We start from the raw sequence: 72,089 nt of genomic DNA, 5'->3' as shown, positions 1-72,089 counted from the left end.
GGACATATAAACCTTCACATGACTATATTTGTGATAACCACCCTGTCAGATCAGGAAATATAAACCTTCACATGACTTACATGTGTAATAACCATCCTGTCAGATCAGGACATATAAACCTTCACATGACTTACATTTGTAATAACCATCCTGTCAGATCAGGACATATAAACCTTCACATTACTACATGTGCAATAACCATCCTGTCATATCAGCAAATATAAACCTTCACATGACTAACATTTGTAATAACCACCCTGTGATATCAGGACATATAAACCTTCACATTACTACATTTGTAATAACCATCCTAACAGATCAGGAGATATAAACCTCACAAGACTTACAATGTAACAACCATCCTATCAGATCAGGATATATAAACCTTCACATTACTACATTTGCAATAACCATCCTGTCAGACCAGGAAATGTAAACCTTCACACGACTTACATTTGTAATAACCACCATGTCAGATCAGGACATATAAACCTTAACATGACTTACTTGTGTAATAACCATCCTGTCAGATCGGGACATATAAACCTTCACATGACTTACATGTGTAATAACCATCCTGTCAGATCAGGACATATAAACCTTCACATGACTTACATGTGTAATAACCATCCTGTCAGATCGGGACATATAAACCTTCACATGACTATATTTGTAATAACCACCCTGTCAGATCAGGACATTTAAACCTTCACATGACTTACATGTGTAATAACCATCCTGTCAGATCAGGACATATAAACCTTCACATGACTTGCATTCGTAATAACCATCCTGTCAGATCAGGACATATAAACCTTCACATTACTACATTTGTAATAACCATCCTGTCAGATCAGGACATATAAACCTTCACATGACTAACATTTGTAATAACCATCCTGTCAGATCAGGACATATAAACCTTCACATTACTACATTTGTAATAACCATCCTGTCAGATCAGGACATATAAACCTTCACATGACTTACATTTGCAATAACCACTCTGTCAGATCAGGACATATAAACCTTCACATGACTAACATTTGTAATAACCATCCTGTCAGGTCAGGACATATAAACCTTCACATTACTACATTTGCAATAACCATCCTGTCAGATTGGGACATATAAACCTTCACATGACTTACATTTGTAATAACCATCCTGTCAGATCAGGACATATAAACCTTCACATGACTATATTTGTAATAACCACCCTGTCAGATCAGGACATTTAAACCTTCACATGACTTACATGTGTAATAACCATCCTGTCAGATCAGGACATATAAACCTTCACACGACTTACATGTGTAATAACCATCCTGTCAGATCAGGACATATAAACCTTCACATTACTACATTTGTAATAACCATCCTGTCAGATCAGGACATATAAACCTTCACATGACTTACATTTGCAATAACCATCCTGTCAGATCAGGACATATAAACCTTCACATGACTAACATTTGTAATAACCATCCTGTCTGGTCAGGACATATAAACCTTCACATTACTACATTTGCAATAACCATCCTGTCAGATTGGGACATATAAACCTTCACATGACTAACATTTGTAATAACCATCCTGTTAGATCAGGACATATAAAACTTCAAATTCCTACATTTGTAATAACCATCCATTCAGATCAGGACATATAAACCTTCACACGACTTACAATGTAATAACCATCGTGTCAGATCAGGACATATAAACCTTCACATGACTTACATTTGTAATAACCATCCTGTCAGATCAGGACATATAAACCTTCACATGACTTGCATTTGTAATAACCATCTTGTCAGATCAGGACATATAAACCTTCACACGACTTACATGTGTAATAACCATCCTGTCAGATCAGGACATACAATCCTTCACCTGACTTACATTTGTAATAATCATCCTCTCATATCAGGACATATAAACCTTCACATGACTTACATGTGTAATAACCATCCTGTCAGATCAGGACATATAAACCTTCACACGATATACATGTGGAATAACCACCCTGTCAGATCAGGATATATAAACCTTCACATGACTTGCATGTGTAACAACCATCCTGTCTGATCAGGACATATAAACCTTCACATGACTTACTTGTGTAATAACCATCCTGTCAGATCGGGACGAATAAACCTTCACACGACTTACATGTGTAATAACCATCCTGTCAGATCAGGACATATAAACCTTCACCTGACTTACATTTGTAATAATCATCCTCTCAGATCAGGACATATAAACCTTCACATGACTTACATGTGTAATAACCATCCTGTCAGATTGGGACATATAAACCTTCACACGACTTACATGTGTAATAACCATCCTGTCACATCAGCACACATAAACCTTCACATGACTTACATTTGTAATAACCATCCTTTCAGATCGGGACATATAATCCTTCACATGACTTACATTTGTAATAACCATCCTGTCAGATCAGGACATATAAACCTTCCCATGACTATATTTTTAATAACCACCCTGTCAGATCAGGACATATAAACCTTCACATGACTTACATGTGTAATAACCATCCAGTCAGATCAGGACATATAAACCTTCACATGACTTACATTTGTAATAACCATCCTGTCAGATCAGGAACTATAAACCTTCACATGACTATATTTGTAATAACCACCCTGTCAGATCAGGACATATAAACCTTAACATGACTTACTTGTGTAATAACCATCCTGTCAGATCGGGACATATAAACCTTCACATGACTTACATGTGTAATAACCATCCTGTCAGATCAGGACATATAAACCTTCACATGACTTACATGTGTAATAACCATCCTGTCAGATCGGGACATATAAACCTTCACATGACTATATTTGTAATAACCACCCTGTCAGATCAGGACATATAAACTTTCACATGACTTACATGTGTAATAACCATCCTGTCAGATCAGGACATATAAACCTTCACATGACTTACATTTGTAATAACCATCCTGTCAGATCAGGACATATAAACCTTCACATTACTACATGTGCAATAACCATCCTGTCATATCAGCAAATATAAACCTTCACATGACTAACATTTGTAATAACCATCCTGTGATATCAAGACATATAAACCTTCACATTACTACATTTGTAATAACCATCCTAACAGATCAGGAGATATAAACCTCACAAGACTTACAATGTAACAACCATCCTATCAGATCAGGATATATAAACCTTCACATTACTACATTTGCAATAACCATCCTGTCAGACCAGGAAATGTAAACCTTCACACGACTTACATTTGTAATAACCACCATGTCAGATCAGGACATATAAACCTTCACACGACATACATGTGGAATAACCACCCTGTCAGATCAGGACATATAAACCTTCACATGACTTGCATTTGTAATAACCATCCTGTCAGACCAGGAAATATAAACCTTCAGATGACTTACATTTGTAAAAAAAATCCTGTCAGATCAGGACATGTAAACCTTCACACGACATACATGTGGAATAACCACCCTGTCAGATCAGGACATATAAATCTTCACATGACTTACATGTGTAACAACCATCCTGTCAGATAAGGACATATAAACCTTCACATGACTTACTTGTGTAATAACCATCCTGTCAGATCGGGACATATAAACCTTCACACGACATACATGTGGAATAACCACCCTGTCAGATCAGGACATATAAATCTTCACATGACTTACATGTGTAACAACCATCCTGTCAGATAAGGACATATAAACCTTCACATGACTTACTTGTGTAATAACCATCCTGTCAGATCGGGACATATAAACCTTCACACGACTTACATGTGTAATAACCATCCTGTCAGATCAGGACATATAAACCTTCACATGACTTACATTTGTAATAATCATCCTCTCAGATCAGGACATATAAACCTTCACATGACTTACATGTGTAATAACCATCCTGTCAGATCGGGACATATAAACCTTCACTTGACTTACATGTGTAATAACCATCCTGTCAGATCAGGACATATAAACCTTCACATGACTTACATGTGTAATAACCATCCTGTCAGATCGGGACATATAAACCTTCACATGACTATATTTGTAATAACCACCCTGTCAGATCAGGACATATAAACTTTCACATGACTTACATGTGTAATAACCATCCTGTCAGATCAGGACATATAAACCTTCACATGACTTACATTTGTAATAACCATCCTGTCAGATCAGGACATATGAACCTTCACATTACTACATGTGCTATAACCATCCTGTCAGATCAGGAAATATAAACCTTCACATGACTTACATTTGTAATAACCATCCTGTCAGATCAGGACATATAAACCTTCACATGACAATATTTGTAATAACCACCCTGTCAGATCAGGACATTTAAACCTTCACATGACTTACATGTGTAATAACCATCCTGTCAGATCAGGACATATAAACCTTCACATGACTAACATTTGTAATAACCATCCTGTTAGATCAGGACATATAAAACTTCAAATTACTACATTTGTAATAACCATCCATTCAGATCAGGACATATAAACCTTCTCATTACTACATTTGCAATAACCATCCTGTCAGATCAGGAAATATAAATCTTCACATGACTTACATTTGTAATAACCATCCTGTCAGATCAGGACATATAAACCTTCACACGACTTACATGTGTAATAACCATCCTGTCAGATCAGGACATACAAACCTTCACATGACTTACATGTGTAATAACCGCCCTGTCAGATTAGGACATATAAACCTTCACATTACTACATTTGCAATAACCATCCTGTCAGACCAGGAAGTATAAACCTTCACATGACTTACATTTGTAATAACCATCCTGTCAGATCAGGACATATAAACCTTCACACGACATACATGTGGAATAACCACCCTGTCAGATCAGGACATATAAACCTTCACATGACTATATTTGTAATAACCACCCTGTCCGATCAGGACATATAAACCTTCACATGACTTACATGTGTAATAACCATCCTGTCAGATCAGGACATATAAACCTTCACATGACTTACATTTGTAATAACCATCCTGTCAGATCAGGACATATAAACCTTCACATTACTACATGTGCAATAACCATCCTGTCAGATCAGGAAATATAAACCTTCACATGACTTACATTTGTAATAACCATCCTGTCAGATCAGGACATATAAACCTTCACATTACTACATTTGCAATAACCATCCTATCAGACCAGGAAATATAAACCTTCACATGACTTACATGTGTAATAACCATCCTGTCAGATCAGGACATATAAACCTTCACATGACTTGCATTTGTAATAACCACCCTGTCAGATCAGGACATATAAACCTTCACATGACTTACATGTGTAATTACCATCCTGTAAGATCAGGACATATAAACCTTCACATGACTTACATTTGTAATAACCATCCTGTCAGATCAGGACATATAAACCTTCACATGACCTACATGTGTAATAACCACCCTGTCAGATCAGGACATATAAACCTTCACATGACTTACATGTGTAATAACCATCCTGTCAGATTAGGACATATAAACCTTCACATTACGTACACTTATGGACATGAACAAGTCACGCTTCTGCCATGACTGCTCCTGCGTATCTGGCACATCTCGGTTCCATGGCACCACATTGTTGTTGTTTGAAAAAACGTTGTCGCTCTAAAATGTTGGGTGTGATGTAATGACAGACGTATGAGGGACAGCGACATTTAACTATAAAAATGTGCAAATTGCACATATATAACCATATGAATGTGAAATATGTCTTTTTAAATTATGATGAGAAAATGCAAAGTAAAGCTTTAATGAATTTAACCATTTTATGACTTTATTATAGAGGCCAAGTTTAAAAGTCTGGGTCGGGACAAGCCCACAACAGGCAAGTTCTGCAACATTTGAATTTTCAACAACCTGGCTTCTGGTTTGGCCAGCGAGCGGAATGCCACGTTTGCTGTGAGCTCCGGAGGCCCGTGACTTTATTTCCTATTTCTATCGAGCAAAATCCTGTATTCTTGACATTCGTATTCAAGTTCACGTTATCGCAGTGTATTTCGGCTTTTTGTTAGATTTTTTTGGCCGAAGAATGTCGTCTGGGGATGGACATTCCGATGCTAGCTGGTCCAGCCAGGCACCTGCTAGCAACAAGTCGCTTCCCAGAAGGAAGACGGGCCGCTCGTCGAAAGAAGAGCAGAAACAGATTCAGCCACTGGCCAAAATGATGGAGGAGGTACAGAACATGGTCAGAGAATTCAGAGACACGTTTGACGAGAAGATCAAGGGGCACATTGACCCCATTCTAGCCAAGTTTGATCAGATGGACAAGTGCCTCTCTGAGAAGACGCGTGCGCTGGAATCCGCCATTACGAAATGCGAGGAGTCTGTCGAGTTGAACCGAGCGGACGTGTTCGAGCTCCAGAACAAGGGTGATACCAGAGATGGAAAAATCGGTAAATTGGAACTTCAGGAGGAATATCTGACCGAACGCTGTGCTGATCTTGAATCGAGGTCTAGGAGGAATAACCTGAGAATCATTGGCCTGCCGGAGAGTTCTGAGTCGCCTCCGCAGCACGAGTTTGCTGCGAGGTTCCTGAAAGACATGCTGAACCTGACCACTCTGCCCAGAGTTGACAGAGCTCATCGTGTGGGACGCGTGCGGAGCGGGGAGGAAGGGAATCGTCCCGCGGCCAGGCACTACCTGCTCTGCCTGCAGACCTTCAGGGAGAAGGAGGATATTCTGGAGAAGGCGCGGAAGATGAGTGTTCTTAAATACAAGGACGCACGGATTCACATCTTTCCGGATCTTTCTACCGTCCACGCGCAGAAACGGGCCAAGTTCGAAGAGGTTCGGAGGAGGCTGCGACAGGACCACCCCTCCTTCAGATACCACTACAACTTCAGCGCCGGTCTGGTCCTGCTCCCCAAACCCGGAGAGCGTCACGTCTTGGCCGACCCCAAGAAAGCCATGCGGTTTCTGGACGCCCTGGGTCCAGCCTGATCTTGGCGGCTAATCTCCGCTACTAGCTGCCACTGACCTTCGTTTGTGGACCTGGACTGACGTCTGATGCCGTTCACTAATGTGTAATTTTGCTGGGGTAGGTGCCCTGTTCTTGAGTTTGATGTCTGTGTGCGGGGTCCTCCCTATAGTCCCCGGGTCCTATAGTCCCCGGGTCCTATGTTCCCCGCTTTGCATGAGACCGGGAATATCGGACCTTTTTGTATACAGAGGGCCCTATATTCCCCACTTTTCCCCAAAAGGGTCCTATGTTCCCCGTTTTGTATGTGCAGGGAAACATGGGACCTTTTTTATAAAAAGGGTCCTATGTTCCCCGGTCAGCAGGTTTGACGCTGTTTGGCGCAAAAAGTGCATTTTCAATAATGCATTATTTAGGGCAGATTATTAAGAAGACAATGAATCATACGATTTCTATTTTTATATCACAAAAACGAATTCACAAAGTCCAGGTTGGCTAAAGTATGTGGAAACTTTCGACACTAAACCAAATTAGGCTATAGCCTATATTTGGGCGCATAACCCACCCCGGTAGTTCTCTGATATTTATGCGTGAAATGTGTCACTTATCGAATAAAATGCGCCTCGCTGAGTAGGTGAGCTGGCTCGTCTGTGTCTGAATGTAATATAGTAAGCCTATGTTCCTTGAGCAATTGTACCCGGGTATAGCTCAGTCGGTAGAGCTCTCGCCTATGGATCGCAAGGTCCGTATGAGTAGCACATTGTGCGAGAAGTGCTCGGAGCTGTGGATAGGTGTTGTGTTCCGTCCTCAGCAGTCCATCTCCCAGAGGTCTAGCTCATTGTACCAGAGATAGACTCCTGCGTAAACTGGCTGATACCGACAATAGGCCAATTCCGACCCACTTCTTCTATGTTCCCTGGAAAGCCGTCGTTCCCATCATAACCACACCAGCTTATTGGGAAAAGCATCTGACCGATATTAGATAGAAACCATCTGCTCAGTAAGGCCCTTTAAGCATCATAATTGTAATGATAATAATAATGACAATAATAATAATAATGATAATAATAATAATAGCCTAATAATAATAATAATGATGATGATGATGATGATGATAATAATAATATAGCATTATATTAGAAATGCTAAAAATTGGATAATTTAAATAATTGAAATAATTGAAAATAATTGAAAATAATTATAAAGTAGGCTAATAATTATAAAGTAGGCTAATATAGCATGGTAATAACAATAAAATAATAACAATATCTGCCTGGTCTCTTAAGATTCTAAGATGCTGTATGCTACAGAAATAACGGGACATAAGCCTAGGCTAATGAATACGCCTTTTTGACAAAATATGAATGAAAGGCTAATCAACAACGCTAAAGCTGAATCAAAAAACACATATTGCTCGAAAAATAATTTATAAATAGCCAAATGCACACATGATTTCGAGTTTGGAAATATTTAAAACTTGTCGTGGATGTGTGGTCATCTGCACGCAAGTTTCCTGGCGTTCTAAACCACATGATCAAAATTCACCAATGTCTAAACCGCCCGCCAACTTGCAACAATTTGCAACAATCGGTTGTTATCGGCGATAACTCGTGGACTCACTGTCATGTGCTTACTAGCCTACAAGAAGACAAACAATGGCGATAGTTATGGATGGTGATCGAGGGGGCAAAGTGTTGGTACATGAGAACTTCAGATATCAGAAGCACCGCACCAATCAAGACACCATTAGATGAAGTTGCTGGAGGTGGAACTGTAGAGTGCCACTGATCACAAATAGATTTGAAGTGGAGGACGTGGACGCTAACATTATTGTGCACGATGTTGGGGAACACGTGCATCCCCCTGACGGAGAAATGGTGCACCGTGCAGAATTCCGACAGGGGGTGATTGCAGAAGTTGCGAGGGAGCCAACAGTCCCAATCAGAAGGATCTATAATGCGCAAAGGGTCCTGCAGTGTCGGCAACGTCAAATCCAGGGTTTTAGCCCCTCTTTGTTGAGTAGCCTAATGGACTAGGACTACTCGTTTTGCTTTTTTGAAGAAGAAAAAAGCCTTAACGTTAGGCTAGTTAGGCCTTGGAGATTTTTGTTTTAGACCATGCCTTTTCTGGGGGGCTTCTGCCATAGACCAACCCTTTTTCAGCCAAGCTTTTACTAGAAGCATTTTGTTATTAATAGCCTATTATCAGTGTTACTATTGATAGTATTATGCCTGTAATTGTTATTTGTTATTAGGCCTCTTTTATAATTAGGCTATTATTATTATTATTATTAAAGAAGAACATCAAAGGATGTAAGGTAGCACTCATCAAATGAAAAAAAAGACACAATTCTCTATTTTACCATTTCATTGTTTGGCATCAGTCATTAACTTGGCCGGGTGGTCTTCTTCAGAAACCTTAATGACTGATGCCAAACAATAAAATGGTGAAATAGAGGACTGCCTCTGTTATTTTTTTACCATTTGGTGAGTGTTACCTTACATCCTTTGATGTTCGTCTTTGATTCATGTTTTTGGTTTAGCACCTCCACAAGCCTTTAGTTTTTTGAGAAGCACATATTATTATTATTAGGCAATTAGCCTATTGTGTAAGGTAGGCGGCCCCCGTTGATGGATACTTTGTGCTGGTCCTAAATTCCAAGTCCTGGTCTAAGTTCTCTGCCTAAAAAGTTCATCATTAAAGTCTTTTTGAAAGAAAGTCTGCCAAGTGATTTAATATGGAAAACGAACTGCAAAGTAACAAGAAAGTGGCTGAAGTGTCCAGTGCTGTGCAAATTGAACTCTGAGCGAAGGTGGAAATGGCTAGGTTATACTGGTAGGCGGGCCTACTGCAAGACAAACTTGCGTTGATTGCCGACTGTCCATGCTGAGCCGGAGAGCCAACTAACTAGGCCTACTGCAGTAAATATTGGTAAGAAATAACAATAAAGCAAATTACAGCCTCCTCTAGGCCGAATTTGGATACACACTCGAGGTGGCCTGCGATATACAACAGCCAACAATGGTAATACGGCCTAGTTTAATCAGCGGAGGAATAGATTGTCGTAGCCTACAACTCAGCCATGACCCCAGTTTTTATTATTTTGGACCCGTTAAGGAAATAATTTGCAAAAAGGGTTCTAAGTTCCCCGGTTTGTTCATCGATTGGCAATAGCGGGGAATATAGGACCCTTTATTTGGAAAAAGGTCCTATGTTCCCCTGGAAACAGCGGGGAATATAGGACCCTTTTTCCAAAAGAGGGTTCTATATTCCCCGGTGTCTATTGCAACCGGGATTATAGGACCTTTTTAGGGGAAAACGGGGAATATGGGACCCTTTTTTTCGAAAAGGTCCTATGTTCCCCTGGAAACAGCGGGGAATATAGGACCCGGGGACTATAGGCACGGCCCCCTGTGTGCTACTTGTAGTCGGTCAGACGGCTATATTTTTCGTTTCTATATTAGCCTATCTGGTCGCTTTTTTTTGCACACAATAATCTGATCTAGGCCTAGCCTACATTATTGGACGCCAGTTTGGATAAGATTTATGCGCCATTTTAAGGCCGTCTTCAATGTCCTGAAGAAGTTGCCAGTTTAATAATATATATTATACATATTATTATAGCCTACCTGGCTGTTTATTTATCTAGCCTAAGGTGTAGGGAGGTGAGGCTTTCTGTAATTCATTTCATAATACATTTATCATTAAGCTAATTTTGTTGAGTAGGCTTATGTGTTTTTGTTTTCCCCCTCCCGACTCAGCCATATATTAGGCTATAATTCAATATTGGTCGCACTCCCTCTGGCTGTAAGCCTACTTCTGAATGTTATTATTTCCTGTGTCCTACCATGGAAGTGTGGTTTGTGTGATAGGCCAAACACTCATTACCGAGTAAGGTTAGGTTAGTGGCTTATTAGCCTAGGCCTATCAATATTTTTGTAGTAGACCTACACTTTTCTCCGCCTCCGCCTGGGCTCTAGGCCTATTCGCGTCTTAAGCTATGACGTAGGCACGTCCCTGTTGCGTAGGCGCGCGCGCGCGAATTTGCTTCCGGCTCCATCGACTTGTTGACAATATGCCTCACTGCTGTGTCCCCCTTTGTTTAAATCGATCAGAGAGTAAAACTGAGACCAAACTGTCTTTCTATCGCTTTCCTCCGAAAGACAAAGATAAGAAGAGGGGCTGCAGTTAATACGGTAAGTTGCTATTGAAGAAATGCATTGAAAATCGAAGTTTGGCGCCGACTTTTGTGCTAAGTGCAGACTAGCTACCCTGCACTGCAGACTAGCTACTACCGGTAGCTACCCTCTTGTTACCGAAATCCACGTTACATACTAGACAGGTATTTAGATTTTTTAGCTAATTCAACAAGCGAGGATCAATATATGTGCTTTTCCATATGTTTTTCTGCTCAATAAGGCTTTAATCAGAGTGTAGTGGAGGGTAAACAAGCATCGGTTAGCCACTTATGTTGTTACTACTACAACCCTGTCTGTGAAGACATACAGTTACTGTAAGCAAGCATTATGTCAGCTACACACTCGGAAAACTGCATTATTCTATGCATTGTTAGCCCATGATTATCTAAAACGAGATGATGCATCTCAAGGGGATTATCATTAAAGAGACTTGGAGTAAATGCATGAATAAGCAGGGGTACATAACGTTAGATAGTCCAGGTGAATGTGCTGTTTCTGCCTGTTTTGTTACAGTAGTTTCACTTCTGACTTTTCCCATATAAATCAAACAATGAAACTTCATATCTACAAAAAATAATGTTTCTGTAGGGAGACTGACATCTAATTCTAAAGCCTTACTATGTAACCTTTCCTTTATGAAAAGGCCTGTCTAACCAGACACAGACACAAAAATGGGCATTGTAGCAGATGCTGAAGATTTCATGAATGGGAAATAGGCTGAATTAGTACAGTGTTACCTCCTTCAGTGAAAGATAGTGGTAAATCTTGACCAAAATCAACTTTATTTTTTATCGAAAAAAGTTAAAGAATGCCACTTTAATTGTTCAAATCCAGGGCAGACGATAAGTTACAATGCAGCTTCAAGTTTTCATTGCCAATCATTTCTAAATCTCTCATTCTTTTTTTTTTTTTACAGGCGTGATGGCTTTACACCAAGCCCCTGCTCAAGGGTGTGCAGTTGGCATTTTCCAAATGGCAAAGCTGCTGGCCCATCACGTTTTGCTTGGAACGAGGGGAAGACTTTCCCAGGCCACCTCAGCCTTCCACACAAGAAGAGAAAAACAGTACCACTCCCTCCCAGTGGTGAAGAAGGGACAAATGAACTTGAATTACAAAATTCTGACATTGCAACCGCAGAGCCCCCTAGTACTTCAGACAAGCCAACCGCAGAGACCCCTAGTACTTCAGACAACCCAACCGCAGACACCCCTAGTACTTCAGACAACCCAACCGCAGACACCCCTAGTACTTCAGACAACCCAACCGCAGACACCCCTAATACTTCAGACAACCCAACTGCAGACACCCCTGGTACTTCAGACAACCCAACCGCAGACACCCCTAGTACTTCAGACAACCCAACCGCAGACACCCCTCGTACTTCAGACAACCCTTTTAACAGTGTTGCGCTGCTAGAGATAGAGGTTGACATGTTGAGAAGAGAGAATGAAAAATTGAAAAGAGAATTGGAGAAAAAAAACCGACCTTTTCCTTCAGCCAAATATCTTCCAATCGTGTCAAAGTAAAATATTTCACTGGCTTACCAGATGTTGCTACCGTCCTGGTTTTGGAAGCACTCTTATCTAAGTTTGAGCTACAATATCATTCGAATTGGACAGTCCAGTCTATGCCACTAGTCGATCAGTTGCTACTGACTTTGATGAAGCTCAAACTTAATTCTGGTCATGAAGACCTTGCAACCAGGTTTAATTGCAGTACAGCCACAGTTACCAACATTTTTATCACCATTGTCAGTGCCCTGTATGACATTTTATATGTTGGTATGCTTGAGAACAACATCCCCTCCATAGAGAAGAACCAGGCATCGTTGCCAGAGTGTTTCCGTCCGTTTCCTAACTGTAGGATTGTGCTCGATTGCACAGAGTTAGCAGTCTCCAGGACAGAGAGGCTTGACAAACAGAATCATTTATGGAGCCAGTACAAAAAACGGACCACACAACACAAAAAGCCTTAATAGGTGTGGCTACTACTGGAGTGATAACATTTGTCAGTGACTATTATGGTGGAAGTGCCTCAGACAAGGCTATTACATTAGATTCTGGAGTTCTCAATCATCTACGCCCAGGAGACATGGTGATGGCAGATAAAGGCTTCACAATCCGGGACATCTTGCCAGAAGGGGTTTCACTCAACATCCCGTCTTTCCTTGTTAATGGACAGTTCACACAAGAAGAAGTTAAGAAAAACAAACTCATATCCAGTGCTAGGATCCATGTGGAGCGCTCCATTCAGAGGTTGAAATTGTTCAACATTTTGGACAATATCCCATATCAGTTCACTAAAAACATAAACAAAATACTGAAAGTGTGCGTGTGTCTTACCAACCTACAAACACCAATTCTTCGGGAAATAGCATGAAATGACTTGAATAAATGTAAGCAGAATCAGATTCATGTATTTATACTTTTAATAAAGTAATACTGAATTAAGAACACTGCTTGATTTTTTTAATCAAAACACATTTGTAACAAAATGCATAGTGCAAAAACTAATGTCACTGTAAAAAGTATAAAGCGCAAAACATCAACATTGGTAACAAAATGCATAGTGCAAAAACTACTGTCAACGTAAAGAAGAGGATCACCATATGATGAATACAACATTTAAATATGCAAATTTGCATATTTAAATGATAATGATGTACCGTGCATGTTCACATCATGTATACTTTACATTACTTAACCACTTATCCAACCCATATGGTTGGACAGAGTCCTTCAGGGCTCTAACTAAGTGTCTTGTGTTTTATGTTATTATGTTATGCTCTCCTCGAACCATCACCTTAACGTGGTGGAGAGGTTTGAGTGACCCCATGAATCCCGAGAGCTAGGATGACTAAATGAATAATGGGGTTCATGTGGTTAAGACCATTCCTCTAATATTACATGTTTCCAAACATTTTGGACAAAATAGAACATTTTACATCAAGGTGCCCAGAGATTTCCTGGTGCCCAGCTGACCTGTATCCAACGTGGCCTATAACGTTAATAAGAAACAGATCGTAGCACACATGGTAGCCCTAAAATGGCTGTGATCTTACATGTAAGTCTATATTTCATTAATTCCTAATATGTATTTTAAATTCATTAAACCTTTACAGCGTTACAGTATGTACGATCATAGCCATTCTGGAGTTAGACACATGAAAAGCTAGCCTTGGATCCAAGAACGTCAGAGTTATTTTAACAAGTCAAACGTCGGAAAACAATTATCTACCGACAAAATAAAGCACTGGCAGTCTTTATCCAAGGCTTATGAATCGCCAGTAAACGTGGGATATAACATCAGAAGCCAGAATACCCAACATTACCAAGCTAACGCTAGCTAACCCTGTTAGCTCACTCACCTCAACCTGATAAACTTTCTGTTTCATGGAAGCCTGTACCTTGCCTTTTATAATGCCCCCTGAAACATTTACGTTCACAACTCTATCTGAATTGAAAGCATTGAGACCCTTTTTCACCCTGAGAGGTTCGTCTTTAAAAAAAGACGTTAATGTAAATATATTTACGGGTTCAGACATATTGTTTTGAGTGGAAAATAATGCAGTGAGATTCCCCAAGGCACCGGAAGTATAACTCCGCCCACACGTGACGTCGCGTCGCGACGTCGTGCTTAAGAGCCGAATAGCCTATGGTTTTACTTTTAAGGTCGATTGTTTTTGGGCTACTCTTCGTTGCGGCCTAATTATCTACATATACTGTTTAGGTCTATCTTTTATGTTGTTTTTATAGTGTGGGGAGGTGAGGCTTTTTGCAATTATTATTTTTTATTTCATAATACAGTATGTGTTTTTTTTTCTCCCCTCCCGACTCAGGCCTAGCCATATATTAGGCTATAATTCAATATTGGTCGCACTTCCTCTGGCTGTAGGCCTACGTCTGAATTTTATTGTCGATGGTTCTTTTTGGGCTACTGTTCGTTGTGGCCTAATTATCTACATATACTGCTTAGGCCTATCTTTTATGTTGTTTTTATAGTGTGGGGAGGTGAGGCTTTTTGCAATTATTATTTTTATTTCATAACACAGTATGTGTTTTTTTTTTCTCCCCTCCCGACTCAGGCCTAGCCATTAGGCTATAATTCAATATTGGTCGCACTTCCTCTGGCTGTAGACTACTTCTAATGTTATTGTCGATGGTTGTTTCTGGGCTACTGTTCGTAGTGGCCTAATTATCTTCATATACTGCTTATCTTTCATGTTGTTTCTTGAATATAATTCTGGTCAAATTTGCTGGATAGAAGCATTGCTTTGCATACCAGTCACAGCCTAGAGAAATGCAGGAACATCTCTATGCCTGTGTGCGCAATGGGGTTAATGTTATGTGGGTGGGTTTAGTTGGGGTTTTTTGTTACTGTTTTCATTGATGCATCTTTCACTCGGACGAATGCCAGGTCAGTGGTCTGTCTCGTCAGCCGTTTTTACACTCTCAGCCCATGGCGATTCTAACGTTTATTAGCCTTAATGCCAATAGTCTGAATCACCATAGCAAGCGTGTTGCATTGATGGAGGTGGTTCGTAAGAGGGGGGCAGACATCATCCTTTTACAAGAAACCCACAGATTATCCTCTGATGTGAACGGACTAGCTAATAAATATTTCAAGGTTGTGGCATCATTGTGCGCAAACAGTAGAACGAGAGGGGTAGCGATACTCTGCCGCCGCAGATTAAATATGGTTGTGCATGAGTGTTTCTCTGACGAGTCGGGTAGGATAACTTTGGTTAAGGATTTTGTTGAAGGGCGGCGTATTGCTCTTGTATCTGCGTATGCTCCTAATGGCTGTGTCAAAGACTTTTTCAATCTACTTACTGTCACTATGTTAAAATATTCCGATTGTGCTTTCATTGTAAGGGTCGATTTTAACGCGGTCATGAATAATGTGCTGGACAGGTCAGGGAGCAGTGCATCGCATGACCAAAAGGCGGCCTCTGATATGCTCGTAAGGTGGGCTGATGAGGTGGGTGTGATGGACCTTTGGAGAAGGTTTAATCCATCTGCTAAGGACTTCTCATTTTATTCAGCAAGGCATAAGTCCTTCTCGAGAATCGATTATATTTTTGTTTCGCAGGGCTTATTCCAAAATATTGATAATGTTATTCTTGTCCCCATGACCCTTGTCGATCACAAAGCAGTGTTAGCTAAGGCCTCTATCCGCCCTTCTTTAAACAAGGCCCCTCGCTGGCGCTTCAACACCTCCCTCCTGAATGATAGTCATTCAAGACACAGTTTGTGGCTGCTATGAAAGACTTTTTAGTTATTAATGTCGGATCAGTTGGTGACCCAAGGATTCTTTGGAATGCGATTAAGGGTTTTATTTTGAATAATACTACAGTATATACTTCGACTCTAAGTAAGGCGAGGGCTAGGAAGCTTTGTGATCTTGAAAATAGGTTTATCGCTCTGGACAGTCAGTTACAGGCCAAATACAGTGACAGCACAGCCTTACAGCGCAATTTAGTTAAAAAATAAATAAATTCTCTCCTTAAACGAAGAGCTGAATTCCAAATACACCGCACAAGGCAGTTTTATTATTTTAATGGGGCGAGGCCGAGTCATCTGCTTGCCATGCATTTGAAATCTAATGAACATTTTGTTGATATTTCTACTGTCAAGGATGCTGATGGCATAGTCAGATCTGATCCTGTGCAGGTGAACAAGGTATTCCAGTCCTTTTATGTAGACCTGTACGCCTCTGAGGTTACTCCAGATGCAGCCAAGCATAAAGATTTTCTAGACAATCTCGTACTACCTCGTCTCACAAAAGAGGAATCTGCCTCACTGAACTCTCCTGTCACTCTGGATGAGTTGAAGGAGGCGGTTAAGGCTATGCGCAGAGGCAAATCGCCTGGGTGTGATGGCATCCCCCCCGAATTCTATTTAACTTTTTGGGAAGTTCTGGGTCCACATCTTCTCAGCATGATATTGTTTTCTATTGATGAAGGGTCTCTCGCAAGGGATGTGAATATTGCTATTATTTCATTATTATTGAAGAAAGGCAAAGATCCCACTGAATGTGGCAATTATAGACCTCTTTCTCTTCTCAATGCTGATGTTAAGATTTACGCTAGAACTTTAGCAGGCCGCCTCCAAAATTATATGCTTAAGTTAGTACACTGCGACCAGACCGGGTTTATCAGAACAAGGCTGGCCTCTGACAATGTCAGACATTTGCTCCACATTATTGACAAAGCTTCTAGCATTAGAACGCCTGCTGCTGTGCTGTCATTTGATGCTCTTAAAGCTTTTGACCGCCTTGAGTGGTATTTTCTCTGGTCTGTTTTGGCTGCCATGGGTATCGGTGATCCCTTTATTAATATGATAAGGGTGATGTATGCTAACCCTACTGCTAGAGTTCTTAACGGGAAGACTTCTTCACCCTTGTTTGATATAGCCAGGGGCTCCAGGCAGGGTTGTCCCCTTAGCCCCCTGCTGTTTGCGCTCTCACTGGAACCCCTAGCACAGACTATTAGGTAGTCTGATCTCGTTGCTCCCCTCGTGCTCAATTGTACCTCTCACCTTATTTCGTTATACGCGGACGATTGTCTCCTGTATGTAGCCGATGCCCCCAAATCAATTCCTCCTCTCCTGGATATTTTTGACCGATTTAGTTCCTTATCGGGTTACAGAATTAATTGGACCAAATCAGCGTTATTGCCCCTGAACGAGGCCATGCGTTTGGCCGTACTTCCCCCGCTTGTTCCGATTGTAAGCCACTTCAAATATTTAGGGATTGACATCTTTCCGTCTCTGACAGTCACAACAAAATCTAACTTCGACTTGACCTTTAAGAAGGTCTCTGAGGACATGATTAGATGGGCTTCAATGCCCAATTCCATTCGTGCCTGGGTTTCCATCGTCAAGATGAATATATTGCCGCGGGTTAATTTTGTTAGCTCTATGCTCCCTCTTCCGCCCCCTCCTCGGTACTGGCCTAAACTCCATTCAGCGATTACCAAATTCGTCTGGAAGAACAAGCCTCCTCGCCTCAAACGCACGACCATGAATCGTAACAGATCAGATGGTGGCGTTGCGCTCCCTAACTTAAAGTATTACTGTTGGGCCTACACCTTGCGTTCACTTACGACCTGGTTCGATCCTGGTGCAGAGGTCGCGTGGAAATCTTTGGAAGAAAACTTGGTTCACCCCATACGACTAGCAGATTTACTGTTTTCTAATATTTCTACTGCCCAGTGTAGGAAACGATTTGGCCCCATCATATCACACCTGGTTGCGGTCTGGAGATCTGTGGAGTCGGCATGTAAGATCACCGCTAAGTGGAACGTTTGCTCTCCTATATTTTACAACCAAGGTCTCCTAGTTGATTGTCGTCCTATCCCGCATAATAACTGGTCCAGTAGGGGTGTACACTCTCTTGGTAATCTGTGTGATGACCGTGGTCTGCGCTCTTTTGAGGATCTCAGGAATCAATATGATTTACCGGCCTGGTCTTTTTTTTCTATCTTCAGTTGAGGGCTTCCATGAAGGCTCACGCGGTGCCGTGGCTCTCTTCTCTCCCAGTGCATCCACTTTATAGAATAATTCGTGAAAAGGTTAGTACTAGGGGTTTAGTTTCTGTGCTGTATGGCTTTATCCTGGAAAGAACATACAAACCCCTTGCGCTGGACACAATTTGGAGAACAGATGTGCCCGATCTGGATACTGAGTTCTGTTGGGAGACGGTGTGGTCTAGTATTCTCTTAGCATCTAGGAATCCAGATCATCAGCAGATACACTATAATTTTATACATCGGACATATCGCACCCCACGACAGAGGTTTTGTATGAAACTTGCTGATAGCCCAAACTGTACACTTTGTTCGCTGAATGTGGTTGGAACCTTCTTTCATATGGTCTGGGAATGTCCAAGGGTGAAAGGGTTTTGGGAAATGGTTGCTGATAAATTGTCCCAATTTTTGTCGATTACTGTACCCGCTGAGCCTGCGGTATTACTTCTCAATGACTTCTCTGCACTACATGTACCACAAATCAAGCAGCGCATATTGCTTGCGGGACTCACAGCAGCCAAGAAGATGGTTGCTATGCGCTGGAAAGCTCCAGATGATTTGTCATCTCGTCATTGGTCCCTCTTGTATATTTGGAGCTCTCGACTGCAAGGATCCATGGAGCAAGGGCTGGAACTATAGACATGTGGAATTCTGTGGCCGCTGAGTTGAAGAACTTTATTGACTGAACACTGACCGAGTACTGTATGCTGTTTCTTTTTTAGAAAATTTTTCTGTAGTTTTTTTTCTTTTCCCTTTTTTTTCTCGTTTGTGGGTGGGTTTTTGTTTGCATTATTGTTCATTTATGTGTCTTGTTTAAAAAATGATAAAATAAAAAATATTTGATCACAAAAAAAAAGAATTTTCAACAACCTGAAGCGTTAAAATGTCATCAATGAGACACAAATCTTTTTCATAGCTAACACAACCTAACTCAGTAGGTGTTCCTAGCTAACACAAACTAACTCAGTAGGTGTTCATAGCTAACACAACCTAACTGAATAGGTGTTCATAGCTAACACAACCTAACTGAATAGGTGTTCATAGCTAACACACCCTAACTCAATAGGTGGTCATAGCTAACACAACCTAACTCAATAGGTGTTTTTTTCTTTTTGATAACAGATTCCAGGGACAGAAAAACTCCCTTAATTGAAGAATCCCCCAACTGCAAGGTTACGTGGTCCCCAAGTATTTCATATTTTCTCAATTGATCTGAAATAAGAGATAACAAAATTCTTCTGGGTCTCTTTTCTCCTCACTTAAATGTGAACAGTCTTTTTTCCATATATAATGTGTATTTACCTGTTATCTGGGTTCATGGACAAATGTCACTAGTCATTACTGTTCCCTTTTTTTTGTTTTGTTATTTTCTCTTTTGAGAATGGGAACTATATACGGACACTGAGGATGCCGAAATCCATGGACTGCTTTGTTTAAGACACCAGTGTGTGTGTTGTGTTCTAGAGATCATGCGACTGCACCTGATAAACGTACATTAAAAAATTAATGAATTTAAAATATCCATAGAATCACAGTATCCATTAATCTTCCAGACCAGAATGCAGAGACAACACGAGCATTGAATTAAACCATAGGTACAAACTATGACTTGAGCGCAAGTTAGCACCAGTTATTCAGGAATCTGCTGTTCAGGACTCTTTTTGCCAAGTATTAAGTTACTGCCAACCACATTTTAGAGGGCTTTCCCCCTGCTTACAGTGCATCAGGAAAGTATTCACACCCCTCCACTTTCCCCACATTTTGTTGTTACTGCCTTATTCCAAAATTGATTAAATTCCTTTTTTTCTCATCAATCTACATACAATACCCCATAATGACAAAGCGAAACAGATTTTGTAAAAATTTTAGCAAATTTATTAAAAATAAAAAACTGAAATATTGCATGTACATAAGTATTCACACCCTTTACTCAGTACTTGGTTGAGGCACCCTTGGCAGCGATTACAGCCTCAAGTCTTTTTGGGTATGAAGCTACAAGCTTGGCACACCTATATTTGGGGTATTTCTCCCATTCTTCTCTGCAGATCCTCTTGAGCTCTGTAAAGTTAGATGGGGAGTGTCGCTGCACAGCTATTTTCAGGTCTTTCCAGAGATGTTCAATGGGGTTCAAGTCTGGGCTCTGGCTGGGCCACTCAAGGACATTCACAGACTTGTCCTGAAGCCCCTCCTTCATTGTCTTGGCTGTGTGCTTAGGGTCGTTGTCGTGTTGGAAGGTAAACCTTCGCCCCAGTCTGAGTCCTGAGCGCTCTGGAGCAGGTTTTCATCAAGGATCTCTCTGTACTTTGCTCCAGTCATCTTTCCCTCGATCCTGACTAGTCTCCCAGTTCCTGCCGCTGAAGAACATCCCCACAGCATGATGCTGCCACCACCATTCTTCACTGTAGGGATGGTATTAGCAAGGTGATGAGAGGTGCCTGGTTTCCTCCAGATGTGACATTTGGCATTCAGGCCAAACAGTTCAGTCTTGGTTTCATCAGACCAGAGAATCTTGTTTCTCATGGTCTGAGAGTCCTTTAGGTGCTTTCTGGCAAACTCCAAGCAGGCTATCATGTGCCTTTTACTGAGCAGAGGCTTCCGTCTGGCCACTCTACCATAAAGGCCCGATTGGTGGAGTACTGCAGAGATGGTTGTCCTTCTGGAAGGTTCTCCTATCTCCACAGAGGAACGCTGGAGCTCTGTCAGAGTGACCATCGGGTTCTTGGTCACCTCCCTGACCAAGGCCCTTCTCCCCCGATTGCTCAGTTTGGCTGGGCGGCCAGCTCTAGGAAGAGTCCTGGTGGATCCAAACTTCTTCCATTTACGAATGATGGAGACCACTGTGCTCTTTGGGACCTTCAAAGCTGTAGAAATTTTTGTGTACCCTTCCCCAGATCTGTGCCTCGATACAATCCGGTCTCAGAGGTCCATAGACAATTCCTTTGACTTCATGGCTTGGTTTCTACTCTGACATGTTCAATCCATTGAATGTACTTCCAGTGGACTCCAATCAAGATGTAGAAACATCTCAAGGATGATCAGTGGAAACAGGATGAACCTGAGCTCAATTTTGAGTGTCATAGCAAAGGGTGTGAATCCTTATGTACATGCAATATTTCAGTTTTTTATTTTTAATAAATTTGCAAAAATTTCTACAAAACCTTTTTCAATTTGTCATTATGGGATATTGTGTGTAGATTGATGAGGAAAAAAAAGGAATTTAATCCATTGTGGAATACGGCTGTAACATAACAAAATGCGGGGAAAGTGAAGGGGTGTGAATACTTTCCGGATGCACTGTAGATAGAGCCTGATACAGAGTTGCTCTAATCCGCCTGACAGACTGTTTAAAATCCAGATGCCTGTCCCCAGAGCATTGTGCTTTACCAGCCGACGGACTGAGAGGCTGCTCCTGTCGTCCATTTCTATCAAAGCGATGCTGTCGTGTTACTGAGGGCTGGTGAATCACTTCCTAACCGTGCCTCATCCTCCGTCCTCTCATCGCTCGTGCACACTGGAAGAATTGGTGGACTGGCAGGACTGAAATACCCATTCAGTTGTCTGTTTGGTTCCTGCCTGCCTTCCTACAGCAAGACCTTGAAGTAATCAAGTATGCAGATATGTTTGTCTCCCACATAGACCGGTAGAGAAAAGGTGCACATACATTTTTCAGTACTTTTTTTATTGAGAACATAGAATGTAAGTGAAAATATGCGTGCTATGCATTATGCATAGGACCTCATGAGCATCTCATGGGACATCTCAGCCAATATGACTGGCCAGGGGGAAAACAAACAGGTACTTCAGTGATGAATGACGGAGGTGAGGGGCTTTAGCTTGGCAAGAGGCGGTTTCCTAACATGTGCAGCAAATCTCAGCCGATTCCTGCCCGTCTGTGAAGGCCGTTAGTTGCTATAGGGATGGGGTGTCCATGGCAACAGGGTGAAATCCCGGGACACGCAGTTTACAGTAGTGGGCAACATAAAAAGTGAGGTTAATAACTGCTAACCTTCCGTTAATGACCACATTAAAACAGACTTCAAGGGGTGAAAAAGGAAAAGTCACTCGTGAAACACAGAATAAAGCAGTAAAAAAATAATTCGGTGGGTATTTCTCACCAGAAACTTCACTTGGATAATTATGTAATAATTATTATAATAATATATTAATATTAGGAATAATAATAATAACGATAATTATATAATAATTATGGCTGTGTAGGCCATAATTCTCATCATGGCCTCCACTGGCTGATGAAAGGGCATGTATTATGAATTGTGGCCTACATGGCCTTAAGAGAGGGTGTGTGGGCCGTAGTTCTCAGCTATACTCTCTCACACGCTATTCAGCCCTGTGATGGCCTGGTGGCCTGTCCAGGGTCCCCCCCCCCCCCCGCCGCCCAATGACTGCTGGGAAAGGCTCCGGCATCCCCGCCACCCTGACAGCAGGGTAAGCGGTTTGGATGATGGATGGATGAAAGAACTTCACTTGGACTTCACATTATTGATGGAACACATCTTTACTCGTCTCATCTCACCATTCATTTCATTCAAACACACAAAACCATTCACAAAACACACGTGCTTAAAAAAATTAAAAAATAAATTAAAAATAAAATCCATCCATAAGAAACACGGGTATTACTAAAACAGTTCCCTGGACTCCTGCTAAGTCACATGACAACATACCAACCTGAAAACAAGCAGAATTCCCACATTTCAAAACCACACAAGCTCAAACAGAACAGGTATCCAGAAAGCAAGCGGGTCTGATGTGGACGGCCTTGAATTCTAATAAAATGTGCAAAATCAAGGCACGGCTGAAAATGGTGAGGTAATGCTGGCAGCACATGAGGAGAACACGTGATGTAACGTCAAACTGGCAGCTCTTCAGTAATGTCGTGAACCTTTTGGGTAAAGTCAAGACTTGGTCTCTTAATACTGATGCCACAAGAAGCTCGCACCGACATAGTAAATGTAAGGTAAAAAACCCAAACCTATCAAATTTAATTTCCACATATTCACTTTCCACACTCCAGCAACTCAAAATACACTTAAAAAGGAAAACAAACGGTTGTAGTTCAGACAAGAGAAGCTTAAAAAATGTAAAAAATTAAAAATCGACTAATCGAGCTAGCTGAGGGAAAAATCCACATCCAAACAAAAAGTGACCAACAAATCCCTTGAGTTTTACAGCAGATCCACCTTACAGCCTACAAGCACCCATGCAAATCACACACACTGCTCAGAAAGCCTAACAAAAACCTAAATTCATAAATTAAATAAAAATATAAGACCGCCCGTTAGCTCACCGCGTGTGTGACGAGCGAGGCTTTTTCAGAGCTCAGCAACTGAATTAAATATTGTTTAAATGCAGAAACCATTTCACAGTTAAAACAAATACACAAGTCAATATAAAATAACCTTCCCATGAGGAAACAGCAGCTACGTTACAAGCCTTGGAAGGCCCGGTGTTTATAATCATGTGCATGTGGGGTAGGGGGTGATGTATCTGCAGTCTACCTGTATAATTCTCCATGACTCATCCAAAACCTATCTCCAAACTACCTGTCTGCGTGTTGGGTTTCGTTACCCGACACTTGGTGGGTGGGTTACGCCGAAGAAACTACAACTCAAACTGTCCCCGGGCGGTTACATTTCACAAGACTGGGGGGCAAGCTTGTATTCAGCGTATGGTAGCCAGGGGTAAAAATGGGACCTACATCTTACCACTCTTGGCTTCTAGGTGACAAGGGCACCAGGAAAAACACTAGTAACTAGTAACAGCACAGGGGGCGCTACACGGCAGCTTGCCAACGGCAGCAGCAGTTCAATTCTTGGTGTGCTGGCCAATATTTTAAGGGTCCCAAGAAAACAAACACTAACAGACACACACAGGGAGGGAAATGAATGATGACAATCAGGAGGTCATGGAGAAATGTGTGTGTTTGTGTTCACTTCAGTAACTTCGAGAAAACGGGCATCTCTCTGTGGAGGACGTTTCACTGGAATCTGAAATGAAGGTGGGACAACAACCTGTGGGACAAAACTGGAGGAAGATGGTCACAGGAAGCCTTTCAGCCGCAGCAGTACTGGGGGTGTTTTTGGGGTTCCACCCCAGACGGCAGATGGTCAGATTGTGTTGTCCTCTGGAGCGGGCATGAAGTCCATGGTGCGCAGGGCATTGGACTGCGCCCGCCTGCGAGCCAGCCTGGAGTTGGAGGGAGGAGACAGCCGCATGCAGCATACCACTCGACCCAAGTCCTCCTGCTCCTCATCGTGCTGGGACAGCTGGCGGTTGAAGGCGATGGCGTCTGCCGCAAACTGGGTCAGGTCTTTGGCACTGCTGTTCCTTTAAGCAGAAAGGAATGGAGACAACGGGCTTCAAACATTCTTTTTTAGATTTGTACTTACAAGAGCGGCATGAGAGAAATTAGCACCTACATTTTCTCTTACACATGTGCCTTGCATGCTAAATGTAATTTCTTCACAAGTCCGAGTCCGAGTGGCTTTATTTGCCGAACGCACAACAATACAGTGTGGCAAGCATCACTGGCTATGAAAAGCTTAGTCACCAGTTCAACCTCAGAAGTAGCTCAAGAAAATTACATAAAAGATGAAGTTAAAATCTAAAGGTTAGCAAAAAAAAATACAAATTATGAGATAAAAATTACAGTATTGACATTCCAGCCTGAGAAATCAAAGCTAAAGCTAAAATAGCTAGAAATAGACCCAAGGTAAGCTATAATTCAGTGTATACAGGCCAGGGAAGGATAAACTTAAATTTAAACTAAAGTCACGCTTTAACTCTACAAATTAACAGCAGACATGGAAACATACACTCACCGGCCACTTTATTAGGCACACCTGTCCAACTGCTCGTTAACGCAAATTTCTAATCAGCCAATCACATGGCAACAACTCAATGCATTTAGGCATGTAGACATGGTCAAGACGATCTGCTGCAGTTCAAACCGAGCATCAGAATGGGGAAGAAAGGTGATTTAAGTGACTTTGAACGTGGCTTGGTTGTTGGTGCCAGACGGGCTGGTCTGAGTATTTCAGAAACTGCTGATCTACTGGGATTTTCACGCACAACCGTCTCTAGGGTTTACAGAGAATGGTCCGAAAAAGAGAAAATATCCAGTGAGTGGCAGTTCTGTGGGCAAAAATGCCTTGTTGATGCCAGAGGTCAGAGGACAATGGCCAGACTGGTTCGAGCTGATAGAAAGGCAACAGTAACTCAAATAACCACTCATTACAACCGAGGTATGCAGAAGAGCATCTCTGAATGCACAACACGTCGAACCTTGAGGCAGATGGGCTACAGCAGCAGAAGACCACACCTGGTGCCACTCCTGTCAGCTAAGAACAGGAAACTGATGCTACAATTCGCACAGGCTCACCAAAATAGGACAATAGAAGATTGGAAAAACGTTGCCTGGTCTGATGAGTCTCGATTTCTGCTGCGACATTCGGATGATAGGGTCAGAATTTGGCATCAACAACATGAAAGCATGGATCCATCCTGCCTTGTATCAACGGTTCAGGCTGGTGGTGGTGGTGTAATGGTGTGGGGGATATTTTCTTGGAACACTTTGGGCCCCTTCGTACCAATTGAGCATCGTGTCAACGCCACAGCCTACCTGAGTATTGTTGCTGACCATGTCCATCCCTTTATGACCACAGTGTTCCCATCTTCTGATGGCTACTTCCAGCAGGATAACGCGCCATGTCATAAAGCTCGAATCATCTCAGACTGGTTTTTTGAACATGACAATGAGTTCACTGTACTCAAATGGCCTCCACAGTCACCAGATCTCAATCCAATAGAGCACCTTTGGGATGTGGTGGACTGGGAGATTCGCATCATGGATGTGCAGCCGACAAATCTGCAGCAACTGCGTGATGCTATCATGTCAATATGGACCAAACTCTCTGAGGAATGTTTCCAGTACCTTGTTGAATCTATGCCACGAAGGATTAAGGCAATTGTGAAGGCAAAAGGGGGTCCAACCCGGTACTAGCAAGGTGTACCTAATAAAGTGGCCAGTGAGTGTAGTTGTACACAGAGGTATGTAGTAGTACTAAATATGTCAAAAATGTATCTGTACATGGTGCAGGAGTGGCACAGCAGAAAGAATCATCAGTTAAATTCAAGTGTCCGTAAACTTTCATTTAGCATAATTAAAGTGATACTGGCATCGTAATCTGAAAAGTCCTATTGATAGGCTGTGTTCCTATTGATAGGCTGTGTTCCTATTGATAGGCTATGTTCCGAGTTGGAATGTGACCACGGAGAAATTCAGTGGCCAAAACAGCACGTCTGCGGCCACTCAAGACAGATCTGTGATTGACTGTAGATGGTGTCCAATGATAAGTTGTGCCGGTGGATACGTAGACACCAGTCAGTTTGCATATAGGGTGTGTCCGTAGTGAGACGCTATAAAACCACGGAGAAGCCGTGATTTCACCCCCTCCTGCTAGCTACTTGGCTCCAGTTTGTGCTATTTTGCTGAGACTTTATTAGCGATCTTGCTACGATGTATTGCTATCTATCTATCTATTTGTCTAAATATCTATAATCTATCTATCTAACAGTTATTTGTATCACCGACTTTATTATCAAGCTTGCTATGTTGTATTGCTATCTATCTATCTATTTGTCTAAATATCTATCATCTATCCATCTAACAGTTATTTGTACCACCGAATCCTCCTCTTCGAAACTGTAATCCTTGCAGAGGATCTTCCTCTCGCTCTCGCTATCCGACATTTGTTGTAAATAACAAGTGACGAGAGGTACTGAGCCCCGACCACCCAGGAAGACAGTAGCCAAATGCTTTGAATTCATAAAACCACACCTATTTTCGGTTGTGATTCAAACTCCAAATGTTAAAAAAATGTGTTCAGAAAGGGCATGTCAGTCTCTCTTTAAATTAAGTGTTGTGGCTGCCCTCCCCCCCTAACACACACACACACACACACAGTTTGTTGTTCTATACTTGTGAGGACCGTCACTGACTACATTCATTCCCTAGTCCTTAACCCTAACTTGAACCATCAGAACCACGTCTAACCTTAACCCTAACCTGAACCCTCAGAACCACATGTCTAACCTTAATCCTAACCTGAACAATCAGAACCACGTCTAACCTTAACCCTAACCTGAACCCTGTAGATAAATGTAATGGTGTGATGTTTAATAATGATGATTACAATGTATTAATTGGAATAAGGGATATAAGGATATATTAATCATTGGGAAAGCATATGCATGAGGAACAGGGCTTGTTACAAGGACATGAGGGGCTATAGTGGCAGTGGAAAAGTACTGAGTATGTTAGCAGACAGAGGAATGCAGAGTAAATTATAGGAAGGGAAGTGGGGGGCAATAAAAGGATAAGATGTCCCAAGAAGGAGAGTGTGTCTATCTCCATGGAAGGAGTGAGTCGCTGACCTTAGATAAGGTTAGCGGCTCTGAATAGGAAAGGGAACAACAATAAGGGTGTTGTGGTCAAGGGGGAGTAGAGACAAGATGTGCTGTGATTTGTGGTTTCAGAAATAGGAACAGGATTTTACGACGGCAGCTGCAACAAGGAGGTCACAGCAGATGTAGAAGAAGATTACCTGGAGTCTGGATATCAGGGAGGCGGAAATGGAGTCAGATGAACGGACCAATCACAAAGAAGACCACACATTCATGTTCAGTCAACACTTTGTATAGTATAAAGACTGGGTCAGGGAAAGGAGAGACAGTCAGACTTCATGAACTGACACAATCTGTTGTTTGTCAGGGATAGGAAGATCTAGACCCAGAGCTCTGTATGCTTTATCCATTTACTGCTAAATAAAACAGATGGTTTTGAGACCAAACATCTTCTCCTATTACTTTATCAACAAACACGCAGGACTACGCTCTCACATAGATGAAGCTGAGTTGGTAGAGTGAGCTGAAGTCCAACAATTTGGTGACCCCGACGATAAAGACGGAGAAGTGACGGATTGACCACAGAAGTAAAAGACAACGGATAACTGCAGTGTGATGGCAACAACAAGCGGCCGCTGAAAAAAACTAAGGTAAACAGACGCCTGTTTTATCGAAGTTCTGTTATTGGCTATACCAAATTGTGTGGTGTCATTATACGGCAAATGTCCTAGTTAAAGTGGATGAATAAAGCATTGAAATAAATTGTGCACGGGTTTAAAGTCCCGGGGATTAGAAGCCCTGAAAGCAGCAACAGTACTGAAAAAAAGACGTGCGGGTTTAAAGACCCATGGGTTAAGAAATCCCATAAAAGCAGCGCATGCACGTGGGAAATACGGACGGGTTTAAAGACCCATGGGTTAGAGTCCCATAAAAGCAGCGCATGTCCGTATAAGGGCTAGAGGCCCTGAGTGAGTAGGTTTAGAGACCCTTGGGAACAAAAAAAAAAAAAACGGAGGTTCCCATAAAAGCAGCGCTCACTGGTTTATGATATGTGCTGTGTTTTAACGGCAAGTGTGAATGTTTGATATTTTGCATGAGTAAAAAGTGTGTTGTTTGATAAAACTGTGTATAAGTGTGGTAGAAACTCAGTGGTGTCTCAGAGAGGAAGGAGGGAGTGTCTCAGTGAGAAAGAATCAGCAGTGGAAACTGGTGTCAACGTAAACTGCCTGATAAAACTCACTGATTGGGTCAGTTGCTCGGGACGTATGTGCCATACAAACTGACTGGCTACTGAACTCTTCTCTGATTGGGTTGGTTGCTCGGAACGCAAGTGTCATACAAACCAGCTGGCTACTGAGCGGGGACAGATAAAACATAATGGAAGGGGAATCTGACAGGGAGTGTGAAGAATACGGAGGTTGCCCTCCCAATGTTATGTTGACCGTTAAGCAACAATGGGAAAGAACCAGGAGTCAAATTTTTGCAGGCCTCCCTAGGAACAAGCGAGACACCATGATTGGGGTGTATGACAGTATATGGAAAGACTTACAAACACAGGGTAAGGTCCCCAAAGAGGAGGAAAGGACGATATTGGTATTATACCTAGGGAAGGCAGAAAAACAAGCTAAAAAGAAAGCAGATGAACATTGGAAGGCGGAAAAAGTTTCCATGTTAGTCAAAAGAAAATGGAAGAAAGACGGAGAGGAAAATGAGCAGAGAAGAGCCCACTTACACAACATGACCTTAGCTTGCATGGCAGTAGAAATGAATCAAAAACAATCAGAAATAACCAAAGAAAAAGATAAAGGAAATGAAAAAACAGAAGCATCAGCGCCAATATATCCCACAATACCCGGAATACAACCCCCTCCTTATCCCACACCGCAGATGCCACTCGTGCGTGTGGAAGAAGGAGTAATGAAAATGACAGCAATAGGAAAGGAGGAGTACAGAGAGATTAGGGAGACGTTAGAGGAAGTAGTAACAAGGAGAATATCAGAGGTGGAGGACATGGTGAGGGAGGCAGAGCGTAGGATGCAGGAAGCCAAAGAAGGGAATAGGAAAATACATGAGCAGATGAGCAGACAGGAAGAGATAAATCAGGCAAGAAGCTCACCCACGACAGTGTCGGAAACACCCTCCACCCTAAACGGGGGAGGAGCAGGACAGGGGAGGATACAGAGTCAGGGGGTTGAAACAATGGATGGGTTCCAGGAGAGACAGCTCAGAGAGATAAGAGAGGAAGTAATTAGGGCAGAAGGTCCCGAGGAGAGATTGGAGGCAGGTACAGCGGCAGAGGGTGTGAAGAGTAATGAGGACGACGAAGACACATACCAGGTCACAATTACAGGGGCACTAACCAGGCACAACCAGACTCATATAGCACCCCGTGCTGACCACAGGCATAGACACCAGCTTAGGGACAGAGAACAGATACAACCACCCGCTAGATATCATCAACTGCCACTGATATATAAAGGACCCCAAACGGGGGATGTGTATCAACCATTTTCATTCACAGACATGAATTGCATCCTGGATAAAATGCCCCCTCCCACTGAGGGAGGAGGGCCCTGGATGGAGAAATTTTGCCAACACACATTGGGATATAAATTAGCTATGGGAGATTGGAGAGCATTATTGGGAAAACAACTAGCTATGTGGGAAATACAGCAGATTGAGGCTGCGGCAGGCACTAGTTATATACCAGATTCAGAACCATTTACCAGTGAAGCCACAGCTGTGGGAAGGGCAATGAGGGATAAATTCCCCATTCCTCCCGGAGCAATGCATTCACTGACCTTTTCCATGAAAGACGGGGAAGACATGTCAGCATTTTTAGGCAGATGCAAAGGCATATGGACAGACACCGCAGGAAGCCATCCAGGTTCAGGACAGTTACAGACCACACTGTTTAGAAAAGCTGTTATGGCTGGAATGCCCAACACAGTACAAGATGCCATGGAGGGCAATCCAGACATCCCAGGCTGCTCTACTGAGCAATGGGAAAAACATTTGATACATCATATGAAAAGACACAAGGCTACACAGGATGAGGATAGACAGAGCACAGAGTCAGCCCAGGTGCAGCTCCTAAAGCTCCAATTGGATGAGGCAAGAAAAAAGGTAAATGATGCTAAAAAGACAAACCAAAAGGTAGCCAATCAGATGGTTCAACAGCCGCCACCACAAAACTACACCCCACATTTGTACCCAGTGCCTGAATGTGTGTCTAGTTCCCCTTATCGGGGCAGGCTTGTCAGAGTAACAGGAGGTATGAGAGGTAGAGGGAGGGGTCGCGGAGGACCCAGAGGTATGCCACTTACATGCTTTGGATGTGGCCAGCTTGGACACTGGATCAGGGAGTGTCCCATGCTGTGGGGACCCAGGGGAGGTCAAGGTCCAGTCAGCGACAGGGGTGGTTATGTGCAGCCCCCGGTCCAAGGACAGCCTTCAGTTATGGTTCCACTTCATCAAGACCCTCATGCAGCAGCAGCTCCACCGCACGGACAATATCCCCAGACCATGCAGGGTGGTCAGGGGGATGAGTACTGAAGGGGCCCGGGAACTCAAGGGCAGGTGGGGCTGGCAGAACCCTACCTGCAAATAAGGGTAATGGACATGGGATCTGCATTTCCTAGTTGACACAGGTGCAAGGTTTTCCACTATCACGTGCGCCATGTCTCGGTCCACCCTTTCATCCTTCGGTGTACAGCTAGTAGGGTTCTCGGGTAAACCAGAAAATCTGCCTTTGACGACACCTCTGACTACCACGGTGGCAGGACAGACTTTTTTGCATCAATACATTTCATCACCAGCATGCCCAGTCAATTTGATGGGACGGGATATGTTGGTTGAGGTGCTGGGCATCAGTCATGTGTGGGCCAGAGGGACTGGTAGTGACTTTTCCCAATGGATATTCTGTGAACTCTTCTCTGTCAATGATCAAGTCCAGCTCTCAAATGTAGTTGTCAGCTGATGTTTCACCCACGGCTGAAGGACTCTGGGCAGATATATACTGGGGACTCCTAGAACCGGGAAGCAAGCAAAGCAAAGGCGTACAGACTCTGTATTATCAGTGGCGGCCGTGGGTCCAAATGCTACATCCCTACTCCCCTCCAATCGACCCCTTCCACGTTACTCTGTACTATGATAGGGACGGGGATGAAATTTATCAGCAAACTTTTTACAATGACATTGAAGGGACACAGTGGGAAGTATTGTCTAGTTGTATTTTAGTGGAGAATGAAGGTGTGGCAGCTGCTGTTGAATTGACACCAGAACAATTTGAGTGGTATGAGATGTCTGAAGAGGCGGTGCCCCATATCACCTTAGCAGTGCATGTTAAACACCAGGCTAGAGATCTTGGGCCGATGTGCAAGCGACTGATGGCACTGACAGACTGGGTTTGGACCCAACTCCCTGAATTACAGTACTCCCCATCCGAAAAGGCTTACAGGATCATGCACAAGACGGCTGACAAAGTTTTGTTAGAACACAGACAAATAGAGAGATTTCATGGCAGAGAGAAGGCTGATCACTCTGACGCCGCAAGTATGATAGACACTCTCCCTGAGGCGTTATGGTCAGCAGGCCCAACTGATGTAGGCCACTGCAAGAATGTTGATCCAATCTCTTTTGAATTGACAGATCACACTCCGATCTGGCAGAAACAGTACTCCCACAAACCTGAGGCAGAAGCAGGAATCACAGATACTATTGAGGGACTGTTGGCAGCGGGGGTGTTGGAGCCCTTAGCATCTGGCTGGAACACACCTATTTTACCAGTAGAGAAGCAAAATACAGGGAAATATAGAATGGCTCACGACCTTAGACGGGTCAATAGTATTGTGTCAACTCCTACAGTGCCAGTACTAAATCCATATACTGCTATGTCTGCACTCTCCCCAGAACATAAATGGTTTTCCTGTATTGATCTGGCCAATGCATTTTTCTGCCTACCACTAGCTGACCATGTGAGAGACATCTTCTCGTTTACCTATAAAGGCCGACAGCTAAGGTATACGAGGGTTCCCCAGGGTTTCATCTTGTCTCCTGGGCTGTTCAATCAGGTTCTGAAACAGCAGCTCACTGATCTCACCCTCCCAAAGGGGGTGGTGTTGATTCAGTATGTGGATGACATCCTTCTGGCAGCTCCAGATCATGTCTCCTGCCTAGCAGCCACCAAATCCCTATTAACTCGGCTGTATCATATTGGGTTCAAAGTTTCAAAAACCAAGCTCCAGTGCTGCAGACAGATGGTCTCGTTCCTGGGGAGAATTATCTCTAGTAGAGGAACAGGTGTGTCCCCAGCCCATAGATCCTCAATTCTAAACCAGTCACAGTGAAAGACATGCTCTCATTCCTGGGGTTGACGGGTTATAGCAGACAGTACATAGCATCATATGGGGAACTCACGCACCCCTTAAGGGCCATGGTCAATGAGCAGGGGATGAGAAATTTGTCAGCATGCTTACAATGGACCACTGAAGCAGAGAATAATTTCATTTCCCTCAAACAGGCTCTCACAAACGCTGCTGATTTAGCACTGCCTGACTACAAAGAGCCATTCTATCTGGATGTTTCAGAAAAATCACATACAGTGAATGGTGTTCTTTTTCAGAAAAAAGGGGGAGGTAGGCAGGTGATGATGTATGCAAGTGTGACACTCGATCCAACAGAAAATAGACATCCACCATGCACAAGACATGCAGCAGGGGTAGCAAAAATTCTGCAAAAAGTAGCACACATAGTCATGGGACATGCTCTTAACAGTCCTGACAACACACAGCATAGTGGCCTATGTGAACTCAGCAGCATTCACCATGACATCATTAAGACAAGAAAAGGTTGGAAAAAATCCTCAATGCACCACACATAACGTTCACACACAAGGGACTCAACATGGCAGATAACATGGGGGAAGGTGAGCCACATGTGTGTGAAGAAAGAGTACAGAAAGATGTTAAGGTCAGAGCAGACTTACGGGCAAACCCCTTAGCTGACCCAGAGGAAGTGCTGTTCACAGATGGCTGTTGCTACAGACATCCCACGGAGGGACTGAAGGCAGCATATGCAGTGGTAAGACAAACAGATGAATGGTTTGAGGAGGTAGTGACAGGGAGAGTAATAGGAAAAGAATCAGCGCAGCTAGCTGAATTACAGGGAATGATAGCAGCATTAGAATGGGCAGAAGGGAAAAAAGTAAACATCTACACAGACTCGGCATACGTGGTAGGAGCAATACAGGTGGAGCTCAGTCAGTGGATCAGAGCAGGATTTTTGACAGCAGCAAAAACCCCAATCAAACATGAGAAAGACATCAAGAGACTGGTAGAAGCCCTAATGAAACCAACAGAGGTAGCAGTAATAAAGTGCAGAGGTCACGACAAAACTGAAACAATGATAGCAAAAGGAAATCAGGAGGCAGACTCTGCAGCTAAAAGGGCAGCAGGTTACACAGCCCAATACATGATGATGCAGGTGGGAAAAACGGTGTATGAGTTACTACCTGCCTGCGATGTAAATATGTTAATAAAGGAACAACAGAAAGCCTCTCCTCAAGAGTTCACAGTTTGGAAAGAGAGAGGGGCAACGGTGGACGGCTTCTGTGTTACAGGAGGCACACGGGCTAACACATTGTGGAAAGGCACAGATGCAGAGACATCTGACCCATTGGTGGCATCCATTTTTGCCCGCAATGATTGTGAATCATATCAGGGAATGTAAAATATGTACAGAATACAATATCAGGGCTACAGTAAAGCCACATGAGGGAAAATTTCCTTTGCCAAAAATGCCAGGTCAAGAAATCATAATTGATTACACTGACATGTTGGAAAGAGTAAATGGGTATAGGTACCTCTTGGTCGCCGTGGATGCATACACTGGCTGGCCGGAAGCAGTACCTGCTAAAAAGGAAGATGCCAAAACGGTAATCAAATTCCTAATCAACCAATACATACCAACGCATGGGTTTCCAAAAACAATTAGGTCAGATAATGGCACACATTTTAAGAACAAAGACCTGCAGGTAGTAGAAGCGGCCCTAGGACTGAAACATGCGTTTGGAACAGTGTATCACCCCCAATCACAGGGAAAGGTGGAGAGAATGAATCAGTCCATTAAAGGAAAAATAGGAAAAGTGTGTGCTCAAACAAAAATGAGTTGGGTAGATGCCCTACCCCTAGCTCTAATGTCAGTTAGGAGCTCAGTAAACTCCATCACAGGTTTCACTCCATATGAGTTGACAACAGGGCAGCAGTTCCCGGGACCGGGAGCCGGAATCCCAACCACGGAAAAGGAAAGAGATCCGCTGAAGTACAAACCTTACTATGACCAACTAACAGCTTTGGTATCAGCTTTCTCAAAACAGGTTGCAGCAGCAGAGGGGAACCTAGAGGGACAGACACCGCCCACCACAGACTGGGTTCTGCTGAAGGTGATCAAGAGGAAGTGGTCGGAGCCAAGGTGGACAGGGCCATACAAGGTGGTTGAGAGGACATCACACGCGGTCCGACTACAGGGCAAAGGAGACAGCTGGTACCACCGGAGCCAGTGTGCAGCAGCGGATTCACCTGCTAGGACACGGGAACAGATAAGAAACACCACAGTTGACTCTGAATAAGTGTAAAGACACGAGCCACTATCTGTGGCGACAGTTATTATAGCTATCACTTTTGGATAAGATTTACAGTAACCGGCTTTGCATATACTCAGGCAAGCCACAAGATACTCAAGATTGGAATGAAGAATTTTGCCAGGTGCGGAAAGAATGTTCTGATGTTACCATAGAGAGCAAAAGCTCTCCCAGAAAAGGTTTTCTTAGGATACAAGGAACTGATAACCAGAACACAAGAAGGTTTTGCTTGCTAAGAATTTTTTTGATATATGTTGATTAAGATGTTTGAGGGAACAAGAAAACCCCACAGAGCCAAATGGTGGTGGTGGGGAGTGTGCGGGATCATTTCTATAGTAATAGTTACTTCAGTATTGATGTGGGAATCAGCCATCAGAGACAGACACACAGATCAAAACCAACACCACAACAGAACAAAGAGGGAAGGCCAAGGCCAACCAGATTACTGCATTAAAACATATGGAGGTATAGACGTAGACTACACTCTGGGAACGAACGTGACATTTCAATTTGATTTATGCCATGTTATTAATTGTGGGAAACACCAGGAGATGTGGAGAAGATATGATTTATACCTGTGCGGAAGTCCAGAAACTCACTCCAGTTGTCTAAGGCAGGGGGATCCGCCTAAGAACTCCGGCATGGGCAGTTTGTGTGCCGGATGGGAACTGATTTGGCAGTATACTGGTCCATGGACCCCTATCAAAACCGAGGTCAAAAATCCAGATACGGTTAATAAGATTAGTTTCATACGCGGCCAACTACGACATAGGTCGGGTGGGATTAATCCCCTGTTGTTGACAATACACGACCTGTGGGATGATCCATTTATGACAGGCCAGAAAAAGGCATTCTATATGGTTGTGGGAGCATATCAACAAGGCACGGACACCATGGGCCTCGTTAAGGTGAATTTGTTAACACCTCCATCCCCCAAGAAAACAGACGCCTCGATTAGCACATTCGAAACTAAACCTAGACAGAGCAAGGACGTAATCACCATAGATTACAATAAATTAACGAGAGGCGATATTGTCAAATTGGCTACTGGATATGGGGACAAAAACCTGTGGTTAGATTTGATGGCAGCTACTGCTGCCTCCATGAACATGAGTAATTGTATTGCATGTTCTTCAGCCAGGCCAACTCTTTTCACCGCCCCAGCACCTCTGTTTCCCGATACAGATCCTATAGGATTTCATTGCATGATGGCCCTAACTATGCAAGCCAACCCCCCTAACTGTACTACTCTCAGCTCTATTTTTCCACCCGTTAAAAACTCCACGGTGCCGTCGGCGTTCACCCCGAGAGCTAATAACTACATGTTTATCTAGGAGCTCCAGCTCTGATATGAAGATGGGACACATGCCTGACGGCTGGTGCAAATACACACTTGATGTCAACAGTTGGTCAGTCCCTAGCTCTATGGTGTGGGGAAGGGCTGACCTGTTTTGGTATTGCGGGGACAGGACTCTACATATCAGCCTGCCAGCAGACTGGTCTGGAACGTGTGCAATGGTCAGGTTGGTTCTACCCCTGTTTTTGCTAGGGCCACGCCAACAGGCAAATTTCACATATACCCGCCACAGGAGGGACACATTTGATGTTGGCTAATGTTCTCCCACATACATAGATGCTATAGGCGTTCCCAGGGGAGTTCCAGATGAGTATAAGTTGGTAAATCAAGTGGCAGCAGGATTTGAGAACATTCCGATCATTGGTGCACTATTTCCAGTCACTCCCAATAAGAATGTGGATAGAATTAATTATATCCATTATAACGTCCCGAGGCTCGCCAATAAAACCAGGGACGCTGTAGCAGGCTTATCTGAACAATTAGCTGCCACTTCGTTGATGACAGTTCAAAACAGAATGGCCCTCGACATGTTATTAGCTGAAAAAGGGGGTGTTTGCTCTATGTTTGACGATCAATGCTGCACGTTCATCCCCAACAACACTGCTCCAGACGGCTCAGTAACTAGAGCCCTAAAAGGACTTAGGACCCTGTCGGAGGAGATGCATGACCATTCAGGTATAAACGACCCACTGGGAGGAATTTTTGAACAGTGGTTTGGGAAGTGGAAAGGTGTGATGGTGTCTGTGTTTCTGTCCCTGGTAGGCATGATGACTGCACTTGTGTTGTGTGGATGCTGTTGTATCCCCTGTATCAGATCTCTGTTTGAAAGGTTGATCGTCACTGCCATCGAAAAGAAGAGTCCCCCATCGACCTATCAGATGGCTCAAGTCGAGACGGAGGCTCTGATGGAGGACGGAGGGTGTGAAGAACTGGGCAGTGACAGAGGCTGAATGTGATGTTTGAATCCGATTGGTTGGTTGGTCTCATTTATATGAGACCAAAAGGGGGATTTGTAGATAAATGTAATGGTGTGATGTTTAATAATGATGATTACAATGTATTAATTGGAATAAGGGATATAAGGATATATTAATCATTGGGAAAGCATATGCATGAGGAACAGGGCTTGTTACAAGGACATGAGGGGCTATAGTGGCAGTGGAAAAGTACTGAGTATGTTAGCAGACAGAGGAATGCAGAGTAAATTATAGGAAGAGAAGTGGGGGGCAATAAAAGGATAAGATGTCCCAAGAAGGAGAGTGTGTCTATCTCCATGGAAGGAGTGAGGGTCGCTGACCTTAGATAAGGTTAGCGGCTCTGAATAGGAAAGGGAACAATAAGGGTGTTGTGGTCAAGGGGGAGTAGAGACAAGATGTGCTGTGATTTGTGGTTTCAGAAATAGGAACAGGATTTTACGACGGCAGCTGCAACAAGGAGGTCACAGCAGATGTAGAAGATTACCTGGAGTCCGGATATCAGGGAGGCGGAAATGGAGTCAGATGAACGGACCAATCACAAAGAAGACCACACATTCATGTTCAGTCAACACTTTGTATAGTATAAAGACTGGGTCAGGGAAAGGAGAGACAGTCAGACTTCGTGAACTGACACAATCTGTTGTTTGTCAGGGATAGGAAGATCTAGACCCTGAGCTCTGTATGCTTTATCCATTTACTGCTAAATAAAACAGATGGTTTTAAGACCAAACATCTTCTCCTATTGCTTTATCAACAAACACGCAGGACTACGCTCTCACATAGATGAAGATGAGTTGGTAGAGTGAGCTGAAGTCCAACAACCCTCAGAACCACGTCTAACCTTAACCCTAACCTGAACCATCAGAACTACGTGTCTAACCTTAACCCTAACCTGAACAATCAGAACCACGACTAACCTTAACCCTAACCTGAACCATCAGAACTACGTCTACCCTTAACCCTAACCTGAACCATCAGAACCACGTCTACCCTTAACCCTAACCTGAACCATCAGAACTACGTGTCTAACCTTAACCCGAACCTGAACCATCAGAACTACGTCTAACCTGAACCATCAGAACAACATGTTTACCCTTAACCCTAACCTGAACCATTAGAACCACATCTACCCTTAACCCTAACCTGAACCATCAGAACTACATGTCTAACCTTAACCCTAACCTGAACCCTCCGAACCACATCTACCCTTAACCCTAACCTGAACCATCAGCACCACGTCTAACCTTAAGCATAACCTGAGCCATCAGAACTACATATCTACACTTAACCCTAACCTGAACCATCAGAACCACATGTCAAACCTTAACCCTAACCTGAACCATCAGAACCACGTCTAACCTTAATTTACCCTAATCTGATCCTAATTCTAAACGTAACCCTTGATCCAAATCCTAACCCCTTAAAGAAGTGAAGCCCAGCTCAAATGTCCTCAGTATAAAGGTTAAAATCTCAGATTGGGGGCATCTGGGTAGGTCGTCCCAACAGACACAATTGGCCGTGTCTGCGGGTGGGAAGTCGCATGTGGATATGTGTCCCGGTTGCTGCACTAGTGCCTCCTCTGGTCAGTTGGGCTGCCTGTTCCAGGGGGAAGGGGAACTGGGGGGAGTAGCATGATCCCCCCACGCACTACATCCCCCTGGTGAAACTCCTCACTGTCAGGTGAAAAGAAGCAGCTGGCGACTCCATATGTATCGGAGGAGACGTGGTAGTCTGCAGCCCTCCCCGGATCAGCAGAGGGGGTGGAGCAGCGACCGGGACGGCTCGGAAGAGTGGGGTAATTGGCCATGTAGAATTGGGGAGAAAAAGGGAAAAATCCAAACGAAAAAAAAATCTCAGACTGATCCTCTTAAATACAGCTGAAGAGGAACACACATAAACACACCAGTGTTTCTTGTGTTTGTTACTGTTGCTCTGTACTTTGAAACCAATTTGTTGTTAGAATACTGTGGAATTTTAGTTTTACTTTAATTTCAAAGCCTTTTTTTTACCTTTGTAGAACATGAGGCGTTGGAAGACCTCTCTCTGGAGCATTCTGGGAAAATAAACAAAACAAAAAGAAAGTTGGTAAAGGTTTCAGCAAAATTTAAATTTCATCAGAAAACCTTTCAGGGAGCAAAAGATCCCACATTAGCAAGAAAACATTATTTCAGTTCTGATATGTGGCCATTGAAGTTGAAATGTGGTAAAATGATGCTTTATGGTCATTTTGGCAAAGACTACTTAGTACTCTGATATATGACAAATGCATGAAGATGATACGCACCCCCTGCACCCATGGGTGCTTGAGGACCTGAGCAGCACTGAGGCGCAGAGTGGCATCCCGAACCAGCAGCTTGGATATTAGGTCCTTGGCCTGATCAGAGATGTGAGACCAGTCCTTGTCTTGAAACTCATACTTGCCCTCCTGGATACTCTCAAACAGGTGACTCTGGGGAAACAACGTTTCAGCATGTGGAAATCCTCTCGTTTTTATCAGACGATCAGTGTTTCCATTGTGATTTTATGGAGCAGTGGTACACTGGTATTTGTTTGCATGTAGACCAATACCACACAGAGTTAAATATACTTTGAGTACTTTGTCATAATAAAAAACTGAAGAGTTAACTTTAATTCTAAATAAACTACATGTGCATCACTCTTGATCTTAAAATCAGAGATCTAGGGGAAGAAATTTAAGTCAGACTTTTCTAATTTCACAATTTTTCTAGTGGTAATAATTTACTTACTTCTTACTTACTGTATATATACGGTTTTTAAATCTGACATTGCAGACAGACATAACATATTGTACATAGTCTGTTTTCATACCCACACTATTCTGCATTGTATAGCTGCTAACACGTTGGGAGCAGCTGGCAATGAACAGGAGGGTGATGATGAAATTTGACGAAGATGGTGGAAATTTGGGACGTAAATAATGAAATTTAGGATGGTGAAATTTAAATCTTTTAACTATAGTGATGCATCTTTGTCGACTAATAGGTCGATTTACTGACTTCACTACTTTGTAATCATTTTGGTTATCTATATGCAGCGGCTGGTATTACCCCATTTCTCCACATGGCCATCAGGCCTCATTTAATCCAAAATGTCCATGCTGTTGTAGCACACCACATGTAAATGTTTACAAAGCAGTGGATATGCAGTGAACCGTGTGTCAAAGAAGGCTGTGAATGGGACACTATGGCCTACTGAGGATTCAGGGAAACAACAACGCCTGGATTTTCACTCGGACAAACCTTTTACATTGCGAGTACAGTAGGAGGTGAACATGTTGTGGATGCACCAGGTGAAATACAGCCTGATGGAGGAGGACAGCCAGCTGGTTTGATGACCATACCTGACAGGTTCTGCAGGTTTCCCCCCGGTCCCAGCCACAGTCGCCGCCGCAGTGGCCTGTGAAAGGGGGGCTGCCACTCAGCAGGATGTAAAGGATGACCCCCAGGCTCCAAAGGTCGCAGCGCTTATCGTAGAAGGAGGCCTCATCAGTAAAGACTTCCACCACCTCGGGAGCCATGTATTCTGCTGAGCCACACTGAGAAGAGAGGAAATAAAGAATGAAGAAGGGTGGAAGAAAAGCAGACAGAGAATAATAAATTGATTAGAAATAAGTAAATAACTAAATAAAAACACAGGAATGGGCATATGAGGAGATTCAAGCCATGTTGTATCTCTGTGCCTGGCTGTTAGTTTTAAATCAGACTGTGCTGCTTTACCGGTGTGGTGAGCTCTGGCGTGGTTATGGGCGTACAGGCACTGCTGAGCTTCACTCCACTTCCTAGGTCAAAATCACAGATTTTCACTGGGGACACCTGAGTTGGAAGACACAGGACAGAATTACAGCTATAATGCTGATTATACTTTATCATTAACTGACTTATTTAAGACTGTATTATGATCATTATGATATTGTTTATTATTGTGCTTGCTGGGGCGTCCGGGTGGCGTGGCGGTCTATACCATTGTCTACAAACACGGGGATCCCGGTTCGAATCCCCGTGTTACCTACAGCTTGGTCGGGCATCCCTACAGATGCAATTGGCCATGTCTGCAGATGGGAAGCCAGACGTGGGTATGCGTCCTTGTCGCTGCACTAGCGCCTCCTCTGGTCAGTCAGGGCGCCTGTTCGGGGAGGAGGGGGGAATAGCGTGATCATTCCACACACTACATCCCCCTGATGAAACTCCTTACTGTCAGGTGAAAAGAAGCGGCTGGCGACGCCACATGTATCGGAGGAGGCATGTGGTAGTCTACAGCCCTCCCCGGATCGGCAGAGGGGGTGGGGCAGTGACCGGGACAGCTCGAAAGAGTGGGGTAATTGGTCAGATACAATTGGGGAGGAAAAGGGGGAAATTCCAAAAATAAAAAAATCATATACTTATTTCAGAAATGAAACATGAAATGAATGGCTGAGTGTTTGGAATGCCAGAGTGGAGCACAAAGATGAGGTCACAACGTTTGCAAAATTTCTCAACCTTCCCATAGATAATGTTGCTCAGTCTGACACACTGACCCAGTCTGCTTCAATCTGCCTCTGCAAGTGCTGCAAAAGGTAACTGATGGCTTTTCCAAAACAAAACACAAAGCAAATTTATAGTAACTTTAAGAACCAAGCGGCAACAGGTCTTCAATATAAGGTAGCTACATGCAAGTAAAACTCACAAAACTCACTGGAAACAGCCTGCAACCCACAGAAAAAGTAAGAGAAATAACACTTGCTGCATATCAGTATCCAAAGCACAAATACAGTGTATAGAAACTGCTCGTGCACATGGTAAATTAAAATATAAATCACTTTAACAGTTTTCTTGTAAAAGAAAAAAGTTTTTACCATTTCCCCTTCTTTTAGGCCACTTAACTGCACTAACTATTGTATGTTGCATCAGAGCCGCTCTCCACTGCTCTTCATGGGGGAGTCAACAGTGTCAGAAGTCGATGTTGAAATAAGTACAGACAGTTGCTAAGCACTGACAGCAGGATTGCTGGGAAAGTCACTATTCTGTAAACGGTTAATTCAACTGAATAAACCACACAACTTTTCGTTAGAAAATGCACCCTATCGTAGTTATTATATTACCATACATCTCTGGCAGCTTTAGAGAAGGCTCACCCGATCAGTGTATTCACAAAGGATGTTCTCGAGCTTGAGATCTCTGTGGGCGATACCTGAACAAAAGAGGAAATGGATAATCTGAAAAATTCTTTAAATAAATAAAGTTGCATTAACAGCTTGACTGAAGATTTTATTCTGTTCTGTTCTCTCACGCCACTGTTACCAACAGCAGAATGGAGAGGAGCTTACCTTTTGTATGGAGGAAGTCCAGAGCCTGGGCAATGTCCCGAACCACCTTGCTGGCCTCCAGCTCATCAAAGTGTTTACGGTTCTGGATGTGCGTTAGAATTGAGCCTGAGAGCAAAGGAGCAAAGCATCACTTAGACAGAAACGGTATTGTTCCAAAATTTAAAAAAATACAAACAACTACACACAAATACCACAACCATAATTTTCATTCATCAAATGGTCCACAGATGGAAGTGGAAGAAATAACGTCGGTATCATTAATCCAACCGAACTATTTCCTGTGCATTACCTCCACGCAACTTCTCGAACACCAAGTAAAAGCAGTGGTTATCTTCAAAGAACTGGATCAGTTCCAAAATGTTCCTGTGCAGGAAATAAAACACGGATCAGAATACACTGATCCTCAACTACGAACTTGTTTTTACTGAAGCTCAGAACAACGCTTACCCGTTTCCTTGACACTGATACAGTGTCTCAACTTCCCGAAATACCCTGCTGCGACTGTGCCCTGCACTCTTCTCTATGATCTAGACAAAAGAAAAACACAGGGTCAGTGCTGGGTTGCCAAAAATGAAACAAAACCATTCTGACTTCACAGTGTTGAGTGTCATAAGATGGCGACATCTTGTCGACAAGATGTCGCCATCTTACAATGCTGTGATTGCAAACATTCCCAAATCCTCTCTGAATAGTACACATGGCCATTGAAACTCTAGTTAATGATCACGCCCATATTTGCATATGAAAACGATTGTTGGTTTTGGTTGTTGTGCAATTGTATTGGTTATAAGAGGGGGGGGGATACCTGCAGTCAGTGGAGACTGAAGAGGTCATTTAGATGATGATGAAACATTTCTCTCTATTAACATTGTGTCCAGAAGAACTGAATCAACTTTGATTATCTTACCTGGATTATTGAGCATGCATAGAGACACTCTGACTCATTTTGGCAAGGATTGCCTTAAACGTCTATGTGAGTACAAGCAAACGGTGTGTATGTTGGCAGACTACAGGAATCCCCTGAGATCCAGCCTAAGATGCAGACAGAGCGGAATTACACCTAAGAGCCAGCAAATGAAATCTTCGATCAAGGGCCACCGAGCTAACCAGATCCTCCACAAGGCAGAAAGCCAGCTGTTGAACAAATGGGTGAGACAAACTAATTTTGCCATCGACGCTTTGAAAGCCAAAGAGGAGCAGATCCAACAGACTCACGTCGTGTCTAGATGAGACCACTTTCCAACGTGTGACTAAGTTCACGGAGAAGGCTCATCTAGCACAACATGAAAAGTCAAAAACCAGGCAGCACAACAAGTTCGATATAGCGAGATATCGGCAGACAACGGACAGCGCCCTCAATGGCAGACAGAGATAGAATTTGTCCAACAGACAACTCACCCAGGCGGACAAAGACATCCTTGCTACAGGTTAGCCTTCTTACACTGTGAAATCGCAATTGGTGATGGAGGACATTTGATTGTTGATGTTTAGCGTAAACCAACACATACTGATCAGTACTTAAGGTTTGACTCTCATCATCCACTGGAGCACAAACTAGGAGTCATCAGGACACTGTACCACTGAACTGACAATGTCCCCACCAACACAGCGGTCGGGTAAAGGAAAAATCCCACATTAAACAGGCCCTGGTCAAGTGTGGTTATCCTAACTGGGGGTTGGTCTAAGCCAGGAAGATGCCCAAACAGTGCACCAACCAATCGAAGAGGACAGCAGCTGCCTAAGCGTAAACCAGTGGCAATTCAGTATGTGACAGAAGTGTCAGAACAGTTGAGACGCATATTTTCCAAACAACGTGTCTCAGTTGCTTTCAAACCCCAAAACACACTGCAACAGAAACTGGTCCAGCCCAAGGATCGGGTCCCCCAGCACAAACAGAGCAATATAGTGTAGGCTGTTGTGCTGGAAAGATTGCCATGACTTGTACATTGGGGAAACTAAGCAGACGCTGGCCAAGAGGATGGCACAACACATAAGCGCTAACACGTCAGACCAGGACTCCACAGTCTACACCATCTTCAGGCCGGTGGCCACTCTTTCAAGGATGAGGATGTGCACATTCTTGATAGGGACGAACGCTGGTTTGAATGGGGGGGGGTTGTCAATGAGGCCATCTGTGTAAAGAGGAAATGACCATCCCTGAACCGAGGGGGGGGGGGGGCTAAGAGTACATCTGTCACCATCTTACAATGCTGTGATTGCAACTATTCCCCAATCCTCTGTGAATAGTACACATGACCATTGAAACTCTAGTTAATGGTTACAATTATTTGCATATGACAGCGATGGTTGGTTTCGGTCGTTATGCCACTCTATTGTTTATAAGGGTGGGGATACCTGCAGCCAGTTGAGACTGAAGAGGTCACTCAGATGTGTGATGAAATGTTTCTCTCAATAAACATCATCTCCAGATGAACTGATTCAACTTCCTTTGACAATACACCTTGTTTTGTTACCACCTGCTGCTAATGTTGAACATACAAATTACTAAGAACATGCATAGTATATCACCACCTTAGCTCACCTTCACAGCAAACTCCTTTCCATTCTGAAGGCTTATGCATCCTTGGACTTTTGCATATGCACCCTGACCCAGCATCTCATCTGTCAGCTTGTACAGCTCTGAAAAACAGGGGGACACTTTAAGCATTAGGCAAGTGTATTTTGGAGCAATGACGTGGATAAAGGTTAACATTTTACCAGGTTATAGATTTAATATATTTGATAGTTTGAGTCACTACCATCAAAAGTGCCAGTAAAGCTGTCTGTTGCTCGGGTCCTCTTCTTCTTCTTTCTTTTAGCTGCATCTGGGATGCACACAGGCTGGCTTTTCTCAATCTCTGGATCAATATGTAAGCATATGTAAAAAAACTAGTACAAAGACACATACTTTTGTTGCACATACAATGCAAGGGCTAGATCACACTGGATGATCTTAATGCTGATTGCACACCTGACTGGCCCTTTTGGACCCTTGAAGCTTGGGTTAGGCCTAGTCTGGCACTCAAAGTAGACTATCCTGTGTGAATGTAAAGCCATCTAATTCTGTAACGGTCTCTACATGCTTCAAACAAACTAATTCCAAAGACACTTTGTCTGACCACATTGGACAACAAAGTCATTCAATACTTTTTCTGAACAGCTAAAGTTGAAGGTGGGGCCAGAGGCCATCCATCACAGAGAGGGGTGGGATTAGAAACCAGTAGTACTCGTTGCTAGAAGAGATCAGTTGGCGGTGATAATGCACAATTTCTTTGTGTGCCAACCACATTTCTGTTTGCCAAAAAGAAGGAAAAAGAGGTTCTTTTTACTTTCATACAAACACAGCTGTAGCTGGGTATATGCTAACTGCCATCATGTCTATTATTTGCTGGCATGAAGGGCTGCACAATATATCATGTTTTTATCATTATAACAACATGAACTTCCACAATAAGCACATTGCGAAAGGCTGTGATGGCCTAGATTTATCGAGATAAAAAGTTGAAACAGCATAGCAGAAGAACTAAGATAAGTGGCTAATAGTAATTCATGGGCTGCTGGCAATGTGACTCTCGCTGATCCGACTGTCAGCCTTGAAAGAAAGTTGGTTTTATCATTACATTACATTTATCATTGACAGTTTAGCTGGGCCTTCAATTATGCCTTGCTTCAAATAATACAATAAATGTTCATAAGAGGTTAAGTAAATGTTTAACTGCTATTTTCTATCCATGTTAACCAGATCTTCATGGACAAACGCTCAAGTTTTTCCTGAATAATGAAGAGGATAGAATTTGCAGACCACGTGAAACCCTGCCCAATTTCTTACTGAGCACACCTAGCCAAACACAGCGGGAAGTTGGCATATACTTTGAAATGCCGGCTTTGGGAAGTTACACAAAAAAAAATCGGATGCTGATCCACCTGATTTGACCAACGGAACTCTCCTTTCGGGCATTATCTGACGTTTTGACCAGTACTCCATTTGAAACATGGGAGTACTGGTCAACAGGCCAAACTGTGACTCACAGTGATACAAATACACTTGACTAGCAGGAAAGAATTTTATCTCTGAAACTTTAGCCCTGTCAATGATCCAATACCAACAGGTGAGAGAGAACAAGATTTTTTTCAAAACAACCTCACATTTGCGGGGCTGAATCTGTTAGTGTTCCTGTAGTGTTTGATTGGGCAAAGACTAGTTAAGATTGAAATCTGAGAGGCATAAAGCAAACAGCTATTTCAAGTTTAACTCAGAGGGAACACGAAAAAGAATGTGAGAAAGAGAGGTCAGCTTTCAAGCCCAACAAAAAAATGGGAAAGAACGTTTTATGAGAGAAAAAAAAAGCTGCTTTCACTTCCTGTCATCATTCAGTACAGAAAGTCCTAGCAACTAAATTAGCTTCTTGTTGAATCAATACTGGTAACACACAGTTTAATTTTGTTGACATCACATTTCATAGAGACATTTTAGTGTTAATAGATGATTCAGACTTTAACCGATTGGTTGTCTTTCTTGATATTTTGCAACATGAAGTGAACTGGTCTTAAAATGCAACAATATTTTAGACTGGTCAGACCTTTGTATAGAAAGCTCCATGTGAAAATGCTCTTCAGCTGTTGCAAAACAGAATGCTGTTTATGTCTGAACTGTAGTACCTGCTGGGCTTTGGGTGATGCGCTGCCTCTCTTCAGCAGTTATTCGGTTTTCCTGCATTATCCCATAGCTCTGCCCTACTTGGCCCATGGCCAGGGAGCTCCCCTGTAACAGAGAGGAAGAGATAGCACACATGGGTGGGGGATAGCAGCGCGGTAGGGCAGTAGAAAGTCAAAGAAGGGACGAGAGGGAGGGATGTCTTTTTTTTTTTTCACTTTTGTTCCACGGTCAGAACTGCGATATTTTGGCATTATTTGTACTGTCAGCCCCTAAACAACCACCACCGGTCTCAAAGACAGGCAAAACCTAATTTGAAGTGCAACATCCAACTGAGTCATATAGTTGGTATAACTATCGAGCTCATTATCTAAACCTGTGGAATATTGCTAACACAGTAGTGTGATATGTAAACAAGAATACAACGGCGTCACACACCTCTTCTGACTTGGGGCATTCCCAAAAGCATTCATACAACCATTAATAGTGCATGACTCATGAAGAAAGTGATGAAACTGCTTCATTTCATTGCAGGTAAAATTGGTTACTGATACTGTGGGTTACTTTCTGGCATCTACTTATGACAACACATAAGCTTTCGGGAAGTTACAGGGTTGACACACACACAGCATGTTTTTGAAGGGAAGCAACAGCATTTCCAAGAGGAGCTGGGAATAAAGTGCCTACCTGGAGAGAGTGCTGGAAGACTTGCAGCTCTGCCATAGTGCTATGTCTCACCATATCTGCCAACTGAAACCACATTAGACATTTAAGTTATCTTAAGCAGGTGTGTGGACTGGGCAGTCACAGAGATGTCAGATGCCGCGAATAAGCTTAAATTAACAAAGAATTTGAAACATGATCTACTCTATACGATTATATACTTCGATGTGGCCAGCCTAGTAGTGAGTGACAGAACAGTCCAGAAACATTAAAATTAAGCACATTCTCTGTCAAGTGAAAATCATCTGTCATTCATAAAAATCACACTGTAGTCAGCAAATGTAGCAGATATGTGTAACGTTAGCTCTGCTCTAAAGAACCAGTTACAACACAGTTCATTTGTTGATTCACTGTGGGATTGCTGTCCTTTGCCAATTAAGCAAAGGCTAAACATAAACCGACTATCCTGAGGCGTTAGCTAGTTACCCAACTAACGCTAGTTATATCTCGTTTCAAACTTCGCTTTGACATTGCAAATAATGCCGCACAAGCAGTTCTACTATTAAAACTTTACCTGCCAAATGATCTAAATACGAAAGTTGGTGTTAGCGGGACAGCTGACGTAACGCTAATCTCCGCGATAGCAATACTAGACCGAGCTAGCGTTAGCCAAAAGCTAACCTAGTGTTAAACACTTAGCTAGCGAGCGGCAGTTTCTCTCTCTCCTCTTATAATCAAGCCAAACATTGATTCGCTTCGGGGTCAAATCCTAAAGAGAGAAGCCAAAGTGATGTTAAAGTGAAAGGCCGGCAGTAGCCGAACGTTCGAGCGCTAACCTGGAATCCTTGTCCACACTGAGCGAAACCGCACGTCAGAGCCTGTGCCATCTGAAGTAAGGCTCCATGCACAACAACGGCTTGAAATCCAGTTAGCGTTAACAACCAGTATGACGCGTAGGGCGGGAAAAGACATAAACAAATACAGGCCCCGCCCCTCTGAGCACATGCCCTATTGGGATTGGTCAACTGGCTTATACGTCGTCCTAATGAGTTTTTTATCGCACCAAACGCCATAGGTATGAGAAACCTTGTTATCTGCACAACTATTTATAAAAGTCGAGTCAAGTCAAGTCAGAGTTCATTTAAAGTCCGGCGGGTCATCGCAAGAACTGCGGTATCAGTCACAGCACATATGCAACTTAAAACTGCAGCGGTCACCGCCTGTATATCTAGGGTTTTCTGGAAGGTTCCGAACGTCACGAGTTTAGTCTGAGCTTCTTACTGGAGCCCGATGGAACTTTATCGGGCCAAAACAGGGGAAGAGATCCGCCTTAACACGACATTACTATTTACTTGCCCTCGCAGGGTAGCCGCCGATGGCAACGATCAAATCCTTCGTGGCGACCCCTGGGGAACAGCGAACAAGCCGGAAGAAGAAGAAGAACAGGGAGGGAAAAAGAGGAAGAAACCTCAGGGAGAGCAACAGAGGAGGGGTCTCTCTCCTAAGATGGACAGACGTGCAGTGGATGTTGTGTTTACACAATTTACACAATACAACATTGAAAGAGGATAACAGAAGTATAATGGAATTATAAGATATATGAAGAATATAACGAGGAGGATGCCAAGCAGTGTCCAGCAGCCCAGGACCTGCGCCACGCGACCACCATCACCATGTAAACGTGACAGGAGGGCAGAGTACACGTGCACACAGGGAGACTCACGTCAAGTGTGACTCACATCGTCATACACCAAGTTCTGAGAGGAAATGTGCATCCCTACTAAAACAGTGACTTTGTAAGGCAATTAAAAAAAAAACCCTGGTTCTCCAAAGAATTACACCTCCTATCAAAAGAAAAGAACTGGGCATACAACAATGGAAACAGGGATCAATACAGAGCAGCCAAGTTTCAGTTGTGTACTGCAATAATGAAAGCTAAGTCCAGCTATGCAACAAAATTGGAACAACAATTCTCTTCCAGTAACTCCAGATCAATATGGACAAATCTTAAGGGAATGACAGATTGCAAAAAACGCCCCTGCTCCCCTTCATATAATGACTATAACCTCTCAGATAAATTACATGGGATTTATTTAAGGTTTGGAAAACATATTCCACCAGCCATCTCCCCTACTCCCACTCCAATTCCACACTAATGCATCCAGGAGGATGAGGTGAGAGCTACATTCAAGAAGCCAATCATTAGGAAAGCAGCAGGGCCAGACAGCATCAGTGCCTCTTTGTTGGGCCACTGTGCAGCACAACTGGCCCCAATATTTTCCACGATATTTAACACCTCTAAGCTAATGTACAGTCTCACAGTGCTTCAAACTCTCTACCATCATTACTGTGCCAAATTCCTCAAAGGTCCCCTGCCTCAGTGACTTCAGCTCAGTTGCCCTGACATCAGTGGCCATGAAAGCATTTGAGCGTATCATTCTGTCATACTTGAAATCGTGCACCTCCCCAATGATGGATCCATACCAATTTGCCTATCAAGCCAACCGGTCTGCTGAGGATGCAGTTAGCATAGCCCTCCACCATGCCCTGCAACACCTGAATCACCAAACACCTACACACGCATCCTGTTCATAGACTTTAGTTCTGCCTTCAACTCCATCAGCCCACTCAAACTCTTTATCATAGTGAACATTGACCCAGCCATATGCCACTGGATTCGGAGCTTCCTGTGGAACAGGCCACAGAGGGTGAAGGTTAATAACCTAACCTCACACCCTCTTACTCTCAATACAGGTGCTCCTCAGGGCCGTGTTCTCCTCCCCCCCCCCCAGCTCTTCCCACTTTACACCACCCACTTTACATCCACGGACAGTTCTGTGAAAATAATAAAATATACAGACGACACAACCATTGTAGGCCTCATCTCCAACAATGATGAAAGCCAGTACCGCACTGAAGTAGTCCAAGCTGTCACTTGGTGTGAAAACAACCACCTTCTGCTTAATACAGCCAAAACCCAAGAAGTCATTCTTGACTTCTGATGCATACCGAATCCCAAAACACCCATATAAATGAACTGAGACCCCATCACCACCACTGACTCTTTTAAATTCCTTGGAACATACATCAGCAATAACCTAAAGTGGAAAATTAACACTGAACACGTCATTGCAAAAGCTCAACCACGACTTTAATTTCTTAGGCAGCTTAAAAAAATAACAGATCAAACATCACCTTCTCGTTCTGTTTTACTCAGCCATTATCGAGTCATCATAACATCTTCTATTACAGTAGGGTACAGTGGCACGGACAATAAAACATGGGAAAGAAAAAAAAACTGCAGCGGATTGTCAACAAAGCATCCAAAACCACAGGCAGCCCACTCCCCTCAGTTGAATCTCTACGTACTCACCAGATTATAAAGCAAGCAAAGGGGATCATGTCTGACCCCTCACATCCTGCTCATCCCCTCTTCTAGTTCCTTCCCTCAGGGAGGCGCTACTGGTCACTGTCCACTAAGACTAAACGCTTCACAGACAGTTTTTCTCCTAGCTATCAGGACTCTGAATTCCTCCCTGTAGTCCCTCCTCACACACCACTGGCGTGCATACTACCATTCACCTTATTGTTGTGCATGATATGTTTGTTTCTGCTAGCTATTGTGTGAGTGTATTGTTCATGATAATATGTGGAGTGTCTGCTGTTGTCCATGTATATATCGTGCTGCAGAGTTTAACATGCTGTACCGAAAACAAATTCCACCGGCCTTGGTCGTGTGGCTAATAAACTATCTATCTATCTATCTATCTATCTATCTATCTATCTATCTATCTATCTATCTATCTATCTCTCTCTCTCTCTCTCTCTCTCTCTCTCTCTCTCTCTCTCTCTCTCTCTCTCTCTCTCTCTCTCTCTCTCTCTCTCTCTCTCTCTCTCTCTCTCTCTCTCTCTCCATCCCTCCCTCCCTCCCTCCCTCCCTCCCTCCCTCCCTCTCTCTCTCTCTCTCTCTCTCTCTCTCTCTCTCTCTCTCTCTCTCTCTCTCTCTCTCTCTCTCTCTCTCTCTCTCTCTCTCTCTCTCTCTCTCTCTCCATCCATCCATCCATCCATCCATCCATCCATCCATCCATCATCCATCCATCCATCCATCCATCCATCCATCCATCCATCCATCCATCCATCCATCTATCTATCTATCTATCTATCTATCTATCTATCTATCTATCTATCTATCTATCTATCTATCTATCTATCTATCTATCTATCTATCACACCATTCACATACACGGGGGGAGAGACAAGAAAAATACATTAGCCACACATCAGAGAGAGAGAGAAGGATATAACATTGAAACAGGATAACAAAATCATGCGTGTTTATAAGATATATAAAAAAATGTGATGCGGGGGATGCCAAGCAGTGTCCAGGTGGCGACCACCATCACCATGGAGACCTGGGAGGCAGACAGACTGCACGTGCACATGGGGGAGACTCACGTCACACCATTCACACACACTGTAGAAAAGGATGGAGAAGACATCATTGAGGGAGCGAGAAAAGATATGTGAGAGAAGAGAACAGTTTACAATAGTCAATAATCTATCTTCTGTAATCTTGCTGGCAGAACAGTGCTTGGTAACTTCACAGAGACAGAAACTGATCCACCATGTAGTACATGTCGGGAAGTATTCAATCTAAAGGCAACTAATTGTAGGTTGAGGCAAAAAGATGAGTTTTAAGTTTGGATTTAAAGGACTCAACAGACTGTGATTGTCTGATAGCAGCAGGCAGGTTATTCCACAAGAACGGGGCCCGATAGGAAAAGGCCCTGCCACCAGCTGACTTCTTTTTTAACTTTCGGTACACACAGGAGCCCTGTATCCCCCCCCCCTTTTTTCTCCCCAATTGTACTTGGCCAATTACACCACTCTTCCGAGCTGTCCCGGTCGCTGCCCCACCCCCTCTGCTGATCCGGGGAGAGCTGCAGGCTTCCACCTGCCTCCTCCAATGCATGCGGAGTCGCCAGCCGCTTCTATTCACCTGACAGTGAGGAGTTTCACCGGGGGGATGTAGCACGTGGGAGGATCACGCTATTCCCCCCAGTTCCCCCTCCCCCTTGAACAGACGCACTGACCGACCAGAGGAGGCGCTACTGCAGCGACCAGGACACATACCCACATCCGGCTTCCCACCCACAGACATGGCCAACTGTGTCTGCAGGGACGCCTGACCAAGCTGGAGGTACACAGGGATTCGAACCTGCAATCCCTGTGATGGTAGGCAATGGAATAGACTGCCACACCACCCGGACACCCAGGAGCCATGTATTTTGAGAGCAGAGAGCTCGAGATAGACTGTACGGTTTAAGTAGATCAGACAGGAATGATGGGGCAAGCCCATTTAGAATTTTAAAAGTCAGGAGAAGCACATTAAAGTCCGACCTAACATGGATAGGGAGCCAATGAAGGGAGGCAAGAATTGGTGTAATATGGTCAAATTTTCTAGTTTTAGTTAGGATTCTAGCTGCACCATGTTGAATCACTTGAATACTTTTAGTATGTGGCAGACCCGAAACCAGAATATTACAGTAATCAAGTCTGGATGAAACAAAAGCATGTATTAGACTCTAATGCCATGGCTGATGGAGATACTCTAATAATTAGAGTATCTCCATCAGCCATGGTCAAGAAAGACCAAATTTTAGGTATGTTATGTAAGTGAAAAAAGGCAGTCTTGGTTATTTCTTTTATGTGCTTATCAAAGGAAAGGCTGGGATCGAACGTAACATCAAGATTTTTGGCTGCCACACTTTGTGAAATCGCAGAGTTGTCAATTGTTATGGTTACTTGATCAAATTGGTGTCTGTGTCTAGCAGAGTCAATGACCAGCATCTCAGTTTTATTGGAATTTAAAAGCAGGAAATTTAGTGACATCAAATTCTTCACAGCAGCCAAGCAGGCCTCCAAATAAGTCATTCGAGTATGATCATCAGTCCATATAGGCACATACAGCATCATATGCATAGCAATGGAAATGTATTCCATGACTGTGTATAATTTGGCCAAGAGGTGAAATATAAAGAGAGTAATGCAAAGGGCCAAAAACTGAGCTCTGAGGTACACCATATTTAACATCAGCAGATTTCGATGTAATTTTCTTATAGCAGACACAATGTGTTCTTCCAGATAAGTAGGACTTAAGCCAAGAGAGAGCTAAGACAGAGACACCAAAATTACAATTTATTCTGTCTAATAGCATACAGTGCTCAGTGGTGTCAAAGGCTGCACTGAGGTCCAGTAGTAGAAGCACAGAACTGGAATCAGAGTCCATAGCTAGTGAAAGATTGTTCACCACTCTGGTCAGAGCAGTTTCAGAGTGACAGGCCCTGAAAGTGAACGTAGAGTGTGGAGGTTCTACACTAGGTTTTGTGTGCCAGAAAGAAAACCATTTTCCCAAAAATAAAACTTTAAAGCTTTAGAGTAGGCAATTTATTTCTAGAATTCTGGCATTTACCATTTTGATAATACTTGGTGAAAATTTCTCAGCATCCTGGCAGATATTAACGTATGATAAACTCTCTCTCTGGTCTCTTTAACAGCCCTAGGCCATAAAATCAGTCTGAATCTTAACATCGAATCATGACTGCCCTCTGCAAGGTGTCCCAACCTGCCTGTCAATCATGTTGCATGATGTTTGTGCCTGCAGTGCACCATAATGTAATTCAGCTAACATGGAGCATAGAAATTACACCATATACTTGTAGAGGAGCTCAAGCAGGAGTCGTGACAACTTTCTCTTTCGGCTACACAACGTGCACCATTTATTCCTTCCACCATTACAACAACAAAAAAAAACCCGCGCAGCGGAAGTGTGTCACTGTAAACCCGAACCGAGGAAACAGCAGCTGTAAACTAACGTTCCTACTAGCTCAATAAGGGGAATTATGTAGCCCCATAACCACTACACACGTCCCCCCAGAATTCGCCTTAATACGAAAAGTCAGTGTGGCGAGGGGGGCGGATCTCTCTGCCCCAACGGCTCCGCTGAACAGGAGCTGGTTAACCGCAGGCAAAGCAGCAGAGTCCTCACAGCTGGACCAGGGAAAGGGAGGGGCTGGGGAAGCAGGGGGCGGCTCGCCAGGGGAGGGGGGCAGAGCCGGGGGGCGCCCCCGCCGTGGGGGCAGGGCAAGACCAACAGGGCGGTCTAAGTCCAGGTGAGCAGGCTTGAGGCGGTCCACAGAAACCCGCTCCAGCCTGCTGCCAACCTCCACCACAAAGTGCTTATCTCCAGTGTCCCGTACCCGAAATGGGCCGTCGTAGGGTGGCTGCAGGGGACTGCGGTGCGCGTCGTGACGGATGAAAACATACTCCGCCGACCGCAGCTCCGTGGGGACATAGGACTGAGAGCCGCCATGCTGAGAAGTGGGGACCGGTGTAAAAGCCCTGGCTTCCTCCTGCAGCGCAGTCCATTGGCATCTGGCGGACCAGGGAGCTGTGGCGGAGGGAAGGAAATCCCCCGGGACCCGAAGTGGCTGTCCGTAGACCAGTTCGGCAGATGAGGACTGGAGGTCTTCCTTGGGAGCCGTCCTGAGCCCAAGCATGACCCAAGGCAGTTTGTCGACCCAGCGGTCGTCCTTGAGGGTAGCCCGCAATGCAGCCTTCATCGAGCGATGGAACCTCTCGACCAATCCATTCGCCTGAGGGTGATATGCTGTGGTGCGATGGAGCCTCACCCCTAAACCCGCGGCGATCTCCTCCCAGAGCGCTGACGTGAATTGCGGCCCTCTGTCCGAGGAGAGGTCAGATGGGGTGCCAAAGCAGGTGACCCAGGTTCCAATGAACGCTCGGGCAACCTCAGGCACTGTCGTGGATGAAAGCGGGACGGCCTCTGGCCATCGCGTGGTCCTGTCGACCATGGTGAGCAGGTATGTGAAACCACGGGAGGGGGGTAGGGGGCCTACCAGGTCCACATTCACGTGGTCGAACCTCCTCTCAGGTACCGTGAAAGGTATCAGGGGCACTTTGACGTGCCGGAGCACTTTGGAGCATTGGCACTCCACACAGGTGTCAGCCCAGTCCCTCACATCCTTTTTGAGTCCATGCCAGACAAACTTTGCCGCCACCAACCTCTGTGAAGGCTTTCTGCCAGGGTGAGACAGCCCATGGACTGCGTCGAAGACCCGTCGCCTCCAAGCAGTCGGAACGACTGGTCGGGGCTGACCCGTAGAGACGTCGCACAGAAGCGTGGCGCTGGTGTCGTCGAAAGCCACATCCTCCAACTGCAGCCCTGTGTCGGCGGTCCTGCATGCCTGCACTCCTGGGTCGGCGGCCTGGTCAGCCGCCATCTGGCTGTAGTCGAGTCCCAAATGGGCGGCACCAGCGATGGCCCGGGAGAGACAGTCAGCGACCGGGTTGGACTTCCCAGCGACATGCCTTACGTTGGTGGTAAACTCTGAGATGTAGGCCAACTGTCGCTGCTGGCGGGCTGACCACGGCTCTGCGACCTTGGCCATCGTGAACACCAGCGGTTTGTGATCGACGAAAGCTGTGAACTGACGGCCCTCCAGTAGGAAACGAATGTGCCTAACAGCGAGGAAAAGGCCAAGCAGCTCACGATCAAAGGTGCTGTATTTGCGCTCTCTCAGGTTCAACTGCCGGCTGAAGAAGGCAAGCGGCTGCCACGCACCGCTCACCCACTGCTCGTAAACCGCGCCGACAGCGTAGTCCGAAGCATCCGTCGTGATGGCAATGGGCGCTCCAGACACAGCGTGTGCCAGCATCGCCGCGTCAGCCAGGACGGCCTTCACATCCTTAAAAGCCGTGTCCCTCTCTGCAGACCAGTCCACAGCGTGTTTGGGGGCTGTGCCCTTCAGAGCCTCATATAGAGGGCGGAGGAGATCGGCAGCCCAGGGGATAAACCGGTGGTAGAAGGACACCATGCCAATGAACTCCCGGAGGGACTGGGCCGTGTGTGGGCGTGGAAAGTCTGCGACGGCCTCTACCTTAGATTGAAGGGGGGCCGCCCTGTCCTTGGTGAGCTGGTGGCCCAGGAAGTCGATGGTGCTCAGACCAAACTGGCATTTGGCCGGGTTAACTATCAACCCGTGCAGGCTGAGTCTCTCGAAAAGGGCTCTGAGGTGGGACAAGTGCTCGAACACGGAGGTGCTAGCGACCAGGATGTCATCCAGGTACACAAAGAGGAAAGGCAGGTCCCGCAACACTGAGTCCATGAGGCGTTGGAAGGACTGCGCGGCGTTCTTAAGCCCAAACGGCATGCGCAGGAACTCGAACAGTCTGAATGGAGTTGTCACAGCCGTTTTGGGGACATCAGCGGGATGGACGGGCACCTGGTGGTATCCACGGACGAGGTCCACCTTGGAAAAGATCACTTTCCCAGCCAGGTGGGCGGAGAAATCTTGGATATGAGGGACCGGGTAGCGGTCCAGTGATGTTGCGTCATTGAGCTAACGGTAATCACCACATGGACGCCACCCACCGCCAGGCTTAGGCACTATGTGGAGGGGTGAAGCCCACGGGCTGCTGGAGCGACGGACGATGCCGAGGCGCTCCATGTTCTCAAACTCCGCCTTGGCGACAGAGAGCTTGCTCAGGTCGAGGCGCCGAGCTTGGGCGTGCACCGGCGGGCCGGTGGTGACGATGTGGTGCTCAACCCCATGTTTGGTCGTAGATGACGAAAATGTGGGCTGAGTGAGGTCAGGGAACTCGGAGAGAAGATGGAGGAACACGTCCTCATTGGAGAGCATGCTGGACAGCCTGACGGAGCCTGTATCGCTGAGTGCACATGCGTGTGAAGCGAAGGTGACGGCGTCAATCAGGCGTCGATTCCTGACGTCCACCAGCAGCCCATGAGCACAAAGAAAATCTGCACCGAGGAGGGGAAATGCCACGTCGGCGGTGACAAAATCCCAGCTGAACTGCTGTCCGTTAAAACACATGTCAATGTGCCTCGTGCCGTACGTACGGAGAGAGCTGCCGTTAGCAGCTTCCATGGGAGGGCCGTGAGCGCCCGACAGGGCGTCCACACTCGACGCAGGTACGACACTCCTCTGCGCCCCAGTGTCGCATAGGAAACGCCGCCCCGAGATGGAGTCTCGCAGGAAAAGTAGCCTGTTGTCCTCCACGCTGACGCCCATGGCCACTAGTGAGCGCCGGCCTTGGCGTTTCCCGACGAGCTGAAATTGCACGGGGAGGTGCACTTTTTCGCCTTGGCCCTGAACTTTGCATGGTAAAAGCACAGGCCGGGCTCCTGTCGCCGACCGGGGGTTGCCGCGGCGACAACCATGGAGTCACCAGGTGGTGGCGTGTGGGGGTGGGCAGGGGTGAGCGCGGACGCGCAGTGCTGCTGTTGGCTGGCCAGGAAGAACTTGTCAGCTTCTTCAGCTAGCTTGCGGCAATCGGTAATGCTGGTGTTAGCCAAAGCGGTCCGCACCTGAGCAGGCAGTTGTCGCAGAAATAGTTGTACAAAGTGGAAATCAGGTGTGTGCGCCGGTCCCAGCAGATTCAGCATTTTGTCCATGAGCTCGGATGGCTTGCTGTCACCCAAGCCTTGCAGAGAAAAGAGACGGTGGGCCCTCTCGGCGTCGGAAAGTTAAAAAATCTTCAAGAGGTGGTCTTTGAACCCCTTGTATTTGTCTGCCGCCGGAGGATTTGTAAGGAGACTCACCACTCTAGTTGCAGTCGAACACCCGAGCGCCGATACCACGTAGTAGTATTTAGTAGCATCATCCGTTATTTTGCGGATAGCAAACTGCGCTTCCGCCTGGGCGAACCATGTCGTTGCCGATGACTCCCAGAACTCTGGCAATTTGAGAGAAACCGCGCTGATTTCGTCAACCATGTTCGTTCGAAAGATTGTCTCTGATAACTACCAAAAGACAAACGTCGGGGTCACCAGTGTAGAGGAGCTCAAGCAGGAGTCGTGACAACTTTCTCTTTCGGCTACACAACGTGCACCATTTATTCCTTCCACCATTACAACAACAACAAAAAACCCGCGCAGCGGAAGTGTGTCACTGTAAACCCGAACCGAGGAAACAGCAGCTGTAAACTAACATTCCTACTAGCTCAATAAGGGGAATTATGTAGCCCCATAACCACTACACACTAAACATTATATGCTATACGTTGAATGTTTAACATGAAGTTCAATAAGCAAAAACATTTAATATTGTAAACTACTAATAAGACACATTAGCCCCTAGCTAATGAGTCTGAACCTTTAGCCGAGCGGTTAGTGATGTCGCCTTGTGGTGCAGTATACCCCATATCGAATCCCACACCGGGCAAGAAAATAACCGGTTACATTGGTGGCCGCGGTGGGATCCGGAAGCGTGCAGATCCTCAGAAGTCTCTTCGGAGCGCGGGAATAACAAAGCGCGAGGGCGCGCTTCCGGGAGAGGGTGACGACTGTAAACTAGTAATAAGACACATTAGCCCCTAGCTAACGAGCCTGACCCTTTAGCCGAGCGGTTAGTGATGTCGCCTTGTGGTGCAGTACACCCCATATAGAATCCCACACCGGGCAAGAAAATAACCGGTTACAATAGCGTACTATCTATTAGTAAACAGTGTATTAGCTGCATGGTAAATGTTAAGTGTAAAGCTAAAATTCTAATGTTTTGCATTTAGCTATTAGCATTTTAGCTTTACACTAAACATTTGCCATATAAGATAGGATAACTTTAATCAATCGTCTTTTAACATGAACTGACAGCGAAGAGAGAGTAGGCTGGGCCTTCTCTTATTCAGGTACACATTTGAATGGCACTTTGCACTCATGACATAAACACTGCCATACAACCGACGCCAACCGCATAAACACTACAACAGCAACAGAGGAGGTCCCTCCCTGAGGTTCCTCCCTGTCAGTGTTTTTTTTTTTTTTTAGGGAGTTGTTCCTTATCCGATGTGAGTGTCTAAGGACAGGATGTTGTGTTGCTGTAAAGGATAATTTGTGATATTGGGATATACAAATAAAACGGACTTCACTTGACTTGCACTGCAGGTACGGGCTCTGTGCTTCTTTGCAGAGAGCTGTCTGATTGGGAAGATTCAGGCACAGTGGGATTTTGGAGTGGCTGGTTACATGGCCAAGGGCATTCCCAGACTTTTTTCCCGGACCAGATTTGTTTTCTCAGAGCATTTAATTCATGAACTTTTTCATGATGTGAAAACAAAATATCTGCAGATATTACCAAAATGGTTCTAAAAACAAACTGCCTGCTCTAGCCCTAACTCCTGTCATGAAAATGAAATGGGACTTTTTATGTATAGATGACCCGTTGGCACACCAAAACTCTAGACCAACTTGTTTGATGTTTTTTTTAAAATTCATACCTATGAAAAAAATGTAATTTAGTTTTAAACACTGGTGATGTGTGCAACTTCAATGCACACATCTTATTTCTGAAAGCCATCAGTCTGACGTTTATCAAAAGTTTTAGGCAAAACTGGGAGGTGTAAGTAGCCTACCACTTTGGTTAAAGTTCCTTATTTCCTCAAGTCACAAAAGTCCTGCATCATGTGTTTGGTTTATTTTATTTGATCGTTGGTACCACAACCAGTCTCATCCCAATTCTTAACACATACTCAGTAATTCTATTCCATTCCATGATCCAAACCGCTTATCCTGCTCTCAGGGTCGCGGGGATGCTGGAGCCTATCCCAGCAGTCATGGGGGGCAGGCGGGGAGACAGTCTGGACAGGCCACCAGTCCATCACTGCCCCCCCCCCACACACACACACAGCCATTCGCACCTAGGGACAATGTAGTACAGCCGATTCACCTGACCTACATGTCTTTGGACTGTGGAAGGAAACCGGAGCCCCTGGAGGAAACCCACACAGACACGAGGAGAACATGTAAACTCCACACAGAGGACGACCCGGGACGACCCCTGAGGTTGGACTACCCCGGGGATCGAACCCAGGACCTTCTTGCTGTGAAGAACATTGGGCCACCATGCCGCCCCATCTTCTTCTTCTCCTTTTTTTTGTGAAACATTTTGAAATTATGAAACACCTATAATGTTTAAAACATGCATAAAAGACCAGATTATATACTGAACGTTATTACTGTCTTACATCTGAGTTGGTGAACAATCCCAGATATTTAGAAAATCATTTTCACTTCTCTGATTCATAAATTGTCTTGGTGTGTTGAGGGAAGGGGGAATGCTGAAATGCAAACTTAATTTCCCAGGTGGTTTAGTTAAATAACATACAGTGTGTATCATGTCCTCTCCTTCTGTAAGAAAGAAGAAAATACATATATGTATGTCATACAGTTGCACATAGACAAAAACGATGGATGACTCTTATTAAGAGCTATCTACAACTTTTTTTTGAAAGACAGTCACAAATAAATGTTTCTTTTATTACGAATACCCATGTTGTCGCTTGCCTCACAGCAGGAAGGTCCTGGGTTCGAGCCCCGGGGTAGTCCAACCTTGGGGGTCGTCCCGGGTTGTCTTCTGTGTGGAATGTGCATTTTCTCCCCGTGTCTGCGTGGGTTTCCTCCCACAATCCAACGACATGCAGGTCAGGTGACTCACCCATACTAAATTGTCCCTAGGTGTGAATGTGTGTGTGGGTCAGCCTGTGATGGACTGGCGCCCTGTCCAGGGTGTCTCCCCACCTGCCGCCCAGTGACTGCTGGGATAGGCTCCATCATCCCACGACCCTAATTAGGATAAGTGGCTTGGAAAATGGATGGATGGATGTTGTTGCTGTTCCCATACCAGCGGTGCTACACGGAGGACAATAGAACTGTCTTTTATAAAGCTGTTTCCAAGATTTAAGCATCGGATTGTACGTAAATGTCTCATTGCTGTTTCATTTTGTCAGTGGAAACAACATAGCCTAAACATCATAATGATAACTGCGCCCGTTGACTCTCACAGCTTCTTTCTCCCTTTACTTGGATGTAATTGAGGTCTCTTTGCTGGAATTAATTGCTAACTGCTAGCATGGGCTAGCAGTTAGCTTAGCCTGCACCACTTCTGCGTCCTGTCAGACCGCCCTCTGTGTTTCCTCCTTGGGTGCAGCTCCAACCTAGATAGCAAACAATCTTTGGCCCAAATATGGCCCACATCTGCAGTTATCCTACGGCCCACATCTGGCCTTGAATGACGGCGTTGACTCAGGGAGACTGTGGCTGCCTCAACTCAGCAACAGGTCCACCTTATATGGCCCATGTCTGGCCCACACAACACTTGCCGTAACCCAAGTCAGGTCCGGCTTATGACATTTGGGCCACATCTGGCCCACACAACAGTTGCCAGTGCCGTAACTGAGCCTAAGTACCAGAAGTGCCCCAGATTAGGCCCAAAGTGTCTGCTATCTTTTTCTCCCTGTTAAAGGTTTTTTTTTAGGGAGTTGTTCCTTATCCGATGAGAGGGTCTAAGGATGGGATGTTGTGTTGCTGTTAAGCCCTCTGAGGCAAATTTGTAATTTGTGATATTGGGATATACAAATAAAATTGATTTGATTTTGATTTGAAGCAGGGCCATGGTCCCTGGGCCCAACGGACACAGCAGACCAGGCTCCCCCAGCCGATCCAACGCCAGCTCTCCCAGCCAGAAACCTTTACCTAGATGTAAATGGGGTCTCTTTGCTGGAATTAAGCCACAAAAGTGGGGCATTAAGATGTTGACTTGTTTCATAAAGCCAGTTGCTTCTTCTGATGGTGGCTGCCTCTACGTAACCCAGTTTCTACAAACCTCTGAACAAGTGTCTTCCATGATGTAAGCTTGGGGTGGGTAGTGTTGTGTTGACTCTATTCACCTCAGTTAATGGGAAATCAAAGATGTGATTTTGTTTAACCAGATGACAATTTTCCTTAACAAGATGACAATTTTGTAGTGTTTTGATGTCCACGGTAATATCATCCGGATTGGGTAGTTTCATCAAACCCACAAAGCCATTATTGTGTCCTTTGTGTGGCGCCATCACAGAAAAAACAAACAAACACACACAGCCCCATCACAGGAAGGCTTCTTCACAGCTGCCTTATGAAAGACATAATGGCTCATTTTTGTTGATGGATGGATGGACCGCCACTCACACTTCATTTTGAATAAGCCTTTACTTCAGAGAACACTGTGGACTTTCACAGACTGACACAAAACAAGGCTGACTTTTTGACTGCCTGACAATCATTGCATTTGACCCCTGAAACATTCTCATTAAAGCACAAGTCATTAATTCACTCCTTAATGCTTTCTGTCTTCAGCCTTACACCTCCAGGCTTCTAATGCTTGCAGGCACTGGTGTGAACTACAACTCCCATGCTACAGATGCTGTTGTGACATAAAGCATTGTCTTGACCTTCTTGTGCACCTGCTGGGGTCTTTAGGTAGAAGAGAGGGGAGAGGATCCCCTCGAACCTTCTGGGGGGGGGGGGGTTAATGCCTGACTTGCAGCTTGGGCAGGTCTGTAACCATAATGTAGTCATTGTCTTCCTAATTACGGTTCATAATGGTCCATAACTGTAATTCAAATAAATAGAAAATTGATGTGTCCTCTAATGTGCTCAGAAGCAGGACAATCAATCCTTCTGCTTACCCAGAATGTGAGTCACATACAGTGGCTTGCAAAAGTATTCATACCCCTTGAACTTTTCCACATTTTGTCACGTTTCGACCACAAACATAAATATATTTTATTGGAATTTTATGTGAAAGACCAACACAAAGTGGCCCACAATTGTGAAGTACAAAGAAAATTATACAGGATTTAAAAAAAAATTTACATATAAAAAACTGAAAAGTGCGGCATGCAGAAGTATTAAGCCCCCCTGAGTCAATACTTTGTGGAACCGCCTTTTGCTGCAATTACAGCTGCAAGTCTTTTGGGGTATGTCTTTAACAGCTTTGCACATCTAGAGACTGAAATTTTTGCCCATTCTTCTTTGCAAAACAGCTCAAGCTCAGTCAGATTAGATGGAGAGCATTTGTGAACGGCAGTTCTCAGATCTTGCCACAGATTCTCAATTGGATTTAGGTCTGGACTTTGACTGGGCCATTCTAACACATGAATATGTTTTGTTTTAAACCATTCCATTGTAGCCTGGGCTTTATGTTTAGGGTCGCTGTCCTGCTGGAAAGTGAACCTCTGCCCCAGTCTCAAGTCTTTTGCAGACTCCAACAGGTTTCTTCCAAGATTGCCCTGTATTTGGCTCCATCCATCTTCCCATCAACTCTGACCATCTTCCCTGTCCCTGCTGAAGAGAAGCACCCCCAGAGCATAATACTGCCACTGTTAGGGCTCGGTCTGTTGACCAACCTGGCAACCAGCAATGAGAGCGGGGGAAGGGCGCGTCTGAAACACCTGCAGCCTACCTACTCGTTAACCACTCTAGTATAAGTTTGTTTGCTTTCCAGAACTCGTCGCGAGTTCGTCCTGAACAGTCCCGTGAGTAAATTCTTCGTCTCGAGTTTTGTGACATTTCTGTGTCTCCCGGTGGAGTACAGATTGTAGTATTCTCCGTGTTTTTGCTTGTTTGATTATTCCCTTGTGTCAGTTCTCCTTGAGAGCTTGTTCGGAGAAGAACTCTCTTTGTGTTTTCCCCATTGGATTTTCCCATCGTGATTTTCTAGTTGAGATCAAGTTTTTGATATTCTAATTTCCCCTCTCTCACTGTGGATCTTATTACTCGGTTGGACTTCTACCTTAAAGGAGCAGTTTGTGTTTTTTTCCCTTTCGGACTTTAAAGGAGCAGTTTGTGTTTTTTTTCCCTTTCGGACTTTAAAGGAGCAGTTTACGTTTTTTCCCTTTCGGACTTTAAAGGAGCAGTTTACGTTTTTTCCTTTTCGGATTAAGGGGGCAGTTTACGTTTTCCCATTTTTAAGAAGCTATTCTCAAGTTCCGCCTGAAGCGCCTCCCCCTTCTGTCCAGGCCCGGCCGGCTCTCCTCTACGAGTCCTGCCAGGTTGGTGCTTTACTTTGTCTTGTGTTGTCGCTATTGGGTTCGTTCTACAAACCTTAACAGTACGAACTCGCCCTCACTATGAACCCAGACAACCTAGACGCCAATCCTGTCCAGGCTGCTCTCTATAAGCAGATCCAGCTTACAGCCTCCCACGGCCAGCAACTACAAGAGGCCGCTGTTGCCATGCAGGGCCTCCGGGCTCAGGTGCAACCCCTCCAGGCTTCGGTGGATTCTCTTTCGGCCCAGCAAGCGGCGCTCGCGAGCCAACAAGAGGAGGTTCTTAAGCAGTTGCAAACTCTCACAGCGGCTATCACCATCCAGCCAGCTGTCCCACCAGTTCCGGCCGCCCCTCCTCCAGCAGTGCCCGCAGCCGTTGCCTTAGACAATCCTACCGTTTATGTTTCGGATTTCCGGGAGCCCAGTATCTCCAATCCCAAGCCTTTTGATGGCAACTTTGAGACCTGTGCCACGTTCATCATGCAGTGTGAGCTTGTCTTCGCCCACCATTCCAGGGGGTTCACCACAGATGCTGCAAGAGTTGCTTACGTGACTAACCTGCTGACTGGCCGCGCTGCTCAGTGGGCCACTGCTTCCTGGTCCATGGGGGCCAGTTTCTGCTCTTCCTACGATGACTTTGTGGCTGAGCTTCGGAAGGTATTCCATCATCCAGTGTACGGTCAGGATCCGGGCGTCCGATTGAGCAGGATCCAGCAGGGCAGTGGCAGTGTCACTGACTACTCAGTCGAGTTCAGGCTGGCTGCGGCTGAGAGTGGCTGGAACGACCAGTCACTTCGGGTAACCTTCCGTAGGGGCCTCAGCGATGCCGTCAAGGATCAGCTAGCCACCCGGGAGGATCCTACCTCTCTCGACGACCTTATCAGCCTTGCCATCCGCATCGATGGACGTCTCCGCGAGAGAAGGCGCGAGCGAGGTCTACGGGGAACCGTTTCTACCTCTCAGCCATCCAGAGCTTCCGAAGGGGGCTCTTCTTCGTCGCACTCCACTTCCCCTGTGGCAAGCCTCTCCTCCTCCCAGACAGTGACAGAGGAGGAACATATGCAGCTTGGGCGTACACGACTGACTCCCGCTGAACGTGAGGCCCGGTTCAAGGCAGGTCTCTGTCTTTACTGCGGTCTTAAGGGACACCGGATCAGCGAGTGTCCTACGCGGCCAAAAGATTAGGCTCACTGGGACCCCGGGAGATCCTAGTGAGCCGTCTTTCCTGTTCCCGCCATCCTGCTCCGGCTAACCATCTTGTGAGCGTTACCCTGGCTTGGGCAGACCAGCGGCTCACTGTAGGCGCACTCATCGATTCGGGAGCTGATGGGTGTTTCTTGGACTCTACGTTTGCTGCTCAAGCTAACATTCCATGTGAGGAATTGGAGAGGCCAATAGAGGCCTTTGCTCTGGATGAGCGCCGCCTGGCCAGTGTTACCCGACAGTCCTGTCCCGTGTCTCTCACTATTGCTGGAAACCATGTGGAGAGCCTTCAGTTCTTCGTCATCCAGTCTCCCTTAGTTCCTGTGATCTTGGGGCGTCCCTGGTTGGCTCAGCATGAGCCACACATTGCTTGGTCGTCTGGTAACATTTTGGAGTGGAGCTCCTCCTGTCACGCCCGGTGTCTTCAGGCCGCACCTGGTCCAGCAGTCCAGACTGTTCCGATTGCCCCTCCTCCCGATCTTTCCTCTGTTCCTCCCGAGTATCATGATCTCGGGGAGGTCTTCAGCAAGACGCGGGCTCAGTCTCTCCCTCCCGCATCGGCCATATGATTGTGCTATCAACCTCCGTCCTGGGGCCTCTCTCCCTAGCAGTCGTCTTTACAGCCTTTCCATTCCCAAGAAGGCTGCTATGGACGATTACATTTCAGAATCGTTGGCGGCAGGGCTCATCCGACCCTCATCCTCGCAGGTGGCAGCTGGTTTCTTTTTCGTTAAGAAGAAGGATGGTGGTCTCCGACCCTGCATTGATTATCGCCAACTCAACGACATCACCATCAAGAATAAATACCCCCTGCCTCTGATGAGCTCCACCCTCGAACCCCTGACCCAGGCGACTGTCTTCACTAAGCTGGATCTCCGGAACGCCTACCATCTCGTTCGGATCCGGAAAGGGGACGAGTGGAAGACAGCCTTTAAGACTCCCCGTGGTCATTATGAGTACCTGGTAATGCCGTTCGGCCTCACCAACGCCCCGGCGGTGTTCCAGGCACTCATGAATGACATCCTTCGCGACATGCTCGACCAAATCGTTGTCGTCTACGTTGATGACATCCTCATCTTCTCCAGGTCCCTCGAGGAGCATGTCCAGCACGTGCGGCAGGTTCTCGAACGCCTCCTTCGTAACCGGCTGTTCGTCAAGGCTGAGAAATGCCTGTTCCATTCTGAGTCAGTGGACTACTTAGGTTTTATCGTGGAGGGAGGCAAGACTCGAGCTGATCCTCGCAAGATCAAAGCGGTGGTGGAATGGCCGGATCCTAAGTCACGTAAGGAACTGCAGAGCTTTCTCGGGTTCGCGAACTTTTACAGGAGGTTCGTCCGAAACTACAGCTCTGTAGCAGAACCCCTCACCCGTCTAACCTCCCCCTCTCAGCCGTTCGTCTGGTCCCCAGCTGCTCGCTCTGCATTTCTGTCGCTCAAGGAGAGGTTCACCAGTGCCCCCGTCCTACTCCATCCCGATCCCAAGAGGCAGTTCATAGTTGAGGTGGACGCTTCGGACACCGGATTGGGGGCTGTGCTCTCCCAACGATCAGAAACCGACCAGAAGGTTCATCCTTGCGCATTCTTCTCCCGCCGGTTCCTTCCCGCCGAGGAGAACTACGATGTTGGTAATCGGGAGCTTCTCGCTGTAGTGGCTGCACTTGAGGAATGGCGCCATTGGCTGGAGGGGGCAGAGCATCCATTTACCATCTGGACTGATCATAAGAACCTGACGTTCATCCGGGCAACCAAACGTCTCAATGGTCGGCAGGCACGGTGGGCCAGTTTCCTCAGTCGGTTCGACTTCACACTGACTTATCGTCCTGGCTCCCGCAACACCAAGGCAGATGCTCTGTCTCGTCAACACCTTAAGGAACCTGTAACGGTGGAGCCAAGTCCCGTCCTCCCTGAGACCAAGGTCGTTGGCGTGGTGACCTGGGGCCTTGAAACGGTGGTCAAGCGCGCCTTGCGCTCCAGTCCAGCCCCGAGCAACGTGCCGCCTCGCCGACTGTTTGTTCCGGACTCAGTGAGGTCTCGGGTCCTCAAATGGGGCCACACCAGTCAGCTCGCTTGCCACCCTGGAGTCCACCGCACTTTCACTTTCATAGCTCGACGGTTCTGGTGGCCCACTATGAGGAGGGACGTCAAGGAGTTCGTCATGGCCTGCACCATCTGTGCCCGCAGCAAGGCCTCTCACCAGGCACCGGCTGGTCTGCTGCAGCCCCTTCATATTCCCAGTCGGCCCTGGTCCCATGTGGCGTTGGATTTTGTCTCTGGACTTCCTCCGTCTCAGGGCAACACAGTGATCCTGACGGTGGTGGATCGCTTCAGCAAGGGTGTTCACCTGGTGGCTTTGCCTAAGCTTCCTTCTGCTTCAGAAACCGCTGACCTCCTGATGAGCCACGTCTTCCGTTTGCATGGACTTCCCAAGGACATTGTGTCAGACAGAGGGCCCCAGTTTGTTTCCCGTGTGTGGCGTGCTTTCTGCAAGGGGTTGGGCGCCTCGGTCAGCCTTTCGTCGGGATATCATCCGCAGACTAACGGACAGACTGAGAGGATGAACCAGAGTGTGGAATCTGCTCTCCGTTGCGTCGCTGCCAAGAAGCCAACCTCCTGGAGTCAGTTTCTCCCCTGGGTCGAGTATGCGGTCAACTCCCTGGTCAGCTCCGCCACCGGCCTCTCGCCCTTTGAGGCATCCCTGGGTTACCAGCCGCCCGTCTTCTCTGCACAGGAGTCCGAAGTGGAGGTTCCCTCCGTGCAGACTCATCTGGACCGCTGTCGTCGTGTCTGGGAGATCACCAGGGCTGCGCTGCTCCGTGCTACGGAACGTGCCAGACGAGGAGCTAACCGTCGCCGATCCACAGCACCAGCTTACCAACCCGGACAGAGAGTCTGGGTGTCCACCAAGGATCTCCCCCTTCAGTCCTCTGCCAAGAAGCTGAATCCCCAGTTCGTTGGACCCTTCGAGATCCAGGAAGTACCCAGTCCTGCAGTTGTGCGTCTTAAGCTCCCGGCCTCCATGAAGATCCATCCGGTTTTTCATGTGTCCCGAGTAAAGCCTGTCTCCGAGAGCCCCCTTATGCCTCCGGCCCCAGCTCCGCCTCCCCCTGAGATTGTGGATGGGCATCCACAGTGGAAGGTCCATCGGCTGATGGACGTCCGACGCAGGGGACGGGGGTTCCAGTATTTGGTTGACTGGGAGGGCTATGGGGTGGAGGAACGAAGCTGGGTATCCCGCCAGCTCATCATGGACCCTGGTCTGCTCGCTGAGTTCTATCGCCGTCACCCTGACAAGCCTGGCAGGTCGCCTGGTGGCTCCCGTAGAGGGGGGGGGGTACTGTTAGGGCTCGGTCTGTTGACCAACCTGGCAACCAGCAATGAGAGCGGGGGAAGGGCGCGTCTGAAACACCTGCAGCCTACCTACTCGTTAACCACTCTAGTATAAGTTTGTTTGCTTTCCAGAACTCGTCGCGAGTTCGTCCTGAACAGTCCCGTGAGTAAATTCTTCGTCTCGAGTTTTGTGACATTTCTGTGTCTCCCGGTGGAGTACAGATTGTAGTATTCTCCGTGTTTTTGCTTGTTTGATTATTCCCTTGTGTCAGTTCTCCTTGAGAGCTTGTTCGGAGAAGAACTCTCTTTGTGTTTTCCCCATTGGATTTTCCCATCGTGATTTTCTAGTTGAGATCAAGTTTTTGATATTCTAATTTCCCCTCTCTCACTGTGGATCTTATTACTCGGTTGGACTTCTACCTTAAAGGAGCAGTTTGTGTTTTTTTCCCTTTCGGACTTTAAAGGAGCAGTTTGTGTTTTTTTTCCCTTTCGGACTTTAAAGGAGCAGTTTACGTTTTTTCCCTTTCGGACTTTAAAGGAGCAGTTTACGTTTTTTCCTTTTCGGATTAAGGGGGCAGTTTACGTTTTCCCATTTTTAAGAAGCTATTCTCAAGTTCCGCCTGAAGCGCCTCCCCCTTCTGTCCAGGCCCGGCCGGCTCTCCTCTACGAGTCCTGCCAGGTTGGTGCTTTACTTTGTCTTGTGTTGTCGCTATTGGGTTCGTTCTACAAACCTTAACAGCCACCACCATGTTGGACAGTGGGGATGGTGTGTTCAGAGTGATGTGCAGTGTTAGTTTTTCTGCCACACATAGCGTTTTGCATTTAGGCCAAAAAGTTAAATTTTGGTCTCATCTGATCAGAGCACCTTCTTCCACATGTTTGCTGTGTCCCCCACATGGCTTCTGGCAAACTGCAAACGGGACTTCTTATGGTTTTCTTTTAACAATGGCTTTCTTCTTGCCACTTTTCCATAAAGGCCAGATTTGTGCAGTGCACTACCAATAGTTGTGCTGTGGACAGATTCTCCCACCTGAGCTGTGGATCTCTGCAGTTCGTCCAGAGTCACCATGGGCCTCTTGGCTGCATCTCTGATCAGTGCTCTCCTTGTTCGGCCTGTAAGTTTAGGTGGACGGCCGTGTCTTGGTAGGTTTGCAGTTGTGCCATACTCTCTCCATTTCCGGATGATGGATTGAACAGTGCTCCGTGAGATGTTCAAAGCTTGGGAAATCTTTTTATAGCCTAACCCTGCTTTAAACTTCTCCACAACTTTATCCTTGACCTGTCTGGTGTGTTCCTTGGACTTCATGATGCTGTTTGCTCCCCAATATTCTCTTAACAAACCTCTGAGGCCGTCACAGAACAACTGTATTTGTACTGAGATTAGATTACACACAGGTTGACTATATTTAGTTATTAGGTCAACATTCGATCATTCAGCAATCATCAGGCAACTTCTGAAGGCAATTGGTTGCACTCAGAGAAAAGGGGGCTGAATACTTTTGCACACAGCACTTTTCAGTTTTTTATTTGTAAAAAAAAATTAAAATCATGAATAATTTTCTTTGTACTTCACAATTGTGTGCCACTTTGTGTTGGTCTTTCACATAAAATTCCAATAAAAAACATTTATGTTTGTGGTCGTAATATGACAAAATGTAGAAAAGTTCAAGGGGTATGAATACTTTTGCAAGCCACTGTAAATGACGTGTTTCAAAACACTTGGTGTGCAGTGCACTGACTACACACGCCAGCCTTTCTCATTTAATGAATGCTGATTGTCAGCACTAGCGCTGATGAGGTAGAGACAGTCAAAGAAGTCACCCATCCAATCATGTCTAAATGTCCGTGTAATTGACC

At 45.1% G+C, this 72,089-nt stretch overlaps 1 protein-coding gene across 6 annotated transcripts; it reads right to left on the bottom strand.

The window, feature by feature from the left end:
- Window positions 1-23,171: 23,171 nt before the first annotated feature.
- Window positions 23,172-50,300, bottom strand: mknk1 (MAPK interacting serine/threonine kinase 1). Of its 6 annotated transcripts, none has more exons than XM_056276228.1 (14): window positions 50,080-50,300; window positions 48,823-48,885; window positions 48,141-48,243; window positions 46,241-46,339; window positions 46,024-46,121; window positions 43,929-44,008; window positions 43,771-43,844; window positions 43,482-43,586; window positions 43,290-43,345; window positions 41,896-41,991; window positions 41,520-41,714; window positions 40,443-40,607; window positions 40,168-40,211; window positions 23,172-25,107 (listed from the first exon to the last, which is right to left on the bottom strand). In XM_056276228.1, the coding sequence occupies exons 2-14, from the start codon at window positions 48,874-48,876 to the stop codon at window positions 24,888-24,890; spliced, it is 1,389 nt and encodes a 462-aa protein (XP_056132203.1). In that variant the 5' UTR covers window positions 48,877-48,885; window positions 50,080-50,300; the 3' UTR covers window positions 23,172-24,887. The 6 variants fall into 6 exon arrangements, with proteins under 6 accessions (XP_056132203.1, XP_056132201.1, XP_056132202.1 ...); XM_056276226.1 differs by lacking the exon at window positions 50,080-50,300 and adding an exon at window positions 49,635-49,690; XM_056276227.1 differs by lacking the exon at window positions 50,080-50,300 and adding an exon at window positions 49,635-49,690 and having other exon boundaries at window positions 46,241-46,306.
- Between the last annotated feature and the right edge of the window lie 21,789 nt (window positions 50,301-72,089).

Source organism: Lampris incognitus, chromosome 3 (genome assembly GCF_029633865.1).
Source record: "Lampris incognitus isolate fLamInc1 chromosome 3, fLamInc1.hap2, whole genome shotgun sequence".
Classification (NCBI taxonomy): Eukaryota; Metazoa; Chordata; class Actinopteri; order Lampriformes; family Lampridae; genus Lampris; species Lampris incognitus.
Note: the sequence above shows the minus strand (reverse complement) of the source record. Positions and strands in the feature narration are given on the sequence as shown.

What these genes read in the sequence shown, in the direction of transcription:
- mknk1 (XM_056276226.1), bottom strand. Translation starts at nt 49,685, where the DNA reads ATGGCACAGGCTCTGACGTGCGGTTTCGCTCAGTGTGGACAAGGATTC. An exon ending in AGCACCCATGGGTGCAGGGG is followed by an intron (nt 40,212 to 40,442) that starts GTGCGTATCATC and finishes TTATTTTCCCAG; the next exon opens with AATGCTCCAGAGAGAGGTCT. An exon ending in ACGCCTCATGTTCTACAAAG is followed by an intron (nt 25,108 to 40,167) that starts GTAAAAAAAAGG and finishes TTCTGCTTAAAG; the next exon opens with GAACAGCAGTGCCAAAGACC.